The sequence below is a fragment of the Protopterus annectens genome, chromosome 3.part0 (assembly GCF_019279795.1).
Source record: "Protopterus annectens isolate FY-2018-M chromosome 3.part0, PAN1.0, whole genome shotgun sequence".
NCBI classification, from domain to species: Eukaryota; Metazoa; Chordata; order Ceratodontiformes; family Protopteridae; genus Protopterus; species Protopterus annectens.
The window spans coordinates 887,286,431-887,358,519 of record NC_056731.1 but is presented as its reverse complement, the minus strand read 5'-3'; positions in this window follow the sequence as shown (position 1 = coordinate 887,358,519).

Here is a 72,089-nt window from a genome sequence, read left to right as displayed (position 1 = left end):
AGTAACAAAAAAAAAAAAAAGAAACAGAAAGAATTACCTGCATCGGTTACACATCCCCGGATTTTCCCAAAATATTTATTCTCACTATGATTTCTGGAGACCACAAGTAAAGATGATAAAAGTTTAATACATTGCCTAATAATTACTACCTTGCCAAATAATAACTACCTTGTATATTTCTCTACCTCACTGTGATTTTCTGAAAGATAGCAAATTTCACAATTATTGCGACATTCATTAGCATATCATTATTTCTGTCTGTTCGGTGAATGGTTTTAATATAGTGAATTGCTGGTGTGACCATATTAGAGCTTATTTTCTAGCTATTTGAATATGTAATTGGTTATGTGACTGGCGTTTTCTTTACTGACTGTGATCATTCTTAATTTATCTTCCTTGTCTTTCTCCATTCCTCTCCTCCTCCATCATTACTGACCTCTCCACTGAAGTCTCAAATAACTAATCTCCCCATTTCACCCTTGTCTCCTTCCATTCCTCCCTGTATTTACTCGTATCCTCTACTAACTTCTCTTTTCTCATTTTCAGTGTATGTATCTATATGCATTGTTTATAGTTCACTTTTCTCTCACTGAGTTTCAATCTCTACTTAATCTCTCTCTTCTCCCTTCCTTTTCACAGACTGTTATCCACTCTACTCCAGCTCTCGTCCCAGACTCACAAAAAATACACAGCACTGACAATACTGCTGGATGCACAGCACTGAAGCCTTATGTTAACAAGAAATCTTGCAAGCTCACATATAGTTTTGCTGCTCAAAGTACATAGTGCTCTGAAAGTGATATGAAACCTAAATAGGAAAATAGGCTCCCCGTATACCACCACTCCATTTCTAGCTAATTTCCCGCTCCTTCCCCTCCAACTACCAGCTCCCCTTACCTTTGTATATACTTTGCATAGTATGTTGGTCTTCATTTTCCCAAATTTATATCATATTTTCATATACTAGCTTCTTGCTCCCACCTGCCCTGCAACTAACTATATACAGTGTTATCACTCTAGATATTTATGCCTCTTTTTCTGTTCTCAAAAAACATTATTGTCCCTCATCTTTGGATCTTTTTAATTCTAGTATACTGAATGCTGTCTCAGCCATATCTCCTGATTCCTTAACCTATCCTTTCAACTTCTTATGGTCAGGCTAGTTATGGACAGATACCAGCTCCTTTGCTTGGCTTGTAATACTTTATTTCTGTGGTTAACTTTCATAATTTTGCTGATAGGTTTTTGGTGCACTACTCACACTTACCACATCCAACCCACTCCATTCACCTTTGCTTCACTCAGGCTCCCTCTGCTCCCCTACCCTACCCCCATTTCCACCCACCCCCACTTTCCTTACACTTATACTCTACACACCACACATCTTCCTTCACTAAACCCAATCATCTTTCTCTACCAATTAACAATCCTCTATACTATTCCACTTCCACCATATTCTCCTTCCTCCTACTCTCACTAAATTTATCTTTCCCCTCCCTGTATCCTCCTACTTTACCTCTATCTCCAATACACTTGCTTCTTATAGGTAGCCCCCCCTAATCTTCACTATTCCTATTTGGTACATACTCTTAACAATCTTTCAAACTCTCACTCTCTGTATCTCAAGCACTGCTTATCTTTCTTCAGGATAATTTCATATCTTCTTACTACTCTTCTCTTCTTCCTTTCTCTATCAACCTCATACCACATTCCATTCTCTTACCAGATAGCACCACCCACTCTCCCCATCACTCACATCTCCAGCCCCATTCCTCACTCACAGCTAATCTCTCCATCTGTCTTTCAGTTCTCACATTCACACCTTTTTAAGATTAACACATTTCTAACAACCTCTCTCTCCTCTACTCTGAAGTCAAGAAAGTCTGCTAACATAGACCTTCTCAGATATATTAATACTTTCATGGTTACAGTATTCCTGGACATCCGTCCCATTCCAGGCCAATCTGCCAGTACCTTTCATACACACACACCTCACACCTCCCCCTCCCACTTCTCATCCCCTCCCCCTCTTCTCATCCCCCTCCCCCTCTCCTTCTCTTAAAACATTAAACATCTACTCTCTAAATATTCAAAGCCTTGTAAACAAAATCACAGAACTAAATTCCTGGATTGCTAACGTCTCCCCTATATCATAACCCTGTCAGAAACCTGGTTAAATCTGCATATCACAAACACTGAAATCTTACCTCCAAGTTATAACATCTTTTGCTCTGACAGAATCAATAAGAGGGGTGGAGGTGTTGCCATCATCTACTCTGAACTATTTAGTCTGTATCCAGTCTCCATTTCTATACATAGCTTTGATCCTGCTGAAATTCCTACTGTAGACTGTCACCTAAACTTACACAAATAACTTGCCATAGCCTCTGTCTATATAACTCCAGGGACAATATTCCTATCCTTGAGAACATTCTCTCATGGATCACTCAATTTGTACCTTATGAAACCATTATCTTGGGTGATGTAAACATAAACTGGACTAAACTCTCAACTACATCACCTAATCTCAGCCTCAGTCTTCACAGCTTCCACCAACTCATCTCTTCTCCTACTCAGACTAAAAAAAACTCCATTACTGGACCCACCCTAGACTGGATCCTTATCTCCGATCCTAACCTTTATAATAAACTAGGGAGACTTCCACTCTTTAAGTGACCATTTTCCTATCTATATACACAGATTTTTCCCAGCATCCACCTAAAGACCACCTCTATAGAGAATGCCGCAAACTCAACCACTTTAATCCAGATGCTTTTAACTCTAAATTGTCTAGCATTAACTGGTCCTTCCTTCATCACGAGGCTGTAAATTCTTTCAATAAGATATTTCTAGGCATGCTTAATTCATTTGCACCTACTAGAAAAATCAGAGTAAAATCTAACTTGGCCTCTTAGGTTCATAGGTTCATAGGTTCATAGGTTCATAGGTTCATACTAGGCTATCTGCCCTGAGGCAATTATAAGCCTAGCCCGATTCTGTATGGCTTACACCACCCCTTGATTTGTGTATACTGTGCTCTTTAAGGTTTAGTTTACTGTGCCTCTGTCTAATAGTGACACGGCAGTAATCCCTGGGACAAACCTACGATCCCCCATCCACCTATCGAGATTCTTCTTGAAGAGATTCAGTGAGGTGCTCTGCCTCACATGAACTGGAATTCTATTCCAGAGCGAAGGGAGCCTCTGGGTTATGAACCTGTCCCTCCAGCAAGTTCTATTTATTTCTGTGCTGAGGTTCAAGTCCCTCGAGCGTGTGGCTCTAAGGGATTTAGATTTACTGAGGTGGAGCATGTCCATTAATTCTGGATTTGACATAGCTTTGTATGTCAGGCATAGATCGCCTCGAAGTAGGCGGTATGCAACTGAGTAGAGCTGGAGTTTTTAACCGAGCAGCATATGGCATCTGTTTGAGACCTTTGATCCTCTTGGTGAGATACTTTTGGGGTCTTTCTAATTGCTGCAGGTGTCGGGTAAGGTACATCCCAAAAGGGGCATTGTATTCTATGATGGGCCTGATGAGGGATGAATAAAGGGGCATGATTACCTCTCTTGATCTAGATGTGAAACCCTTCGTGATGAGGTGGGCTATGTAGAAGGTCTTTCTAACCACTTTGGCAATGTGGTTTTCAAAGGAGAGATTGCTATCAACTTGGGTCCCCAGGTCCCTAATAACTTTCTCTGTACTTAATGGTTTTCCGCCTATGTGGTAATTTGTGGGCACATTGTTTTTGCCAAAGGGTATGACTATACATTTTTTGGCATTTAGCTTTAGACCATGGCGCTGGCACCAGTTATCTGTCTCTGTGAGACCTTTTTGAAGGATGTTTGTGTCAGCTGGAGAGTTGATTATGGCACCCAGTTTGCAGTCGTCTGCGAACTTGGTGAGCCATAGTCCTCCCACGTTTGCCTGTACCTCGGAAAAGTATATACCGAACAAAAGTGGTCCCAGGACAGAACCCTGTGGGAAGCCACTTGTGACTGGTTTCGAGTCTGACATGGCTCCAGCAACTCTCACTCTGTGGGTTCTGTCTTTGAGCCAGTTTGCGACCCATCTTGTGACATAGGGGTTTATATTTAAGCTGGATAGCTTATCTATGATGCCTGAGTGGGGTATTGTGTCAAATGCCTTTGCTAGGTCCAGATAGGCTGTGTGGACTACCTTCCCTTCATCTATGGCTTTGGTGACTGTTTCGAAGAAGTGAACCAGGTTCAAAAGGCAGGATCTGACCTTGACAAAGCCGAACTGGGTAGGATCTAGTGTCTGTAGGTCCCCAATGTCTTTGTTTATGAGCTCCATGATGATCCTCTCCATAGCCTTGCAGACTAAGCTAGTCAGGCTTATGGGGCGATAGTTTTCAGGGTCCGTAGAGGCTCCACCTTTGTGGAGTGGGACCACTGTTGCTGTACGCCATTCTGTGGGCACATATCCTGTAGTGAGGCTAAGATTGTATAGCTGTTTTATTTGAGGGATTAGTTCCTCTTGGAGTTCATGTAGGATGCAACCTGGGATGCCATCTGGTCCCATGGAAGCAGTGTTTTTTGCTTTGGAGAGGGCAGCCTTCACCTGAGCATCAGAGATGTTTGGGAGGCAGCCCTCTGCTAGGATAGATACTTGCTCTTTTGGGGGGAGGGGGTGGATAAGTTTGCACTGAACCTGTCTGCCAGGATATTGGCGATGTCTGTGGGTTCAGTGTATTTTTTGTCATTTAGAATCAACTCAGAACAAGTCTGGGAGTTGCATCCCAGGTTTCTAACATAACTGAAAAAAGCCTTATGATTGTCTTTGGTGTCCTGTGCAATTTTTCTCTCGAAGCTGGCCTTGGAGGATTTTATGAGGGATCGTAATATTTTGCTAGTACTGATCAGAGATGCCTTCCCTATTAGGGATTTTGCTTTATCATGTAGTAGCTTCCTCCTTCTGTTGTACAGTTTATTTATGGCAGGAGTCCACCAGACTGGATGCCTGCCTTAGGATGATTGGGTCTTGGTTTTGTTTGGGATAGCATGATGCATGCATTCCTGGAGATGTCCGTAGAATGCGTTTATATAGGATTCTGCAGTTTGGGCCGTAGTTTCCACTGGCCCTGGGGCCTTGAAGGATTCCACTTCAGTTTTGAGAAGTGAGAAGTTCGCTTTTGAGAAGTTTTTCACTGTGGTTTTCTGGACTGGGGGTGGGTCGGGATGTGGACATCCAGTGAGATTAATTTATGGTCTGATCTTACCAATGAGGGATATACTTCTGGTGTGGAGCATAGAGTCCCCATGTTGGTAATGATCAGGTCTAGTATGTTGTCCCCTCTTGTGGGAGTGGTGATTAGTTGTTCCATAGCATTTGAGTTTATAATTTCCAGGAACCTTTGGGCTAAGGTGCTGGGGCTTGAGTAGTGCTCCCAGTCAATGTTTGGGTAGTTGAAGTTGCCCAATATAATGGTGTTCAGAGAGATCTTCATGTTCTCCAATGTTTTCAGGAAAGCCGAGTGGGATTCCTGACTTTGAGAGGGTGGTCTGTAGGATGCTATAAACTGAAAAGCAGTCTTGCCCACTGTTAGTTGCACATGGATGGTCTCCACTAACCTGGAGGTGTGGATATCCTTGATAAATATGGAAACTCCCCCTCCTTTTCCGGTTTTGGGGCCGAAAAACATGATATGAGGTATAGCCTGGTAGTGCTAGGGTGCTCTCTAGAGCCTTGAACCAGGTTTCTGTCACTGCACAGATATCGATGTTCTTCATACTGAGGAGAGCTCACAAAACACGCCTGCTCCATTATGCATAAAAGAGACAATGTCTGGAAAGCCCGGATCAAAAACAAATCCCATCCCCTACTTCTACTACTACTTTTTTTTTTTTCTTACAATTTTTTTTTTTTGATTTTGTAGTTTGTAATTTATTTGTATTTGTATTTTATTCATGTCTTGGAGTTTATCTCCCTGGGCCTCTACTGAAAATGGACATATATCCAGTTAGACTAGCCCGGTCAACAAATTTAAAATAAAATAAAAATAAAATAAAAAAGACAAAGAGCTTAGAAACCTGTCAAAAAATCTAGTCAACAATTATAAAAAAATTTTCTGCTCCACCCAAGCTACCCCACAAAAAACTCCAAAAACAAACCTGGACAACCTTTAATAATCTTCTTTATCCTGGCAACCCTAGCAGTCCAAACCCCTTCCCACATAGTTCACCTACTGAAACAGCCATGCTCCTAAACAACTACTTCATAGAAACAATCCAAAAACTCAAAATAGCAATACTTCCTCTACCCCTCCTTCATCCCCCAACAAAACTCCTTCCAATACCTTCTCATTTAAACCCGTTCCCACCAACTTCATCAAATCTCTCTTGACCAGACTCAAACTTGCTCCACCTCCGCTGATAATTCACCTTCCTACTTTCTTAAAATTGCTGCAGATTCCATTGCCTACCCTATCTCTATACTCAAAAATTGATCCATTACCAAAGCCTGTGTCCCTGATATATGCTAATCATTCTTTACAATCCCACTACACAAGGGTGGAATCTCTACTGACCCTTCTAATTATAGGTCCATAGCTATCCTGTCCCCTATCTCCAAAATTCTTGAGACATGCACACATACCGAGTTACTCAAACACCTGCTTGTTAACAGCCTGATAACTTCTACCCAACATGTTTTTTGGCCCTACCACAGTACATCCACTGCACTACTTTCCTTCACCCAAACAGTCGCTGAGGCCTGTGACAACAGCATGCTGATCACCTGCTTGTTCCTTGATCTCTCTAAAGCCTTTGATACCGTTTCTCATTGTAAACTTCTAACTAAACTCTCAGACCTTTATCTCTCTAGCCCCTCTACAAATTGGTTTTTCAGCTACCTCTCCAATAGGCAACAATCTGTTCGCTGCAAACTGTCTTCTCCCCCTTTCTTCCAGTCAACACAGGGGTTACTCAAGGATCTATCCTGGGCCCCCATTGTTCACTGTTTTCACTAACAAACTGCATTCTTCTTGCAAGCTCTGAACAATATTACGATATGCCAATGATTCCGCACTTATCACTACTGCCGATAGTATTCCTGGTCTTTTAGCACTCACTCAGAACACCTTCTCATCTGTCAAAACATGGCTCTCAGATGAAAAACTAATACTACATACTAAAAAACAAAACTCCTTCTCTGCTTTCCTAGAACACCGTTACAACACAAATCCTCCTTTGCCATCACTTCCCTCAACAGCACCATCATTAAACCTGAATCTCATACCAGACTACTTGGCACCATTATCAACGACAAACTAAAATTCGATATACACATCAGACAATGTATAAAAAAAAAACACCGAAACTTGGTCTACTTTACAGAAATAAAAAATGTCATACTCCTTCCTCCAAACTCTCTCTAGCTCAGTCACTCCTCTTACCTTGTCTACTATACCCTGGCCCTGTCCTCACTAATATTCAGTCTATACTACTGTCCAAACTTGAACAAACATAGAATAAAATAGCCAGATTTGCCACTAACCTTCCTCACAATTCCCATCACTGTCTCACCCTTAAGACACTTCAATGGCCTGATTTTTCTCATCAACTATATTTCCTCAATTACATACCACACACACTCCATTCTCTATAATTCCTCTTCCTGCCCCTCTCTCTCCAACTTAGTATCTTACTACACCCCCCGGCACCTTTGCACAACTGACAAACATCTCATTGACATCTACAAACCAGAAAAGAACACTGGAAAGTCCCTTTACAAATACTCCATAGCTCATGAATTGAGCACACTCCCCCCTCAATATAAGAAACATTCCCCAAAAACACCAGTTTAAAAGAGAACTAAAATACCATCTTCAAAAGACTGGGTCCTGCCCATGCCAAGCCCCCCGCATGAAAACTCTATCACTTCCTTCTCTTCTACTCTATTGGAACTATCATCTCCTTCATATTTTCTTTCTGACATCAGAAACACAAACGTTTTTCTAAGGCTATGTTTCTTATGTTTATCTACTGAGAATACCTTTTATACATTGTTTACTTTTGCAATGGTATTTTCATTGTATTATAGAGTAATGGGCTGTGAACTGCATCTTATATCTTTATGCTATGTGCTGGTACATTAGACCACTATGTATTTGTTTATCTCTGTATGACTGTAAATTGTTTGGAGCTTTTCTCCTCAGGTCTCCACTAAAAATGGGTCCTTGGCTCAGTTGGACTAACCCGGTTAACAAATGTCAAACAAACAAATAAATAAATAAATACATGAATAATGGCACTATGGAAAATAAATATAATGCCTATCACATATTGCCCATTCCCTTTTAGAAAAATCTTCTAATGCTGTGACTAGGCAAGAAAATGTTCTCCAGTTATGCTATTATACCCAGTGAAGCCTTTCTGTCTCTTTTTGCTGCTGCTTTTATTAAAACCTTTAATGAAGTGTTTCTCCCCGGGCCTCCGCTGAAAACTGGCTTTGTTCCATGTTGGACTTTCCCGGTAGGCAAATGTTAAATAAATAAATAAAATAATAACAAGAAATATGCATTAGTTTATTATTTAAGCTTACGATAATTTTAATGCTTCCATATTTAGAATAAGTGGACAACACTGGGATACCATCTTCATACAGGTGGTTATACAACACTGTGACAAACAAGAAACTGGATTTCATTTATGCTACAACTTCACAATAGCTAACTCACACCCTCCTTTTCCTAGATGGGACTTTTTTCATCTTTTTATCATGTAGCATGTATTTTTCTTTTAAGAAAATATTTTGACAATTGCGCAGTCAGGTGTTAAGGCACTTTTGAGTATGCTAAATGGGGTAAACATCTCATAAGACAATGTCTCCCCATCCTTCAAAGTGATTACAGACAACTAAATACTGCAGCAGAAAGGTGCATGTCATAAGTGCATTTTATGTCACAGTCCAGTAATAATCCCTTCATTATCGCTTTTTCCTGGCTACTAATGGTAGCTGCAGGAGTTGCAGTGTTAACTGTTCCTCAAGTACATACAAGAATAATAAAAAGAATGAGAAAAGCCCTTCTGTCAGGGCATCAGTGACCCAAGAAAGGCAGTCGAGGGGTGGTTTAATAAGTTGGATGACCAATGTATTACCTCCAAGGTAAGAACTGCAGTGGCATAGCAGCCTGTATGACCAACACAGAAGTCTGTATGACCAAAACAAAGAAAACTGGAGTATGATAAATTTAATGCCAGTTTTACAGACTAAAATGTCTATCTCTCTGTAGTTAAGAAAATAAAAAGACCACACAGATCCATATTTGACATAAATATTGCTAAAGTCTTTTCAAATATATCGCTTGCCTTTGTATTAGGTATTACTGTGACATAAGACAAATAGATATGAAACAAAAAAATTGCAGTTCAATATCGTAAACTACCATCTCCATACATTCCTTCCTTCAGCATTTGGCATCTGGGTAAGAAATAAACAGCGTGCTACATCCTTCAAGAAAGAACGTCACCAATATTGTTTAACACAAACAAGCACATAGCTAATAAATTACTTGCAACTATTGAAAAGCTTGAAAGTAGAACGACTGCAAAGTTTAATTACATATGTCCTGATCCCAGGATCTAGCATTTAAGAAAACAAAATACTCTGCTTTTAGACAACAATTTAAAGAAAATGTACTTTACATAGGTGGCAATATACACAAATACACACAAATACACACATACACACACACACACACACACACACACACACACACACACACACACACACACACACACACACACACACACACACACCAATACACTGAGGGAAAATAACACCACCATTTATCTTATTCATCGTTTACCAACTTCCAAGACCTATAAATCTGCCGAGTAGGAGGAATGCTATAGTATACATCTCGGAGATTATAGATGATGGAGGAAGGAGGACTGAAGAACATGAATATTAAAGATACTGAGAAGACTTTACAGCTAAAGAAAGGTAACAGGAAAAAGGAGTGCCCTCTCATAAAGAAAGATGTTGCAAAGTCTTTAGTGCATAAAGGATAAATCATGCGATATCCTTCCAATGAGTTGAATGCTACAGGGAAACACTGTCTTCCCATGAATATGGAATGTAAAACAAAATACAGTCTGAATTCAGCATAAGAAGTTTCTATTAAATGGCAAATGCAATACTCTTTATAGACAAACATTTCACTGTTGGCCTCGAAATGAAGAATAGAAAATGCTAAGCAAGGTACGTTGACAAGACTGCACAAAGAAACTTAACAGCCTGAAGAACTCTGACATTTAGAAAAAAAGCATAGCATAAAAGCTTTGCACCCAAAGTGATGTACTACCACAACTAATATAAAATGTTTTTATGGTCTTCTTATGACCAACCTTGTCTGTCAAAGAACTTCAGTTGTATGTGAGCAGAATAATCTGTAATTAGGAATGACAGTGATGCAAAGAATTTACTTATTTGTTATACATATTCCTCAGAATACTGAAATTTAGAAGTAGTCTCATTATAAATATCAGACAAGGAATGTGAAATTAAAAAAAATGATTGCACCTATAAAACCATAGAATTAAAATACCCACAGTTTGTATCAAAACAGATGGTGCAGTAATAAACAAAATACAAACAGTGCACAAAATGCATAGAATATTGGAGAGAGTTAGATTTTTATATATATATTTTTTTTTTATTTTTTCCTAGACATATTTTGGAAACATAGCATATATGATGGGCAGGTGTACTGCATTAGTACTGTAATAGAAAGAAAAGCCTGTTTTTGATTACTTTACATACTATGCTTGTTGTGTGTTTAATATACACCTGTATAAAGGAATTACAATTACTTCCTTATACTGCCATTCTATTTAGTTTGCATTCTGCACATCACATGCCATTTACTGTTTCTTTTATTCTAGTCAATGCATGTTTTATCTACTTGCCTTATTACTTCTTCTGTACATTTATTGCAAGTATCAGATGACTGTAATCTGTTTTCGTTGCTTATATCTTATTTAGCCACCTTGGACTAGATGGTGGCTGAAATGAGTTTCTGGACCTTTTGCCACCTTGGTCCAGGTTGCGGCTGAAAAGTGTCTCTGGACCAGTCCACATACCAAGTTAACAAATGTAAAAAAAAAACAACAAAAAAAAAATATATATATATATATATATATATATATATATATATATATATATATATATATATATAAAACATACTGGGATTCTACAAAATTTTAAACTCTTCCTTTTAACACTTGGCTCATACCTACCAGTGTTTCTCTTTCTCAGTGAATGTCTCTCTCTGGAAATGACTTTCCATCCAGGTGTTCTAATCTGTTTATGTTAAAATCTTCTGACCAGTTAAAACGTATTTCATTTTAATGAATACAATCTCAGTAGAACACCAAATAATCGTAATGCACACATACATACATAAATGCATAACATGGGTACTGTGGGGGTGGGTGTCAAGTCCACCTGTATAATTATGTATGTGCGTGTGTGTAATATATAGATAAATAGATATAGATATGACATTTATTTTGCAGACATCCAGTCAAATATCCCAGAAGTGTCGTTGGCCAAGTTTGCTGATGACTGCAAGCTGTGCACTGTTATCTGTTCATTCACTGATGCAAAACAGCTTCAGCATGGGCTGGAATATGCACATACTTGGTGGTTTGAAGGTTAATGCAAAAAAGAAGAGCACAGTAGCATTCAGCAAAAAAAGCTATTTTCATCTCATATGTTTAAATAGCAGTCCTGTTCAGACATCTGTGGTCATAAGAAGCTCAGGTACTTCTGAGACAATTCTGTCTCATTCAGTCAATACTGACACTATAGTCAGGAAATACTTCTATATAGTCAAGATAATCTCCAAGGAAATATCTTCAATATCCAATTATACAACGACTCCCCATTAATATTCAAAAACATGTACGCTGATTGGTCAGCATGCATATTGTTAATCAGAGTTATAGTAATGGAAAAAGGAGCGGTCGCCCGGACTTTTTTCATTACTATAACTCTTTTTTTATAGCAACAGAGAACGCAAGATCTCCGTTGCCTCACACTGTCTCGCTATGTTAAACATGTTTAACATAGCAAGACAGCTTTAAAAAAAGCAACGGAGATTCTCTGTAGCTTTTTTTAAAGCTGTCTCGCTATGTTAAATGTGTTTAACATAGCGAGACAGTTTGTAAAAAGCAACAGATATCTTTCTTTCTCCGTTGCTTTTTTCAAAACTGTCTTGCTATGTTAAATGGGTTTAACATAGCAAGACAGCTTTAAAAAAAGCAATGGAGACTCCGTTGCTTTTTTTAAAGCTGTCTCACTATGTTAAACCCATTTAACATAGCAAAACAGTTTGTAAAATGCAACGGAGATCTTGCTTTCTCCGCTGCTTTTGCCCACAGCTCTGATGTACTGCGTAGGCATATGCATGCGCAGTACATCAGAACTGCCGCAGAATACCAGACAGCTGCGGAAGGGCAGCAAGGAGGCATTATACAATGCCATTATTTAAGAAAAGTAATTATTTTTTTTCTTAAATAATGTCATTGTATAATAGCAATAACCCACGCCTAGGTGTGGGTAATGCTGGATTTACCCACGGTTGGCTTTGTTTGGCCACTCGGGCTTTGCCCTTGTGACCAAACCACGCCAACCGTGGGTAAATTCAGCATTACCCACACCCAGGCGTGGGTTATTGCTATAGTAATTCATCCTGCTACTGTACTCTTCCCTTGACAGACCCATCATTTAATACAGTGCCCTCTTCAGTGTGTATAAATGAAATATATTGTTAACCTAGAAAGGTCCCAAAAATACTGTACAAAGAAAATCAAAGACCCTAAATTTTCCTAAGATCCCGAGTGGCTAACACAACTCTTGTTATTCTTAGTAACCTAGAGGCTGCTCTGAGATGACCTGAGTCTCACCTTTCAAGCCATAAGAGACCCAGTCCTATTTGACCTCTGTTTCTCTGCAAAACCAGTGTCTTTCAAATACCTCCACTAGAGACTTAAATCTGCACCACCAACTAAACAATACTAGCTGGAAAGATGGATTTCTAACTCAAATTATTCACAGCTTATGCAATAAGTGCTACTTTGACAACTTTTAAGGCAAGTCTTGATTATTAGATGGATAGGTAGCTGAAAAACATATTTGTACCAACGCACATAGCAACACACAATAAATAAATAAGCAAGCAAGTAAGTAAACACAAATTTACATCAGGATTGTCATATACAGCCCTGCTTGACTTGGGAGGTAAATACCATTAAATGATCGAAAATGGAGGCACAAACTTTTGAGTGTCTGCTTAAAGGTATACGCTGCTAGGCATCTCATGGTCCTTGTGACAGCTTGCCCAGCTATGGTCTTATGTTCCTATGTATGTTTGTGTGTGTGTGTGTGTGTGTGTGTGTGTGTGTGTGTGTGTGTGTGTGTGTGTGTGTGTGGGCATGTGTGTGTGTGCGTGTGCATGTGTGTGTGTGTGTAGCTCTTTCTAAGCAATGTGGTTTTGTTGTGTTATTTATCTACTATAGCTAGTCTGACTTCTATCGCTATTCTCAAACATCTGTCTACCACCCCCCCAATATGTAATAATAATTTACTGAATGCTAAACTGCAAGGCTTGATGCTCCCTTTCTGGTCCTAAAAACTCTTAGGAAGTTAAACAACAGTCATTACAGCCTGGAATGGAAGGGAATGGTATGCATTCCAAAGTATGGCTTTAAAGTGTGGTCATACAGTACACACTGCATGTAATGCATTTACACAAAACACACAGTAAACAGACTCAGAAATAAGTATGCGACGTGAACGAAATTCATAAAGGATGTCACAGACTTTAAAGGCAAGAGGACTGTACAAAACTCTGCAGTTTATCTTCAGTGCAAACAGAATACATTTTGATACAAAAGAGAATGGAGTAGGAGCATTCATGTAAAGGAGAAGCAGCAACAATTGCAAAAGAACAAGGAATCTGGGTAATTACACTGGCTAAAATGGAGTTCATGTAAAAGATCCAGTAAGATGGAATGAAGATCACTGAGATGGATGGGAAAGTGCATTCTTGGAAGAATGAAAATACTTATTAACCATTTGTGCAGTCCAGAAGACCTCACATTTGTCACAACTTAGGTAGGACACAGGTGGTTTATCAGAAGGTGACATAAATGGTTCAGACTTTACACCAGAAGCCATGTACAAGCAAATTAGAAGACCTTAGTATGTGGAGTCTTGAAGAAAGAATGCAAATGGTGTGTGACAGAAACTATTATATGTGTCTAGCGATTTCTTGCTATCCAGATATACATCTTCCACAAAACGTGATGTATGAAAACAAAATGATACAATCTACAGATAGAAAATGAATGGATCATGGCAGCAAAAGGAAATATTATTCCACAGAAATGATGGTACATGACTGGATGAAGTTTACTCAAACAGGAACAGAATTCAAGACCACATGATCTAGACATAAGGCAATTTTTTTTTTTTATGAAGGGGAAGTAAGTGGTTGGTTAGGACTCATTTGCTTACCAGGTAGATCCTCCAAGCTGAAGTATCTTTTCACATGTGTCTCAGAATCAGTTCCTGGTAAATAAGTTTCTCAAGAGTCACAGTGTATGTGAGAGAAAACTGTTGAATTCAGATCCAGACTTAACAGACAATAGTAACGCATAGTTTTAACACTATGAATTGCAGTCCCAGGACTACATCAAATAAAAACCCAGGCAGCCTAGGTACAGAAAACATCCTTATATGCCATCAGAATCCCTGTTCCAACATTTGCTTTTTCAAGACTGGATTCAGGTTTTCACTTTAATTGATCAAGGTTATGCTACTGACAAAAAATAAACTGTGCACTTACCTCTTACATTCAGTTATGAATTCTTGTCTGACAGGAAGTAATAACTACAGCAGATGCCTGAAGCATGTTCTAAATATTCAAAACAGACTGCATGCCACTGTAGTTCAAGTCCCCTTCTGTGTGCAGTCAAATGTTTCCTGAACTCCTTGTGTCAGCTAATTAAAAATCCTGCTGCATTATGTCTTCTCAATACCATTTCTACATTTTATACTCAACATTATAAATTTTCCAGCACTTTTAAATAGTTATATGCAAAATCCTATTAAAGAAAGACAACAAATAAAAAAAAGTGGTCTGAATGTTTTTGGAGCAGTACCGAGCTTCAGCGGGCTTCTATAGATAAAAGGAATGCACTGTATTTGACATAACACATGCATGAAGTAGTGCACTGTCATAAAGCAGGCTTTATCTCCTTTTCATCAATAGGACTGTTGTTATTTGTGCAGTTTATGTTTGTATCTGTCCTGCACTAAACAGCCCTGGCATCACTCGACATATTAGCACATAAGCAAAGGCAGTTAACAAAAGAACTTGGCAATCCGCTCTGCCACTGGAAAATATCAGTTCTTTGATAATAAATATGAAACATCCTATATTCTAATTTAGAGTGAATATTTCCACTTCAGATTTTTGTAACTGGAAGGCACATTTTCTGTCTGATTGAAAATAATAAGCTGCAAATCTATCAAAATAACTGTTTCTGCAGTGTGAACACTCACAGTGAGGAAGACTAGCTGATTCCACACTACCTTTAGCAGAACTTAAGAGCCTGAGTATTGATGTGGCTAGTAGGCATGCGACTGAAGAAAAGCAGGCCGTCTTCATGGTCTGGTGCTGCTGTCTGGGTTTATAAAACACACTATCACAGGTTATGTTCATACGAGGATTTTAAGGCTTGAGGGAGAGTTACAACACACACACACACACACACACACACGGCTTGGGAATAATTAACGGTTTCCTAAGCAAGAAGAAGAAAGAAATACGGATTTGCTCTGGTATTTCTATTAACTGCAAGTGTACTACAGACATGGTATAACAGTGTCATTTTTCTTTATAAAGAACGAAGAGATTACTTTTTAGATGACTCCATTTAATTAAATAAATAAATATGTGTGTTAGTTCTCCCTGTCTTATTAGTATCCAAATCTCTAGGTAAGCAAAAGCAGCTGTTAGCAGTCTGTTCTTATTTCTTCACATGACACTTTGCAAAAACAATGCTTAATATCACAAAACAACTTAATAACAACATACCAAGATTTATGGCAGTAATTATAAATGAATAATAGTTTTCTTTGTTCAAATAAAACAGGCAGTAGTTGTGCAAAAATAGTTAGACAGTATATGGATGGAACCTGGTAAGATGAAGAAGGTCATTAACAAACCGGAGTAAGTAAAAGTTGGCCGTTATGTATCATGGGATGGGTGATGATAACATGGCATTATTCATGGAATGCATGATGACAACATGGCGTTATTTATGGAATGGGTGATGACCACATGGCGTTATTCATGGAATGGGTGATGACAACATGGCACTATTCATGGAATGGGTGATGACAACATGGAGTTATTTATGGAATGGGTGATGACAACATGGTGTTATTTATGGTATGGGTGATGACCACATGGCGTTATTCATGGAATGGGTGATGACAACATGGCACTATTCATGGAATGGGTGATGACAACATGGAGTTATTTATGGAATAGGTGATGACAACATGGTGTTATTCATGGTATGGGTGATGACAACATGGCGTTATTCATGGAAGGGGTGATGATAACATGGTGTTATTCATGGAAAGGGTGATGATCACATGGCGTTATTCATGGAATGGGTGATGACATGGTATTATTCAATGAGTGGGTAATGATGACATGGCATTATTTATGGAATGGGTGATGACAGCTTTATGTTATTCATGGAATGGCTGATGACAGCATGGCATTATTCATGGAATGGGTGTTGACAACATGGTGTTATTCATGGAATGGGTGACGATAACATGGTGTTATTCATGGAATGGGTGATGACCCCATGGTGTTATTCATGGAATGGGTGATGACCACATGGGGTTATTCATGGAATGAGTGATGACCACATGGCATTATTCATGGAATGGGTGTTGACAACATCGTGTTATTCATGGAATTGGTGATGACAACATGGCATTATTCATGGAATGGGTGATGACCACATGGTGTTATTCATGGAAAGGGTGATGACAACATGGTGTTATTCATAGAATGGGTGATGACCACATGGTGTTATTCATGGAATGGGTGATGACCACATGGGGTTATTCATGGAATGGGTGATGACCATATGGTGTTATTCATGGAATGGGTGATGACAGCATGGCATTATTCATGGAATGGGTGTTGACAACATCATATTATTCATGGAATGAGTGATGACAATATGGCGTTATTCATGGAATGGGTGTTGACCACATGGTGTTATTCATGGAATAGGTGATTTCAACATGGTGTTATTCATGGAATGGGTAATGAACACATGGTGTTATTCATGGAATGGGTGATAACAACATGGTGCTATTCATAGAATGGGTAATGACCACATGGTGTTATTCATGGAATGGGTGATGACCACATGGTGTTATTCATGGAATGGGTGATGACCACATGGCATTATTCATGGAATGGGTGATGACCACATGGCATTATTCATGGAAGGGGTGATGACCACATGGTGTTATTCATGGAACGGGTGATGACAACATGGTCATGGTGTTAGTCATGGAATGGGTGATGAACACATGGTGTTATTCATGGAATGGGTGATGAACACATGGTGTTATTCATGGAATGGGTGATGACAACATGGTGTTATTCATAGAATGGGTGATGACCACATGGCATTATTCATGGAATGGGTGATGACCACATGGTGTTATTCATGGAATGGGTGATGAACACATGGTGTTATTCATGGAATGGGTGATGACAACATGGTGTTATTCATGGAATGGTATGGAATGGGTGATGACCACATGGCATTATTCATGGAACGGGTGATGACCACATGGTGTTATAACATCTGCGTTGACATAACTGGCATGATGAGAGCAGTGCTTCTGGCACAAAGAATGCTACTTTTGAAAATGGGTGAAGAGCTAAGCACCCTGTTTTTGAAGGCGACCTCCTTACTGCTGGTATTTTGTTTAGAACAAGATACTTCTGTGGTGGGTCATTTCAAAGAAACATGCCATACTTAAAACGGGTAGTGAGGAAATGGACTGAAACTGGAAATCCACATCTGTAGTGTACTGTCACCATGTACAGCCCACACAGGGACTACAAATACATGTTTATAAAACAGTTACATACAGAATGAATCAATGTCATTATATTTGTAATGGTACTGGATGTACATAGGTGTAACTGAGTACTGAATGGGTGCAAAGGAAACCCAGTCTAAAGGAAAAGGAGCAGAAGGTATCTGTCTGGGAAAGTGCATGGTTAACACCACAAAGAATACCACTGGTATGCAATTTGGAGAGAATGAATATATGGAAATTTCAGAGGAGGGATGCAACACTTTTGTGGCACTACCAGGGCAAATAGAAAGACAAATAAAATGAACAAGACAAGGAGCACAGGCAATTACTCTCATACAACCAGACAGTACAGCCAGCGGGGGAGAAAGGCTCCATGACAAACAATAGCAGAAATGTGATGAAAGAATGTAAAGTCCTAAAGGAAAGATAAGGAGATGAAAACATAACTGAGAGTAAGTTACGTATGTTTATTTGATAATGAGAAATGCATCAACATTAGCTACATCCACAAAATCAAAATGAAAAATTGTAAAAAATCAAGTTATAGTGCATTTGTCCTCCTGCATTTGTAAATTTTAAAGCTGGACTTGCCAGAAATAAGGCCATATGAGCTAATGCTGTAGATACTTGGTACACAACCAAAGATATAGGCACATATATGCCAAGCTCACCAGGGTACTTTTTAATGTTATTTACTGATATTTGGAATTCTGACTGAGGAATAGTACTGCCCATGCAATCGCCATTACAGTCAGTCCATTAAAAACCCCTTTGATTAGTGTAATTTTTTTAAAACTGTTAAAGAATTCCCCCTAAAATAGTAAAGAATCTGAAACAGACTCTGATGTAGTGATATAATATAAGCAATCAGGATTAGAATCTTGCTTTTGACGGCAGAGCACATATCAGCATACAGTATGGGTTCAACACATCACATGCTGATATGTAAGGCACTACCACCAATGGCAGTGAATGGTTTCACACCAGTACCGCCAATGACAGAGACACTGTTCTTCATACCACTACCGCAAATAACATAACCACTCACAGTTATTCACACCAGTGCCACCAATAACCAAGTTACTTGCTTACTCCACTCCTACCAATCATTAAAAAGAATGCAGCTGATGATTCGGCTCTGGGGTACAGGATTACAAAGTGAGATGCAGATCCCCACAAACTCATTTTTTTACAGAATGGTTGTATATGTGAAAAATAAGCTGAATATATTATGAATTTTCATTCATTTATTCATTGAAACATCTGAGGTATTACTGGGGGGTTAGTTTATTTATTTGCAGTTAAACAACAATGGGGGTCGTTAATGTATTTGAAAAAGCTAAATACATTACTATGGAGAGAAGTTATTTAATTTTATCATAGTTAAAGGTTTCAGGTGTATCTAATAAAAAAATAAATAACTTATGGGGATAGTCTATGTCTAAAAGAAATGGACAGTGACTTGATCACAGTCACAGTGACCATTATGAACATGACATAGTGTGAATATACTACCATAGCCAAATCTGTTTCCTTCCGCTGCAGTGAAACATATGAGGTATACATATCTATAGGGTGCTCCAAAGAAACTGAATTGTTATTTTTTTCATCCACGTCAGATGACCATCAAGCTAACTTTGCAGCCCCATGGTGGACCCCTATTGTTCCTATGCTAGGAAGGTTTCCTCATTGAGAAACTGCTATCCCTGAGAAGGCCCACAGACTCGAGGAGGCCCCCAGACTCCCAATGCAGGCTAACTGGACTTGATGGTACACAAGCCACTGACCCTGAGGAGGCCCTCAGACTCCCAGTGCAGACTAACTGGGTTTAATGTACACACCAGGCAAGCAAGCACGAGAAGCCAGCAGATATCTCATCATCCTTCTGTGTGTTTGTGTTGGGAGCGGCTTCTGTGGCCTAAATCCTTGCCACTCATGCTGACCTCAGATGTGTAGAATGAGACGCAATAAGAATACCACAACTAATGCGAAGAACATTATGTTTTTGATCATTTAAAACTAGGATTGTTATGAAGTCCAGATTTAAGCCTATCTCTTCTCTGTCTCTTGTGTATTTCAGACTTGTATCAGTCTAATATGCCTCAAACTCAAAATGCAGTTGAAGCTTTGCACAAGCATGTGAGTATTATTCTTGGACAAAAAGTAGGTGATTTACATGAAATTGTTAATGTTTTGCTCTAACAGCAGAACAGCATCAGTGGTATATGTGCTAGAGTTTTGTCTGCTATTCCTTTTTTTCCACCTACAAAGAAGGTTGTTTGGGCTTTGGCTAAGGAGAGTGATTAAAAGTGTTTGGATTTTTCAAAGGCTATCACTCACCATGTGTTGTGTTGTGAATTTGCTCATACTGAACTCATAATATATACACCATTTATTTTTGCTTTAATGAACATCTTTGTTTTAATTAACCACTTGCTTAGGGGACATTTTTAGTGCTGTTTTGATACTTTCATAATTTCTGTTTTGTTATTGCTATTTAGTAGTTAAGATAGCTTAGCTGAAACACACTTTATGGAACAGAATAATGATTGAAGATTTCCGAAGTTTTGGGATATCAAATTAACTGGCAGACATTGATCAGTAATCACACAAGGTAAGCAATGACATTCATGGAGAGGCTGAGATACTCTGCAGGGGGACTGTTCTTAACTAATGATGTTGATTCTGCTTGGTCAGTTGCTTTTGTACTATAGTGGGTGGAACAAGAAGTATTTAAAAGCAAAAGGATTCGGAGTTGTAAGCAAAATCCTGATGCTAGGACCTTCTCGGGGGGTTGGAATGATTAAGATAACTTTGTAGTTGTCATGCAATGTTGTGGCAATGGCCAGAAGTGCTATATCTGGAAAGGACAGCTTAGGGCTTGGTTTTCTGGGCTGAGTAAATAGGTTATTGTATGCCTAAATGTCTGAGGGCTGTTTATGTGCTCATCTCATTAGTTAAAGAATCATTTCTTATAATTTACTCTTGAAAAGTTCACATTGTTTCTCACAACGAAGGACATTAGCCACTTCATTAGATTTTTGATGGCAGGGATGTGGCACAAGACTGGAAACTATAACACACGCAGAGAGACGTTCTGCTCTACAGTCCATCACTAGATAGTTAGTATAAGGCACTTTTGGTCACTGAAATGGATCGATGAATTAATGTACATCAGGGAAAACAGGCAAGTATGAGGGACATTTATACTTACAGGTTTATATCTGCTATTGATCTGTGAAGATCTTAAGAAGCCTAGCCTTACATTCTCATGGCAGTTTTTTGCCCTCATACTTTATATATGAATAACCCAAAGGTGGGCAGAACAAAGAAATGTTGGATTTACTTGCTGACCCCATCTAAGAGATTCATGGATGCTAAACCAGGACTGAACTTGCAGTTTCCCATCCATTTATCCAAACATATTGAATAGAATAAGATAACTACTTCACTTTACATAGACTGGAAGAGAGTTACATAGCACAGGTAATCTCTGTGATGCATACCTATCCCTCCAACGTATTCTATTCATGTTGCAAAAGAGATTGAGATCCTTTGAGTTGGTATTCATGTGATCATTGGCCTTGAGAATGTGTAATAGGCCTGCCAGGATATATATGTGAGGCAGAGGTTGACTGTATGATACTGAGTAAAGGTATATGACTTTGAGATGATCTGCATAGTTTTTGTGATTTAGGACTTTATCCTTTTAGTGAGGAAGTGTTGTGGTCTCTCCACTTTTGACAATTGTTTGGTTACATACATATCGAATGGGACATTCTATTCAATGACCGACCTGATGACAGCAGAGTACAGCAGAATGATATGATTCCTGGATGCCGTACATTTAGATATAACCTGTGTGATGAAAAAGGACTTCCTTAAAATAAAAGATACATGGTGATCAAGGAATGGTTAAATGTAGACATGTTCTTGAGATTCCTGACTATTGGATCAACTTTCAGAGGTGTGTTGTCAATGTGATACTTAACACGGAAAGTCATGTTTGTCGAAAAAATGACTATACATTTCTAGACATTTAGTTTTTTTCCGAAGGTTTTGACACTAACTATTGGTTTTAAAAGGTCATCGTGAAGGATTTTGGTATCCTCTGGAGAGTCTATGATGGTGCTAAGTTTAGTGTTGTCTACAAACTTCATACACCCTTAACATTTGCTTTGAGCTCTGACAGGTAAATGTCAAAGAAGAGTGCCCCAAGGACTGAATCCAGAGAACACCACTAGGAACATGCGTTTTGGAGTAAGTAGAGCCACTCACCCTAATTTTCTGGGTTCTGTTTGTGAGCCAATTTGCTATCCAGTAAGTTCCAATGGGATTTACATTTAGCTGGAAGAGTTTATCTATAATATCTCAGCATACCTCTCAACCTCTAAGAGCAAGAACTCTGGACAAAGCCATCAATAATGGGGGAAAAAGGGCCAAATATAGAGACACTTTTTAAATATTGCTCTTACAAACATAGAAAATTTATAGAATAACATGTTTTGCATTAGCATGAATTTTCTGAAAGGTATGACATCTGAAACTGAGATGTCTTGTCATCTTCTGACTTAGGCATCAAAAATTTGCCACTGATTTGTAGGAAACTACAATTTTAGGAGAAATGGACCAAAAATACGAAGCCAAAATCTGGACATTTTACAAAAATCTGTAGAGTTGAGAGGTATGTACCTAAGTGTGGAATGGTGTCAAATGCCTTTGTAAGGTCCAGGTATGTGGTGTGTAGTGATTTGTTTTCATCCATTGCTTCACAAAGCAGTCAAACAGGTAAAGTAAGCAGGATCTGCCCTTGATGAATCCTAACTGCCTTTGGTTGACAGTTAGTAGGTTACCTATGTCCTTATTTACTAATTCCATAATGATTCTTTGCACGGCCTTACAGATGAGGCTGGCCAGGCTTATGGATCTGTAATTACCTGAGTTAATTGACACCCCACTTTTGTGCAGTGGGGTGACTGTTGCTATCCTCCACTCATCTGGCACAAAGCCTGTTTGGAGACTGATATTGATTAACTTTTGCAGGGTCTGACATGTCATGTCTCAGGTCAATCAGTAGACAGCTTGGTGTGCTATTTGGCCATGTAGAAGTAGTGTTCTTTGCACAGAATAGAGCTTTATGAACTTGTTCTTGGTAAACTTGGGAGGAAATTGATACAGTTATGTGATCCGGGAGTATATGAGTGGAAAAGGGGATGACGTTTGAACTAAGTGTGTCTACTAGTTTATTGGCTATGTCCTCTGGGTCCAGGTATGTGAATTCTTTACCATTGGCTCTGCACAGTGATGGGCATTGTTTCTGAGGTGTCTAACTCAGTTAAAGAAGGCTTTATGGTTATCCTTTGCCTGGGTGGGTATTTTTACCTCATATTTGGCTTTGGTGGATTTGATTAGGGTCTGAAGTTCCTAAAGAAAATTTTATTTTTGCATGCAATGATTTTTTTCTTTAAATATAAAGCCTGTTTATATTACGGTTCCACTACTGGGGTTATTTTTAAATTTGGCATTTTATTTTCTTCTGAGGGTGATAGATGCAGCTATGTAGCAATTTACATGTGCATAGGATTTGGTTGAAAAGGATTCCATATAAGCAGCTGGGTCATTAAGATGGGAGAGGCATTTGAATTTAGCCAGGTCATCACTTTTAATAGAATAGCCTGAGCTATTGGCAGAAGCTTCCGGCTTGAGTCTTAAGGTGAACGTCACTAATTTGAGGTCTGATTTGATCAGGGATGAAGTTACAGTTGGTGGTAAGTAAAGCTGTCCCGCATTGGTAAGTACCACATCTAGGATTTTATTGACTATGTTTGAGGAGTGGACTAACTGGCCCGGAGAGTTTGCATGATGAAATCCAAAATGTCTGGGCATACATGTTTGAGGATGTATACGTTTGAAGGGGTAGTTAAAGTCTCCTAGGAGAATGATGTTTGGCTTAATGTATAGGGACTTAATACTGGTTAGGCAGGAGGTATGGGCTGAGGGTGGCATACAGGGGTATTATTATTAACTATGATATGATAAGGGGTTTTGTTTATTAACTATGATATGATAAGGGGTTTTGTTAAAACTATGTTGGATGTGAAGGAGTTTCAAATCCTGGTCTTGTTTAATGAATCTGGAGGTGAATTTTACTTTTAGAATATGAATACACCGCCACCTTTGGTGCTATCATCTAATGTGGGGGCTGAACATGTGGAAGACATAAACCCCTGCACTGATGGAGTACTTTCACTGGTCTTCAACCAGGTCTCTGTGACAGTGCATAAATCAATGTTTTGCAGTGTAAGCAGTGCCTGTAGGGAGTGGAGATGTGGTAGAGGGAAGTGTGTGTGTGTGTGTGTGTGTGTGTGTGTGTGTGTGTGTGTGTGTATATATATATATATATATATATATATATATATATATATATATATATATATATATATATATCACAATAGACACTCCATAAGTTAATGCCTTTCACAGCCAACTCTGTGGCAGAACAGAGCCATTAACTGTCATTCGTAGAAAGTATAACATTTGCAAGGGCCCCGAATCCAACATAATTCCAGCTCTGAATGTACAGCTCTAGATTTCTCTCAGAGATATTCCACAGGTCACTATTACTGAGAAAAATACTTATGTGGAAGCATTATTCAGCTGAGTGATAACAAACAATTTTGACAATATTATTGCATGTGCTATTTTACTTACTTATTTAAGTAATAACCTGCCTACAAAATCCATAAGGAAATAAATATGTCTGTCAGTTACTATTAAACTGTTTGCTATTAAGAGTCTGAAAGGCTTACCCATTTACAAGACTGTACATATCTTACAAAATAAAACTGGTTCATCACCTATAATCTTTCTGATAGGCCTAGCCAGTTCACAGTGTGATCACTGGCACTAGATGATGGTCACTGTTGATATGACAATCTGACCCCATGTACAAAATGGGAAAACGAGGGTTAATGACCATGCTGATGGTAATGAAGAATGCCCTTATGCATCTTAATAACATTCTGCCAAACATTCTAGATAGTTTTGTATGGTTAAGACAGACTGGGTTAATAAATATAATTTCCTGTATTAAGAAAACCATTAAAAGAAGCTATGAGAGAAAGACACAAAGTATAGAAAAGTTACACATTCCTATGGCATGAAAACAGTAAACATTTACATAGGCCACTTAAAAGAATTCCAATTGGGTGTCAAACAAAGAAAGATTACTGGATCATTCTACAAAACCAAAATTCAAATGAGTCTACTTTTCATTGCAAGACCACTAATGATGTCATGGGTATAACAAGGACTGTCACTAATAACTTATATGATCTAACAACTCTTAAGGTGACAGATGATAGTTTTAAAGAATTATTTATCTTCTATTATAAATTTACTCACAAGCGGCATGTTGAAAAACAAGCACAGTGATAAATTATTAAATAACATAAGAAATAAAAATGTTTCTTCTTAAACAGAAAGATGTTTCTATGGATTGCCACTTGCTGAGAAAGATAAAAACCTTGATTCACCATCTATGGACAGTGTTCCATTAAACATTCTTGACAAACAGGTGACTTTATCACCTTCCCAGGTACTCTGTTATTCCCTTATACCTGGAAAAGTCTAAAACAATCCTTCAACTTTAACTCCAGTGGTGTACAAAAAGCAGAAGACTATCACATATTCAGTGTCCTCAGATCATGCACAAAAGTCATGGGAAAGGTTATGTACAATTATCAAGAGATCGTCGGGGACAAGGTAAACTCCATACTTCACATGGATTTAGGTCAGGATATGGCACCCATGTGGCCATAATAAAACTAGTCAATCACACAGCTAATAGCTTAGACATGGATTACTATACTGCAGCAGTCCTCTTAAATGTTTTGAAAGACTTATAGTGCTGGCCAGAACATCATGATTCACAGGCTAATGAAGTAGAGTTTGAACTAAGCTCACTAAACTGGTTTTCCATTGACTTCACTAGAGGAATGTAGGCTATTCCCTGACAAAATGCACTGAATGACTAATACCAGTCTACTGCAGGAGTTCCCCTGGGATATGATGTTCTTCAACTACTACTGATCTCAACATATACAAATAACAAGTTCCTATATACTGCAGGGACTCGACTAACAATATGTCAATGATTTCATGCTAAATTGCAATCAGATACATATGTGTTAAAGTAATTCAGGAATTCAAATATGCATTAAATCTGCTAATTTGTCAATAACCTACAACAGCCTTACACTTTATATGAAGAAAATGAAAAAATATACATTTTTGCAAGGACTTCACAACCTCAACCATTTCATTGAATACAGCCTCTTAAGACATTGTGGGGTGTAGGGATCTGAACAAAGAAGTGAACTCTTGGAAATATTTGGTAATTCTAATGAATAAAGATCTCACCTTCAAGAAGCATGTAGGGAACATAGTAAAGTAAGTCAAACGTAATCTTTATAAAAGTAAATTCTTTCAAACACCTGAAACAAAGGTAACATTATCACTCCCTGAACTATAAAGGAATATAATTATTATTGGTGGTCTACACAAATATCTGACTGGCAAACTTCCAGAACATATAACAGGACAACAAGGTTCGATGTGAGGTTTCACTCAGTCAGTCCTCAATCTAATGCACTTAAAGTGAATGACATTCAGAAATCAATTACTGCACAATCAGCACTTACTCATCTTCAGACTGCTATGTGGAAACACATGTCTGCGTCTTCCCAGCCACTGATCCTTCCACAGGGCCAGCAGGAATCTAAGATCCATACATCAAAAACTCCTTCTTATTCCTAAAATCCATACCAATACTCTTCCCATCAAACTGGAATAAGCTTTTATTTACCTGAAAGTACAAGAAAATTATTCAAAAGTGTAAATATTCCACTAAATTATGTTCCTTCAGACTAAGGATTACATCCTTGTAATAAGCCAACTATATATTTTGTTCCTGTGCATATCCACCTGATGAATCACTGCATTTTGTTTTATTGTCGCTATACTAGAATTGCATAGTTTAATTTCGTATGTGCCCAAATGCTTTTGGTCTCATTACTTCTGAAGTTTACAAAATTTATTATTTTTTTTTTATTTTACATTTGTTGACCAGGATCGTCCCACTGGATACATGTCCATTTTCAGCGGAGGCCCGGGGAGAAAAGCTCCACAATGTCAGAAGGTTACATACATGTTTAATATTACATATTATTACATTTAGTAGTGCAGTTAAGGAGAAAGATATACAGTATATATCGTAACAAAAACAGTCTAGCAATAGCAATCCAAAAAATACAACAGTTCCTATACAAATTTTATAAAGCATGTTAGGTTAAAGGACAATAGCAGCCTTTGAGCTTGAATACTATGCAATGTTCTGGTTTAAGGTTATAGGTTCCTACCCTAGGTTGTCTTTTTAACAGAGGTTTAAGGGTTACAGATATGGTCAGAGATTGGACAAGGAAAAATTGTGTTCGGTCTTTTGAAGATAAAAGTTAAGTTGTTAAGCTAGGATAAGTATGGGGAGAAAGAGATCTAGGTTAAGTGAGGAGAGCTAATCTGGGATGAATGCTATAGATACATGGATTATTTGAACATACAGGGAAAATATTACCCAAAGGCATGATCATATGGCTATTCTTTGTTCTTGCCACAATGCCAGTAATGAAATGGGATTTTCACTCTTTGGAAACTTGTTTATACATTGTGCAGTTACGTATGTTTTATTTTCTGTTGTTTACTGAGTGACTATACAGTATGCATTCTATGTGTTACTGATGTTCTATATATTATTTATATAATAACTGATTTTTCACATGCTGTATATTGAAAGAAAACATTTTTTCATTAACCGATACTGTTAATATATGAATGTTTATTAAAGAGAGCTTTTCTCCTCAGGTCAACTCTTTAAGTCAACAACGCCTATCAGGGCTAACTCAGTTAACAGCATATAAATATGTAAAATAAGTCAGATATTACCTTGGCATTGCAACCTATTAAATGACCGAATGAGTAATGTTGTCTGCTACTTGCAGTTTGCAGCAAGATTTACAGAGTTACTTCTGGAATCTTGATTCCGTGTGATGCGAATGCCAGATACATGATGAAACGCAGCAGTATAAAACAGATGATGTATTTTAAGAATTTAAGAAGGGAGGGAAGGAGGTACATGGGGTGCTTGTTGCTAGATAACATACTGGTTTTGTTAAAGGCAGTTTTCTATCTAGTGCAAACAGTACACGAGATAAAAACGGTTAACTTAAATGTATAACTGGAACAAATAAGAGAAGCTCTTTTCAGCTGAACTTTATTTGGCCATCATGTGCTGAAATTAAGTGCATGTTTTAACTTGCAATATCCACCTTATTTGTACAGTGTCTAACTTATACTCAACATAGCAATAAAATACATTATTACCTCTGAAATTAGCCCTGCTCTTACATGGTGCACCTCTCTGAGCTCTGCTTTCTCCTTGTGTAGGTGCCACATACATCTAGGGGAAGGCCACTGATGACAGACTGAGAATTAAAATGTTTATGTAGCCTTTTCCTAGACAAATGTTACATAATACCACCCTTTCACGCAGTATTTTTCAAAAAAAAAAAAGACTTGGGCACTCAGGCAGCTATTTCAAATGATGCAGCAATGAATTTGGTATTAGTATGTTCATCACTATATTAAAAAAAAACGAAGAACGCAAGTTTGATTTAAAAACAGTGCTATACAGCAACATGTAGGCTTGTCTCATGGTTATCCTCCAGCATAGGGGCTGGTGGTAACAAGAAGGAAAAGAAACCTAGGAACAATACTAGAAAGCAGTGATCATGAGGCTCAGACGATGCCATGCCTAGCCATATACACCTTTAAGTGGACACACTTAAATGTTTGTACTTAATACTGCTCACCTCCATCTATCTGGGCAACCCTGGTGTAAATGTGTGTGTCTTCGTCCATTCATCAAGGCTAGCCTTAAAAGTAGTCAGATAATACTTTGACCTGTAGTGGTCACTCATTTCATAGGTTGGCAATACACCGAGTTAGGAAAACTAAAATAGTGACTAAAAGTAAGAAGTGAACCCACAGCCCCGCAGCTATGAGACAGAGATCTTACCACTGAATCACACTGCTACTGATGTACATGGAGGGAGCACTCCACTCACAGGCCAAAAACATAACGCTGTTGTGCTATAATTCTTAAAAATAAAGTCAATTGTCGTCTTTATGTAGTAAATAATAATAATCCTATTTCTTAACCATATAGGCCTACTGGACACACAGTCCCTTTTCAGGGGTGACCTTGGAGCAATGCCTGGTTAATTGATTTGCTCATGTTCACACAGTAGGCAAATGAAGGCTGAGGGAATCAGATCCTCTACAACAGGATCATCTACAACTTGCAACCTTAATGTCTGTGCCAACTGCCAGACACATTTATGTGTACATAGTGAGGCTTTAGGTGACCACAACACTGCACTAGGCCTTCCTTTTGCTGAAGGTATTTTTTTTGTGCTTTTTACTTCCAAGGCCTCTCAGTCACCAGCCCCCTCCAGTCTAACAGGCTTATTTCTTTCCTACTGGCAGGACAGGGTCAACTGGAAGAGTCCATCATTTAGATAGCCATTAGAGGTTGTTCAACCTCTTTTTTGTCTTTCATGACTTAACTCCAGATGCACTTGGCAAAGCACTAGGAAGGGGGCATGCAATTGGCTGTCTTCAGAGGAGTTCCTCCAAAGCATGAGCTGTTTTCTTCAAGCTGCCCTGCATTTCCCCCACAGCAGATGAGCAGTGGTCTCCTTGTCTCCAGCAGGAAAATCCTACCATTTCATATGGCTTTGAGATAGCGCATCACTCTCCATTTTCTATGAGAGGAGAGCAGGCCATGGCCCTTCACTCCTCCCTTTTACTGGCTGATTCCTTCACTGCTGGGGCAAGTAATCTAACCTCAGTCAACTGGATGACAGTCAGGGTTCAATCTCTACGTACCACAGAGACGTACTAAGTCAGTTTATCTATGCATTGAATTATCCTCTTACTTAATTGATGAGTTAATGCATGCACATAGGTTTAAAATCTATTTCTTAGTGCAGCAAGTTAGTTCAGCCAGTATCTTTTTCATTTTTTTTTTTTCGTTTAATCTGTAGTGAGTGGTAGTAGCAGAACTGTGTAACAAAGCAGGCAGCTCAGACACTTTCCACCTGGGTATTGTTGCCTAGCTGTGCCTATGATGATAATGCAAGTCAAAAATTAGCTGAAAAGAGCATGGAAATATAATGCTTATTATTGAGAATCAGTTCTATCTGCCACCCCCAACAAACATGTGCACTCAACACAAACACACACACCCACAAACATGCATGCACACAAGCATACACTCACATGCATTTGCACACACCTAGCAAACATAATTTTAGAAACACTGAAATGAAGTAAAATAGCACAGAATAATCAGCCATGCTAATTTTGCAGTTTTTAGTCAAAGCCGTTTCTATTTTTCTGTCAGGCAGGTCATTTTATACAAGTACCCATATCCCTACTAGTCTAAGCCACAGTAGCTCACTGATTTCAACCATCTGAAAATGGACTATGCTATGATGTTCAAAAGGATCACAGAGGGGCACAGAGAAATATCCACTGCAATGGACTATCTGCACCATCTATGCATAAAATTCTCATTTGGATCTGATTTCAAATTAATAGAGAAAACACTTGGCAGCATAAAACAATGAGACAAAACCAAAAACTACTAACAAGGTTAATGTTGTAGGCGAGAAACTTGTTTCTCTTAGTTTCCACTTGCATGCTATGTCTTTTTATTTTATTTTTTTTATTTTACATTTGTTGACCGGGCTGGTCCAACTGGATTTATGTCCATTTTTAGCAGAGGCCCGGGGAAAAAAGTTCCAAGTGAAATACATTAAACATTGAGTATTAATTGTCTTTGTGTAAATCATTTAACAATGATCTTCCTAGATCACCTACGAAAAGATTTATTTATTTATTTAACATTTGTTTACTGGGAAAGTCTGACTTGGAACAAAGCTAATTTTCAGTGGAGGCCCTTGGAGAAATGCTCCAGATGCATGTCTGTGTAATGTGGGGGGAAACTGGAGCAAGCTCACATGAGCATGGGGAGGACATGCAGACTCCACACAGAAGGCACCCCAGCCAAGAATCGAACTGGAGAACCTCTTGCTGTGAGATGACAACGCTACCACTACACCACTGCACCATAAGATACACTAGCATTAGTCAAAAGGCACCTATTATTATCTTTGTTAGCCTTATGCATTTGTGCTGATTAAAGTCACATTACTACAAAGCTAAATGAATAGAGAACAAGATGAAAACCAAATACTGGTTAGTGCCTCCAAAGAAGGCACTTATGTACAGCGTAATTTTATACAAACTATGTATTAAGAAAGTTATTTGTTAACAAGTATGAACTGAGTGGACATTCAACTATGGTTTATGGTAGATACAATACCCCATAACTTGTATGCAGTCTTATGTGTAGACACTGGATGAACTAATATAACTCTGTTGTGAAGCCTAAACTTCACAGTTTGTCTTCCTAATAATGTTCTAAATACAATTACCATAAGGCTTCCATTGCTTATTCAGCCACAATTTGCTTATTGTCTCTGTGTTTCTGGCAATTAAATTCTCTTTAGGCTGTAAAATCTGGCTGGTCAGTATATTAGTATTATCAATTGTACATGGAGCTAAGTACTGAAAATTCAGATTTGTAGGTATTTAGGAGATTACTAGGCTAATGACTTAAGAGACCTTAAAAGCTTAGACAGCATAACCTGATTTTACCCAATATGGGCAAGAGGAGACCATTAATTTGTGCCTATGCATTGAGTATCTTAAAAATTTCCCCTCTCCATAAGGGATATGAGCACTACCTCAGTTGTGAATTTGTGATTTCCCATTCATTGATCCAAACTGCATTTGAAAAGGGCCAGGGAAGGGCTCTGCTTAATGTGAATAGGAAGCCTATCTTTCCAGCATATTTTGACTGAGTTGGCTTTGGAAGAGACTGTCTTTCAGAAAATATTTGTAAACTTTAGGAAGGCAGATTGGAAATGATCCTGTCTGGAATATTGCAATCATTACACTAGGTGCTGGCTGCTTCCATCTTTAGAAAGGGCTACCCCCATATCTTCCTCTTTCTACCCACAGCTCCTTTCCTACATGAGGAAGTTAAAGAGAAAATAATCTCTCAATTGATATATGCCTGGCCTTAAACACAAACAACAGGAGGAACATAACCACGTGTTTAACAAATGGTCTGTGTTCTGCTTATACAAGTACAATTGCATGCAAACGCTCCATGATCTATCTGGTATACTATCATTCTTACTCAAACATAACTTTTTAATCATCTTGTAGAGGTAATCAGAACATAATCAAATGAGTTCTGAAGTCTGTCAGATAAACAGAGACACAGCACTTATTCTCTACCATTTCTGCTTGTGCTAGAAATATTAATGATGTTGTAAAACATATTTTGAATTCAGCATTTAACATGTGAATATTGATACAGTTATTAGTTATTCATGTTACAAGTAAAATCATTTTATGGATTTCCTACATAGATGATGGAGACATCAGAGAATAGGCTAACAAAGAAAGCAACCAATTTGAAGGAATGATTTCTGTTGACAAGCTCACCTTCCTGCATGAAATGATTGCCTAACTGACTGACTGCTGTGTGTGATGACTCCAGCACCGGCTTTTTCAGTAACCACCTGCTAGGCGCTTCCTTCTCCAAATATAAACATCCCCTAGCTACTCAACAGTGTTTGATCAGGCGTACATGAAATGAAGAGGAAACTGGCAATTGTTATCTAAGCATTTCTGAGAATTTGGGGGTTTGTAATCAGTAGGCTAGAAGAGTCACTTAATAAAGTAACAGAAAATGTTATGTATCATGGTGGAGGAAAACATAATGATTACTGGTTCATTTTCTAGCTTAAAAATGCTATACATGGTGTGATACATGTTTTTATCAGGACATTTACTAAGACTTTTTAAGGGACATTTTAAGCAAAATTTCTGCTGTTTGGTGTTTGTATTAACAGAAAAGAAATGACAGACAAGTATATGACAGCATCAGTGTTTCCAGTTCTGTACTACACTCTTAATAAAGATGAAAACAAATCAGAGAGTTCTGTGGACAGGGGAAACCTGATTTATAAAGGTCAGTTAGTTACACCCATTTCAGACCAGCTATAGACAAAGGTGCATTATGGGTAAGCTGACAGGACAGCTGCTCAATGAGCAGTGTTGGGGACATAATCAGCAGATGTTGATCTATCTTTAGTGCATTTCAATGTATTACCAGCATTTAGTCATAACTGAAGGATGCACCCAGAAAGAAATAGAGATAAAGGTGATGGGGCAGATATCATCATTATCCAAATTATTTCTATTTAATTTTTATTTGTTGAACAGAATAGATAAAGTGGGCAACTGCCCCTTTTCAGTGGAGGCCTGGAGAGAAACACCTACAAAAATAATAGCAATATCTAATACAAATTAAAACTAGAAACAGAAACACTGATATTTATTGCAAAGCCTAAACAGCATAACAAGACAAGATTTAGTACAAACTTAAAATGGCAAAGCATATAAATTAGACACAGATACAGGAAAAATAAAGTAGACAGGTGAGGAGTTCAAATGGATATATATACAAATAACATACAGGAGTACTGGTTCAGTTTTCTTTCATATAAACACTTTGCATACAGTAGCACTGATTCAATTGTTTTACTTATCTCTAGTGACGTTAAGTCTCAATAGATTTTTTTACCAAAACATTAGTAGAATTCATAAGACAGAAAAGTGATAGGTTAAGAAAGTGATTGTTTGTGTCTTTCTGCTTTTCCCGGTTAGGGGTCGCCACAGCAGAACTCCGATCCGCTAATGATTGGCAATTGATTTTTACGTAACGACTTGCCAGGCCTGACACACAACCTTCAACGAAGGTACTCCCATTCATGCATGTCTCCATGCAGAAGACGCTCTAACTGAGAATCGAACCGGACAGCGTCTTACTGTGAGGCGACAACGCTACTGCAGCACCACCACCGCGGGTAGGTTAAGAAAGTGATAATCAGGAATATAAGTGAAAGTCATTATTGATTCAGTCAGCAGAGTGATGTGAGACAAAAGTATTTTATTCAGCCAATCACTGTAGTATGAAAATATACAGTGTCTGATTGGTTGGTATACATGTGTGATCGTGCACTACTATCCTAGCGTTGAGGAAAACTATAGGACAACAAGGATTACTAGGTGATTTTATACAGAAACAGCAACCTGAGAGAATGCAAGAGCATTACACATACTGGGAACAGAGGCATATTAATATATGATGAGAAGTAGAATTATTAAAGCATCCATTTTTGTATGCTTGAATTCCATGCACGTACCTCTCCACTTCTTAGCTCAAGAAGCATGGAAAAGTCCTAAAATTAATGGAAGATAAAGCTTCTCAGCTGTGTCAACACTGGCTCTAGATGATGGTCACTGTTGATGTGACAAAATGTGGAAAAGGAAGTCGATACTGAGGGCAAAAACTTCAAAACCAAACAGAATTTTAATATTGCTCTTACTTCCTAAGAAAATTGCTAGACTAAAAGGTTCTGAATTGACATATATTTTCTGAAGAATATGAAGTCCGAAACTCAAATGCGTATCATTATTTAGTGACTGCAATCCACAATGACTTGCCAGGAAAAACTATAAATTTTATGAAGGATAGATAAAATCTATGAGGCAAAATCAGAGATATTCTGCAAACACAAGGACAGCTGAGCTGCATGGCTTCATGCAATAGGTATACATTTAGTGATATTCAGTTAAGGACCTTACATGAAGAGCAGAGATGATGACACTAAGGACTGTTCCATATGAGTGTAAATTGGAAGATATCATCTGTGTCAGTGTAGGTGTTATGCTGTTCTGAGCACTTTCTCATTACCACAAAAAGGAGTACTACAAAAGCACCGTGCAAGCTATGGAATCCTGAGAAAGATACAGTTTGAAAATTGTTGAAATGAGAGACTTGTCTTGGCAATCTACCAAAAATATCCATTTAAGGAACTGCACTTCTCAATGTCTCTGATATAGTACTGTGGTAGTGGTGCTGCGGTAGCGTTGTTGCCTCCCAGTAAGACATTGTCCCGTTCGATTCTCAGTTAGAGCGTCTTCTGTGTGGTGACATGCGTGAATGGGCATTCCTTCGTTGAAGGTTGTGCGTCAGGCCCGGCAAGTTGGCATGTAAAAATCTACCGCCAATCATCCACTGTGGCGACCCCTAACCGGGAAAAGCCGAAAGACACAACAACTTATCAATGTCTCTGATGTATTTTGCTGTAAAGTTTTGGAAAAAGCTGTGCCAACACATCAGAATCGAAATATTTCTATTAGTCAAGCTCTTGTAAATACTCTGTCGCAGTCATCAGTAGCAGTCACCTCTATAACTGCCTTCTGCATTAAATTATGAAATTTGCAAAGACACATTAAGCATTTTTTGCCCCTCTGTCTCTCTGTAATTATCAAGCCCTTTTCTCCACCGCTGTCCCACTTGTGCCATACTCCTGGCACTGGTACTGACCAGAAGGGAAGGTATGATCTGAGGACTGTGACCATAATCCAGCAGAAATAAAGAGACATCTTATATAAATGTTCCTACCCCTTTTCATTTGTAAGACAATGAGTGCACAGCAATCCATTATTAAGAAAAAGTGGAGCCAGGATATGCTACTGTGATCTCAGAAAGTTCAGTTTTGATGAGAGCAGACCCTAGATGGGCTCATAATTGCCAGCTCCTTTTTCACTGTTGAACACCAATGGTCTTTGTATCAGATACTTCTCCTGTGACAAATCATTGTTGATTCCATGCCCCTAGGAGGACAAAGCAAACCTCAACCAGTAACTCCCAGCCATCCCAATTCTGACTCTTAACAATCATGATACTGGTCATACTTGGGTTATGATACCATCCATCAAGGCCCAAATGACTAATGGTTCAAATCAGCAAACAGAAAAGAAGAATAAAAGTCTTAGCAGCCATGGCTTTAGGGGAATAAGCACTCCAATACCCAACATGCATTTTTTCTCATATAAACTCCTACTTAAAGTTGCATCTTCTAAAGACATAAAACCTCAAGGTGAAGTTTTGATTTTTTTTCTGAAATACTCTGTCAATGGATAAGGTCTTAATGGACTGCACATATCATGCCCAAAAACTATACAACATGTAGCCAAAACTGGCTGGTTGATTTCTGATAACCAGATGTGTCCCACTGGGATATACATCTACTTTTTGGAGTGGAATATCATCTTCTATTTCTTATGGTTCTTGTCAGGTATGTGTAAAATATGGGATGTTGGATGTGTTGCTTTATTAACTGATCTCATAATTCCATTGGGATAATTGTAGGATTACATGCAATGCACAGAACGTAAGACATCAGTACATACACTGACTTCAGATACTTGATTTTTGGGTGATGTGTGGCAGCTAATGGCTGACATATTTCCAATATAGCCTTGAATTAAACAATGCATTCTTTCAAAAGTTCATCCCTTAAAACTTTGATTACTCAGTCATCATTGGAGCAAAAACTTAAAATTTGGTACTAAATAGGTAAAAGGCAAGGAAACTGATCATGGATAGGATACCGGCCTATCTCAAGCATGCACACATAAATGCACATAGACACACTTACTCTTTCAAAGCATGAACAGACATAATAATTTGTTACGTATGAAGAATATCCAGGTAATGTCTCCAGGTCTGCATCATACAAGAATGGTCATCACCTGTTTGGCATACCCCTATTGCTGACAGAGTAAGAGTGTCATATGTACACTCTTGTAGAACAGATATCAAAGCAAAAGTATTCACTGTCAATGTGGGAGGAAACCTTACAAAAACCCACAAGAAACATAGTTACCATTTGAAATGTGAGGACCCTCTAGAGCAAGCCCCCAAATATGGAGACTTAAAGGCCAATAAAGTGGCTAAGTGTTAGTGTAAGTGCTAAGTCTGAGATGGTCATTTTTCAGAATATTCACTTTTCTCTGAGGTATGTTTCGGGGGATTGCCTCCCCCACATTAGAGGGGGGTGCAGTGTGGCTTGCTCCTATGCAAAAAAGAAGTTTAACGCAGAAGAGTAATGTTTGAGACTTGCTCTTCTCCTGCATTTTTGGTCTTTTTTACCCCTGCATATCAGCATTTGGCATTTTGCATGCCGATATTTTGATAGGGACCCTGAGGACACAAAGCAGATTTGCAGATTCATAACAGATGGGATCCATAGCCTACAAATAAACTGAAGAGCCAAGTGCTGTGAAGCAGATATGCTAAAACCGTGTCACTCATTCAACAAATTCTACAAAAAAATAATAATATTAAACACAATTTGTCTGTACTGTTCCTGTCAGGAAGAAAGTACTGATATTCATCAAATCAAAAATTATATTTGTTAAAGAAGGTTACATATCAACAGTCTTAGATCTTGTCAAATGTACATTCATCAGATCAGAAATCTTTAAACTTTAGTCTGTAAATTAAGACTTTATTAAATTAGAAAGTAGGAAAAAGAGTTTGTTGAGTGCCACCATACTTTATTTTAAAGGTACCATTGTTAGTGTACAAAAATATTGTGAATAATGCTGCGAGTCCCACATTGAGACTATAAGGTGTGGTGGGCAGGAGCGGCCTTATGTCAACTGGTGCCCTAGGCAAAAGGGCTCCATGGCGCCTCCCACCACACCACCTGGTGCCCCCATCCTGGTCTACCTACACCACATAAATACTGGAAAAGCACCCCTTCCAGAGCGGCGCCCTAGGTGTCCGCCTAGTTGGCCTATGCCTAAGTCCGGCTATGGTGGTGGGGCTTGCCTCTCTGTGAAGCAGAGGTTTTGTGTTTACTAATAAGAACTGTCAGCCAAACGTATTTTCACCCAATCTATTGCCGTAGTGCTTTCTGACTAATTACTTTGTGTATGTATTTAGTTTTATAGCCATTTACAGTTGCCTTCTGCATTGCTTGTTCTGTTTATGCATTTTTAACAAAATAAAAGGCGTAAAGTTGAGCAAACCAAATGCTTTAATCAAGAAACCAGTAAGCGTTTTCATCTACATTAGACTTTTTCAAAGACAAAAGCACTTACTGATTTCTTGATTAAAGTGGTTTGGTTTGCTTGTTTATGCACCTTTTATTTGATTTACAGTTTATTAGTGCGTTTTTTACCTTTGGATTACTGTTTATGCATTTTGTTTATTGCTTTTATTTCTTGTTTTGAGAAATCTGTAGGCCTGTGTTTTTGAGCATCCTGTGATTTTAGTGCATATCTAGGAGAATGCTATATTCCTGACTTTAAACACCTGGGTTTCAGATTTCACCTGTTTTGCATTGGTTATTCTGCATCCTTGACTGATACTTAATACGTAAGCAATAATGCCCGACATGGTGTGTGTTAATGTGTAATTAATGCCTGCCTTGGGATGTTATGAGGCCCAATGTCAGAGGCATTAATTACACATTAACACACACCCTGGGGGGCATTATTGCACTTAGAGAATGGGCTGTCTGTAAAATTGTTGTGTTTTACTTACTTATTTTTTAAGTACTATTTTATTTTTTTGTTTGTATTTTTGATGTAAAATAGTTCCTCTGCCTAATGTTTCAAACTTCCTGTAGTATATGTTAATGGTGTTGAAGGAAGCATTTTACATCAAAAATATATAAAAAATAATATTTTACTTAAAAAACAAATAACTAAATAAAACACAACAATTTTACAGACAGCCCATCCTCTCTCTCTCTCTCTCTCATACACAGTCACTTCTGCTTTCATACATCCATTCACTGACACAAGACCGCACTCTCTTTCTGGCTCTCTCTCCATCTCTCTCACATACACACACAGTCTCCTCTGCTTTCATACATGCATTCACTCACACACACAGACAGCAAAATAAACACGCACACATACACTTCTTTCTGTTTTTTTTTTTTTATACACTCGCTAAACATCAAAAGCGCTGCTTAGCGAGTGTAAAAGTAATGCCGTCCATGTCCATTAGCTTTTTAGTAGTACAAGCTCCATGGCAGCTTGATATGCTGCTTTGAAGTGGCAGACTCTTTTTTCACTGGGCATTACTTGTACATTAATAACCTGCTGGAGAACGTTCATTCTCCCGTCAGGGTGCTGATGTAGAGTTTGCCCATTCTCTAATGATACTTAATAATATTCCTGATATATTCCTGATCTAGGGAAACTTTAAACACCTGGGCTTCAGATTTCACCTGTTTTTCATTGGTTATTCTGCTTCCTTGACTGATACTTAATACACGAGTCTTCTAAAAAGACTTGGGCTGCATTTGCAAGCATTCAGTTTTGGCTCTATGCTGGAGTTTTAAAATCAGAAAAGAAGCCAGGGAAGTAATTTTCTTTTCCTTTTTTCTTTGTGTCTGCACTTATTTTTATAGCTATTTAGAGCTTCATTCTGCATTGCCTGTTCTGTTTATGCATTTTATTTACTGCTTTTATTTCCTGTTTAAAGAAATCTAGTCCTGAAAATATCAACCCACGCGCCTAGTTCCTATTGTGCTTTTTAAGCCTGGTGGCTTTTGAGCTGCCATTCCTACTGTAAATTTAGCTTTAGAAGTTCCTCCTCATCTTATCTCATCTGCTCATTCTACTGGGCACTGAAAGATCAAACTGGGAAGGCCTGACCCTTAGACATCTAAAGCCTGTGTTAGCCTCTGTTACATATCACTCCACTCAATTAGTGCACACTGCAATATTTGGAGTGTTAATCCCTTCTAGCCAATTAACTTTTACAATCTATAACATCTGGGACTAGACTGCCAATCATCTGAGATCCTGGGACCGGCTTTTTAGGAATTAACTTGGAATTAGTGCTTCTATTTTGCTCCTGCTGAGAGAAGAAGCAAAGGGACATGACCTCCCTACTGATTACCAATCACTAGAAAGTCTGAAATTTGCTTCTTAGTGGCCTGCTTGGGATTTGTGCTACTGATTATTTGCTGATGAGAGAATGAGCAGAAGGTCACTCTTTGGAAGTAAAGGGTATTACTTTGTTTGAGTAAACGAACATTGCACTTCTTACCCAGCTAGCACCTTAGCAAATTTGTTCTCCCTATCAATAGTTAGCCAAAGAGGAGCATAGAATTCCTTGGTAGTACACCCCATGTAACCCACAATATATATTTATATCTGTCACCATGGATAGGTTCATAGGTTCATAGGTAGGTACTGGGCTATCTGCCTGAAGGCATATATTAGCCCAGCCACGTTGTGCTGTATTCACTGCCCTTTGGTTAGTTCCCTAGGCCCTTGATCTAGCAGCTAGTACCATTGGCCCCTATCTAGTAGAGCTGTTGGTATGATCCCTGCTGTGAACTTTCTGTTACCCATCCACTCGTCAAGGTTCCTCTTGAAGAGTGATAGTGAAGGGCTCTGTCTTATGTAGATTGGGACCTTGTTCCATAGCAAGGGAAGTCTTTGCAAAGGGAATCTATTCCTCCAGCATGTTCTATTCATTGTTGTGCTGAGGTTTATATCCCTAGAGTGTGTAGCTCGAGTAGATTTGGTTTTACTAAGATGGAGCATGTTCAATAGTTCTGGGTTGGACATGGCTCTGTATGTTAGACAAAGATCGCCTCTGAGAAGGCAGTATGCAACAGAGAAAAGCCTTAGTTTTTTCAATCGTGCTGCATAGGGCAACTGTTTGAGGCCAGTAATCCTCTTAGTGAGGTACCTCTGTGGTCTCTCCAGCTGCTGGAGATACCTAGACAGGTACATTCCAATTGGTGCATTGTACTCAATAATGGGTCTGATGAGGGAAGAGTAGAGGGGCACCACTACATCCTTAGATCTTAATGCAAACCCTTTTGTTATCAGATGGGTCACATAGAAGGATTTTCTAACCACCTTGGCAACATGGTTATCAAAGGAAAGCTGACTATCTGCTTGGGTCCCTAGATCCCTTATTACTTCTTCAGATTTCAGGGGGTTACCTCCTATGTGGTAGTTCGTGGGTACTCTGTTTTTTCCAAAGGGAATTACTATGCATTTTTTAGCATTTAGCTTGAAACCATGGCTTTGACACCACGCATCAGTCTCATTAAGGCCCTTCTGGAGGATATCCATGTCAGCCGGCGACTCTATTATAACACCCAGTTTGCAGTCATCCGCAAACTTGGTCTTCAGTGCTTGCCTGTACTTCTGAGAAGTATATGCCAAACAGGAGGGGCCCCAGGACAGAGCCCTGAGGCACACCGCTCATTACTGGTCTGGATTCGGACATAGATCCCATTACTCTTACTTTGTGGGATCTGTCTGAGAGCCAGTTTGTGATCCATCTTGTGATGTAAGGGTTTATGCCCAGATTGGTGAGTTTATCAATAATACCCGAATGGGGAATGGTGTCAAATGCTTTAGCAAGGTCAAGGTAAGCTGTGTGTACCTCCTTTCCCTTATCCATAGCCTGAGTAACTGTCTCAAAGAAGTCCATCAGGTTCAGGAGGCATGATCTGCCCTTGACGAAGCCGAACTGTGTGAGGTCAAGTGTTTGGAGGTTCCCAATCTCTCCATTTATGAGTTCCATAATGATTCGCTCCATTGCCTTACAGATCAGACTGGTCAGGCTTATTGGTCGGTAGTTCCCAGGGTCGGTTGTGAGCCCACCCTTGTGCAGTGGAACCACCATTGCTGTGCGCCATTCTATGGGCACATATCCTGTCGAGAAGCTGAGAGTGAACAGGGTACTTAGATGCGGGGTTAATTCATTTTGGAGCTCGCGTATGACACAGCCTGGGACACCATCTGGTCCCATGGAGGCAGTGTTTTTAGCTTTAGATGGAGCCTTATTAACCAACGTATCAGTAATAATTGGAGTTACACAATCCCCTGAAATAGTAATAGGCCCTGTAGGTGGTGAGGGGGCGGGATTTGCACTGAACCTGTCAGCCAAGATGTTGGCAATGTCAGAAGGGTCCGTGTATTTTGTTCCATTTTGTACTAGCTCAGAACAGACCTGAGCATTGCCATTTAGGTTCTTGACGTAGCCATAGAAGGCCTTATGGTTATCCTTGGCATCCTTGGCAACTTTCTTTTCAAAATTAGCTTTAGTTGACTTGATGAGGGCCCTCAATTTCTTACTAATGCTGATCAGGGATGATTTTTCTACTTTAGATTCGGCCTTTTTTTGTATAAGTCTCCTCCTTTTATTGTATAGTTTGCTTATGGCCGGGGTCCAATGGACTGGTTTCTTCTTGATTGAGGAAGGAGTCTTGGTTTTATTTGGGATAGCACGGTCCATGCAATTCTGAATATGCATATAGAGTGCCTTAGTGTAGGATTCTGCATCCTGGATATCATTATCCTTCTGCAAGGGAATAGTGAATCTTTCCACTTCTGAATCAAGTAGTTTGAAGTTTGCTTTGGAAAGGACTTTTACGATGGTTTCTTTGACTGGGGGAGGTGGAGGTGTGAGGATGTCCAGGGTTATCAGTTTGTGGTCTGATCTGACCAGAGAGGGAGTGATAACGGGTGTGGTACAATGGGCGCCCATATTTGTGATGACTAAATCCAATATGTTGTCCCCTTTAGTGGGAGAACTTACCAGCTGTTCAAGGGCATTTGAATTTATAAATTCTATGAACCGCTGGGCATAGGAGTTAGAACATTGGTAGTTCACCCAGTCTATACCAGGGTAGTTGAAATCACCCAAAGTTATGGTGTTGGGTAGGACCTTTATATTTTCCAATGCCTCAAGGAATGCTGAGTGAGCATCTTGGGACATGGTTGGCAATCTATAACAGGCTACGACTTGAAATGTGGTTTTGCCTGCTGATGGTTGCACATGGATGATCTCTGGGGCATCATGCTGCGCTACTAACCTGGAGATGTGGGTATCCTTGATGAATATGGATACACCTCCGCCCTTTGTACTGCGATCCGGTAAATGAGGCCAGCAGGTATGATATGAATTGTAACCTGGTAGTGCTGGGGTGCTCTCTGGAGCCTTGAACCAGGTTTCCGTCACTGCACAAAGATTGATTTTCTCCATACTGAGGAGTGCCTCGAGTGCATGCATTTTGAGGTTGAGACTTCTGGTGTTGAGTAGCATTACCCTTAGTTTTTATCTGTGCTTTCTTACTGTCTTTGCAGCCAGCTTGTTAGAAATGGGTATCCTGAGACAATGTTAAAATTGTCTCATGTTTCCTGACAACCACCAAATTCTCAAACAATCAGATACAGTAACAGCCAGATTATGGTCATATGAGGTCTTAAGCAGGGTAATGGACCCCCCCCCCCCCCAACACACAGCCATTCCAGTGTTCCATTACTTAGCTCTTTCTCCCCAATTACATAACCACTGTTCAAACCTGTCAGTGTTACCACTATTTTATTTTACAATGATTAAAAATATTTTATTATTTATTTATTTATTTATTTATTTAAATTTGTTGACCGGGAGTGTCCAACTGGATGTAGGTCCATTTTCAGTGGAGGCCCGGGGAGAAAAGCTCCACAGTAAAATAAACAGACAGTAGTTACATTGGATTACATAGCGATTAACAATTTAACATAGCAATTGCTTACAACATATTTACAGATGAAGAACATAGTACATCAGTAGACAACTAGAATCTTTATCTGTGAAGTACATAACAGACATTAACAAATGTTACAATGAGAAGTTCTTGCTGTATAATAAGTACAAGGCTTATGAGCATCTGAACTTGCTATAATCAAGGTAGTTAGTGGAGTGGAAAGAAAGGTAGTGGTTGATTGGATGATGATTGATGAGAGAGAGTTGGAAGGACAAGGACATAGCCAGCATGTTTTTTTAGTAGTTTTTAGTAAAGTTTTTTGTGGGTGGGGGTGGTAAGGTAATTGTGGTGGGTGTGAGTGGGAGTATGTTAATTTGACTAATGAAGAGAATAGTCAATAGTGCATCAGAGTTAGAGTGATGTGATCTCTGCAAGTTTTTTTTGTTGCTGATCTGTAGTGGTCTGGTGGTGCGAGGGGGTTGGGAGTAGATTCTGGAGGATGGGACATTTAGTGGATGGTTTTACTAGTTTGTGGGGTGAGAGTGATTTACCTGAAGGAGGGGAGAGGAGTTCAAGCCAGCCCAGTTTAGCAAGTGAGAGACAGTGTTGACTATGGTAGGATGCCTGTGGCGATTTGCGATTTTGTTGCAGCAGGTCTCTAGCTTGTTCATACATTGCCTTAGATTGGTATATATTGGATAGGCATAAAGGATATCAGTTGTCAAATTTTGAGTTAATTTTCTATTGAAATCTTTGATTTTAATGTGAAATCTTATTTCTGTATAATGCTCCTAGATTTGTCTTTTATTGGTTAATTTTAGTTGGTTGTCTATTTCCCTCCTAGCAATGTTTGGTGGGTTGGAAGATTGTCCAGTATTTAGTTTTTAATGGGTTGATGAATTGGGAAGGTGAAAGCGTTAACTCATGTGTGTTTTGCAACTATGTCATTCTGCCAAACAATGGATTGTTGGCGGTCAGACAGGTAACTCTGAAACCAGTTGGTGACTGATTGTGAGAAGGATAGGTTATTGAGGACAGAGATAAGTTGTTTGTGTGGGACCATGTCAAATGCTTTAGATAGGTCTAGGAAAGCAGAGGAGAGATAGCCATTGTTTTTATGCTGAAGGATAGTGTTAGTAAAGGAGAGTAAGGCAGTGGTGGTGCTATGGTTTGGTCGGAAACCATGCTGAGTACTGGAAAGGAGGTTGTTAGTAAGGAGGTAGTCTGAGATCTGAGAGTGTATGCATCTCTCTAGTATTTTGGAGAGTGGAGAGAGAATAGCTATGGGGCGGTAATTGGTTAGTTCTGCGGAGGGTCCACCTTTGTGGAGGGGAATTATATGTGATGATTTCCACAGTTTGAGAACGTAACTTTCTGACAGAGATCGGTTAATCAAGATGGATACTGGGTAGGCCAGAGCATCAGCTGCGATTTGTAGGTATTCACTTGGGAGGTTGTCTGCTGCTAATTTGGTGGGTTTAAGTTTAGTTAAGAGTTTTTTTATGTTGGAGGTAGGTACAGGAGAAAAAGAGAAGGCAGTGGGGAGATTACTAGCTGAAGGTGTGGGTTGGAGGGGAGGGGGTTGTGTTGTTTAGCTAGTGATAGTATGGTTTGGGTGAAGTGTGTGTTGAATGAGGTAGCAATTTGGATTTAATTTAACTTTTATTTCAAATTTTATAGCACAAGCACTGATAGCCATTTGATAAAGAAAACACACAATCTCACAAAGAAAACTGACTTAGTATGAACAACAGTAAATTTCTCTGTCCTTGAAACTCACATTCATTGAAACTGCATTGAAAGCCACAATCATAGAAACTGCATCTGGTCTGTGGTGGATTAAGTTTACCAGTAGGTTCATAGGTTTTTACTAGGCTAATAACCACCAGGGTCTTTATAAGCCTAGACAGTTGGCCCAACCCAATTTTGTCCCTGAGTAATCTGGGTGTCTATATAGTGGGATATGTTAGTAAAGAGGTTGAATAGGGTTATGGGGGTATGTTAGTTGGGGATTACTTTACTTACTGTTGACCTCTGTCCATTACAGACATGGAGACCAGACGAGGGCTGAATCTGTAATTTCCCATCCAATGATCAAAGTTTTGTTTGAATGGAAATTAACTCTGCATCACATGGATGGGGACCCTATTCCAAAGCCCAGGGAGCCTTTGAGACACATAATAGTCTTTCCACCATGTTCTATTTATGTCACAGGCAGATGTCCTTGGATCTGGCATTTCTGGTGCTACTTGTTTTGCGGATGTGCAGGAGATCCATCAGAATTGGATCTGAGGATGCCTTATATGCCAGGCAGAGATCCCCTTTCATTAACCTGTAGAAGTCAGATAGGGCCTCAAGGTGATCTGTGTAGGACAGGGTATTTATACCCTGGATTTGCCTGGTGATGAACCTTTGTGGGCATTCCAGTTGTTACAAGTGTTTGGTTAGGTACATCCCAAAGGAGGCATTGTACTTAATAATGGGTCTGATAGGGATAAGTAAAGTGTTACTATAACTTCCTTGGATCTGGATGCCATACCCTTGCTTATAAGTTGGGTGGCACAGAATGATTTTCTTACTATTTTGGCTACATTTTATTCAAAAAAATGACTGTCTATTTATGTTCCCATATCCCTAATTACTGGGTCAACTCTTTGAGGTGTTTTATCAATGGAGACATTACCTTGGGGTATAATTTCCTAAAGGGCACTACGATGCATTTCTTAGCATTGAGTTTTAATTTGTAGCTTTGCTACCAGTCATTTATCTGTGTTAGACCCTCTTGCAGGATGTTAGTGTCATGGAAGGGAATTTATGACAGCTTCCAATTTACTGTCATTTATGAACTTGGTGAGCCAGAGGCCTTTGACCTTAACCTTGACTTCCGAGACATAGATTCCAAACAGGAGTGGGTCAAACAAGGAGCCCTGAGGTACTCTGATGGAGACTGGTCTCCTGGTGGATGTGGTCTTACTAATCCAGACTTCTTGGATCTTATCTGTGAGCTAGACAGCAATCCAGTGAGTTAATTGAAATTAAAAACTTTCAACTGTGTGAGTGTGTGCATGTGTGATCTTGTAATTTTGTGTAAGCTAGTATTTTTTGCTGTTCAACACATGGTTTATTTAATGAAACAAAAAAATAAGTGTAAGGGATATTTTAATAATGTATTTACCCACTTATCTGAGTTAAGAGGTTGAAAAACACTGGAACCACCACGATATTAAAATCAATCAACTCTGTTTAATTAATGGAAGAACAAGCGCTTTCACGCACATAAATCGTGCGCTTCATCAGGTTACTTATCTGAGTTAACCAATTAATGTATTAGATTTTTGTGATGCTGTTAAAATAAAGACATATTTTGACATACTTGCAATGGTACAATTCAATATTTTGCACCCGCAGATGCAGAAATGTTAACATATAGAACAGAGAAATGCTGAAATAAGGAAATAGTTCCAGTGATGTAAAGACTTATTCTGCTCATGGGAGAGATATTGAGAGACAGAGAGAGAGAAAGGCTGAGAGTGAGACAGACAGACAGAGAAAGAACCAGAGGCAGAGGCATACAGAGTGGCAGAGAGACAGACAGGTAAAGAGAATGATAAGTATTTGGGTTCACATAATTTAAACATTCATTATTAAAGAGTGACAAAGGAGCGTTGTGAGGATAAGGGTTGAATGTGGAAATACTACATTCCCAAGTGGAAATGTAAACTGTGGAGTTAGAGGAATACCAAATATAGACTTACAGTAAGAGTGTAAGACATAATCTTATTACTTACATAATCATATTAATTACTTACAGTAATACTTAATCATACACATATACTACAAAAAGGAAATGTATAATAGCAAAGTCACACAGAATACACACTTACCTAAAAATGCACCTCAACACACGGGTAAAAAAATAAATATCTTGATAAAGTGTACACATTTTAATTTATTGGCACACCTCCCATGTAATCAGAAATGCATGTATAGTCTACACATTTTATCAACACTTTTCCTGCAATCTAATTGTCTTTTTATTTCAACTAAAAATAGTCTAACCCGCGCTACATTTATATTTCTCATTAAAACTTAACAGTAACCTACACTTCACACACACACACACACACACACACACACACACACACACACACACACACACACATGCATACAAACTAGAGTCACACCATACTCAAAACTCACAGATGCAAATTAACTAAAAACAAATCAGCCACCTAAAACAATCAACAATGAAAGTAAGAAAAAAAAAATCAAAGTAATTAGAAAACAGTTACAGAAAACTTCAATTTTATCTCCCTCTCACTTAAAACACATTCAGACACGGTACAGGCAAATGCAAACACCTTCCCCCTTCCCCTTCAAAAAAACAAAAAAAACCAAAAAAAAAACCACTGGTCATCTCAACTCAGTCCTCCATAAACTGTATTTAAATTAGAATGAAAAAAAAAAAAAATAAAAAAAAATAACATATATATATATATATATATATATATATATATATATATATATATATATATATATGTATAGTAAAATAAATGACAGACTGCATGTAGTCATTTCGAAAACAATTGTCAGCAGAAAAGGATCTAGTTTTGAATATGAATAAACTAACTAAAATGTAACTAAAATACAGAACTTTAGAACCTATAAAGACTAACAAAATAACAAATATTACTGAAACATTAAAAAGTACTTTTAGAAGTAGACACAAACATAAATATTACAGTGAAATCAATGAGAAACAGAAATTCACAGCAAATACATGCATGCCATTGCTGAATGTTGACTTGCAATACTGGTGAATTACAAATGGATGTGTGGGTAAATAAATGTATGTTTTATATATATATATATATATATATATATATATATATATATATATATATATATATATATATATATATATATAAAGCAGCATAAACCGATTAAGGAAGCAACCTTCACTGCATTAAAATGTTACATTACATTTTTTGGTGGTAGGCAATACTTTTTTCATGATGATATACACATTTTCACATTCCTTCTTATAGGTGGTATTAACTGTGCTACTTTGTAATGCTAGCCCCTAAAAGGAACATCACATTCCACTTGGGAAGATTGTTACTTCTAAAATAACATGGTATTTTAGAAATATTGATGTACTCTAGAAAATATTCTGACAGTTTCTAAGTAGGCAATACATAAAACACTTGTTTTTCTGCAGTATATTTCTCGATATGGAAACACTTGCTGCATCCATTTAGTCTCCAACGCCAGTTGACGTAAGCCATATAAATTACTGCAATACTGGATCAGCGGTAACAAACTGCCATTGCAAGGAACAATTATTCTATGAAAATACAGAAAAATCAGTTGTTTTGCTGCATAATAAGTATCTGTGAACTAACAGCAGCTTGATTTTGAAATTTTCTACTAATTAATTATGTCTGTGTAGAGCTTGTTCCACAGGAGTCTGCTGAAAAGAGGCAATTACCCATTTGCTGTATCTCAGTTAAAAAACAGATCAAATACACAAACAAACACATACATAATATTGTATCTACATAAAGATATAGTAAACTCCATCATTTGCTCTCTTTAATTTAGGCATTCTCTCATACCACATACTAAAAAGTATCAGAGGCATTTAGGCAAAAGCAATCCTTTCTATTGTTTTACATTATTACAGACATCATTTTGGAGTGTCTGCATGTGCAGAACAGGGTATCTAGCAAAAAAAGTGTCTTCAGAAAGCAATTACTGCTGCCCTTCAGAAGTATTTCAATAATTTTAAGATAAATAATATAATCATTACAAAGTTTGCTGCTTCTACTCATCAGGATATCCATAGCCCCTTTTCACATTTTTGCACTTGCAGTTGGGGTGTCACTTCAACGTACGAGAGCTTCCTCGGGAAATATTTATCTATAATATGTGTACAAGAAAGGATAGATACAGTGTCATAGGAAGGGTGGGACAAATGGGACCACGGGTATTAACTTGTAGGTTGACCAAGTTGGAGTATACCACCTTTAAAAATGATTTGTAGTTTAGAAGTTGTCATTAACCAAAACCTATTGTGATCACTTATCAACAGATTATCACTTATCTACATTTATATTTCTTATTAAAACTTAACAGTAACCTACACTTCACACACACACACACACACACACACACACACACACACACACACACACACACACACACACACAGCAGATTATCACTTATCTACATTTATATTTCTCATTAAAACTTAACAGTAACCTACACTTCACACACACACACACACACACACACACACACACACACACACACACACACACACACACACACACAACAGATTATCACTTATCTACATTTATATTTCTCATTAAAACTTAACAGTAACCTACACTTCACACGCACACACACACACACACACACACACACACACACACAAAACAGATTATCACTTATCTACATTTATATTTCTCATTAAAACTTAACAGTAACCTACACTTCACACACACACACACACACACACACACACACACACACACACACACACACACACACACACACACACACACACACACACACACTCAGAAATCTCAATACTGAAATAGAGATGGCTGAATCTAAAAAGACATAGAACTGAAAAGATCAGAAAGCATAAAACAGATAATGATCAAAGTCAATTAATATGTAGACTTAAACAATCTGTTAAAATACAAACCTAATAACTTGTTGCTACTTTAAAAAATACTGTTTGACACATACACCCCTACCCACCCACACACACACAAGCACTGTGTGAAAGAGAAAGGGGATTGTTATATGAAAACAGATATACAAGTCCTGTATTTATAGGTTCATAGGTAGGTACTAGGCTATTGGCCCTGGGGCCTATACAAGCCCAGCCAAAAAGGTACCCTGGCTTTTGCCACCCAAGAAAATTATTTTCCTGTGCCACTGTCTAGCAGAGCCACAGAGGTGATCCCCGGGGTGAATTTCCTATTTCCCATCCAATCATCAAGATTTTTCTTGAAGAGTGTTAATGAGAAACTTTGTTTGATATAGATAGGTTGTTTATTCCAGAGTGTGGGAAGTCTCTGGGACAGAAATATATCCTGTTCTGTTCTGTTTATGTTCTGTTTATTGTGGTGACAAGGTTTAGGTCCCTAGAGCATGTAGCTCGGAGGGATTGGGATTTCTTTAAGTGGAGCATGTCCAACAGCTTTGGGTTTGACATAGCTTTGTATGTTAGGCCGAGATCACCTCTGAGTAGGCGATATGCGACGGAGTAAATCTGGAGTTTTTTGAGACGGTCTGTGTAGGGCATCTGTTTGAGGCCGGGAATCCTCTTTGTGAGGTATTTCTGTGCCCTTTCCAGTTGTTGTAGATGTCTTGTGAGGTACATACCAAAAGGGGCGTTGTACTCTGTAATGGGTCTAATGAGTGATGAGTAGAGGGGAACAATGGCCTCTTTTTTTCTGGATGAGAAACCTTTTGTGATGAGGTGTGCCACATAGAAGGATTTCCTGACTACTGTGGCGATGTGATTATCAAAGGAGAGACTACTGTCCACCTGTGTCCCAAGGTCTCTTATCACACTTTCGGTGTTAAGTATATTACTGCCTATGTTGTAGTTCATGGGTACAGAGTTTTTACCAAAGGGGATGACAATGCACTTTTTGGCATTGAGGTTGAGGCCATGGCTTTGACACCAGGCATCTGTCTCAGTGAGGCCCTTTTGTAGGATGGCCACATCGTTAGGAGTTTTGATTATGTCTCCTAGTTTGCAGTCATCTGCGAACTTCGTTAGCCAAAGACCTTCTATGTTAGCCTGTACTTCAGAGAAGTAGATACCAAACAGGAGAGGACCCAGGACTGAACTCTGTGGTACTCCACTTGTCACTGGTCTGAAGTCGGATTTGGAGTCTGCTACTTTCACAGTGTGGGTTCTGTCAGTGAGCCAGTTGGCAACCCATCTTGTGACATAGGGATTTATACCTAGTTTAGTGAGTTTATCTATAATTTCAGAGTGGGGGTGGTGTCGAAAGCCTTGGCAAGATCTAGATAGGCTGTGTGAACCATCTTACCCTTGTCTACTGCTTTGGTGACTCCTTCAAAGAAGTCTATCAGGTTTAGGAGACATGATCTGCCTTTTACAAACCCTAACTGGGTGGGATCCAGAGTTTGGAGATTACAAATGTCTTTGTTTATAAGTCCCATGATGATACATTCCATGGCCTTGCAGACCAGGCTTGTCAGGCTATTGGGCTGGTAGTTCCCGGGGTCCCTGGTGGCTCCCCCCTTGTGGAGTGGGATAACCATTGCTGTGCACCATTCAGCAGGCACAAAGTCTGAGGTGAGGCTATGATTGAACATGGTACTTAGGTGTGGTGCCAGTTTGTTCTGTAGTTCATGTAGAACGCAGCCTGGGATGTTATCTGGTCCCATGGATGCTGTGTTCTTTGGCTTTGGAGTGTGTGTTTTTTACCTGTGCAGCCATGATTACAGGAACTTTGCATTCTTCCGGTATAGAGATGGGCTCTTTAGTGGGTGAGAGTGGGGTAAAGTTAGCACTGAACCTATCTACCAGGATGTTGGCAATATCAGTTGGGTCTGTAAATTTAGTGCCATTGTGCTGTAACTCAGATCAGATCTGAGTGTTGCCATTGAAATTGTTGACATAGCTATAGAATGCTTTGTGACTGTCTTTAGAATCAGTGGTGATTTTGTTTTCGTAACTAGCTTTGGAGGATGTTATCAGGGATCATAGCTTCTTACTGAGGCTGACCAGCGAGCTCCTCCACTCATGAGATTTTGCTCTCTTTTGAAAGAGTTTCTTCCTTCTGTTTTACAGTTTGTTTATGGTTTATTGTTTTTTTTGAGGATAGTGTCTTGGTTCTGTTTGGCATAGCATGATCCATGCACTCATGTAAGTGCTTATAAAGTGCAATTGTGTAGGATTCAGTAGTCGTAACTGTATTGTCCATCTGCATGGGTGTCATGAAGTTCACCACTTCTGTCTTAAGAAGCATGAAGTTGGCTTTGGAGAAATATTTTACCATGGTTTCCTTAATGGGGGGTGGAGGCAGGATGTGGATATCTAGGGTAATTAGCTTATGGTTTGATTGGACCAATGAGGCGTTGACTTCAGGTGTGGAACACCGGTCACTCATATTGGTAATTACTAGATCTAGGATATTGTTGCCCCTGGTGGGGGTGTGGATAAGTTGATCTAGGGCATTGGAGTTTATGAATTCCAGAAAGCGTTGAGCGAAGGAGTTGGTACATGAGTAGTTTTCCCAGTTAATGGTGGGGTAGTTGAAATCGCCAATTATTAGGGTGTTTGGTTGAATCCTAATATTTTCCAGTACATCAAGAAAAGAGGAGTGGGAATCCTGGGGCATGGTGGGGGATCTGTAGCAAGCTACAATTTGGATTGCAGTTTTGCTCAGAGTTAGTTGCACTTGGATATCCTCGGCTGCATTATGCTGAGCAACTAGCCTGGAGGTGTGGATATGCTTAATGAATATGGACACACCTCCACCTTTGGTGTTCCGGTCCAGGTTACATGGCCGAAACGTGTGGTATGAGTTATAGCCTGGTAGTGCAGGGGTGGTCTCTGGAACCTTGAACCAGGTCTCAGTCACTGCACAGATATCGATGTTCTCCATTTTAAGGAGTGCCTCGAGTGAGTGCATTTTGAGATTTAGACTTCTAGCATTGAGTAGCATCACCCTCAGTTTTCGCTTGCCTGTTCCTGTTATGGTGGTGAATTTGTCATTTGAACCTTGCTTAAAAAAGGCACTATAGGGGCGGCAAGAACCTTAGCCAGTATCTGGAATCCCAGGGGTGACAGGTGCAGGCCATCTCTGGCAAAGCATCGTGGTCTGTCGACCATGTCATCCCAGGCAGACAGATACTGGATCCCTTTAGAATGGCACCAGAAGCTTAGCCAATTGTTGAAGTCAATCATTTTGTCCTTGTACTGCGGCATCATTCTGCGTGATTATGATTTAGATTATGTATAGCCTGTTTTGTCTTAGAAAGAGAACAATTTCTTTAAGTGTGTGAGTGTGTGTGTGTGTGTGTGTGTGTGTGTGTGTGTGTGTGTGTGTGTGTGTGTGTGTGTGTGTGTGTGTGTGTGTGTGTGTGTGTGTGTGTGTGTGTGTGTGTGTGTGTGTGTGTGAGTGTGTGTGTGTGTGTGTGTGTGTGTGTGTGTGTGTGTGTGTGTGTGTGTGTGTGTGTATGTACGTGTGTGCGTGTGTGCATATGTGTAACATCTGAGCCAGTTTAAGCTGATCAGTTTTGAACTAGGGTGTAACAAGATATTTCTGAGAATTTGCCTAGGTTATAGAGAGTAACAGCTCTCTGGCTGTTGAATTAGTCAAAAGTAGAATCATAAGTTGGGGAAACTTCTGTGATTGTAAATAAGCTGTTTTTTGTTAAGTTCAAAGGGGAAACTAAGGGACTGCTAGTCCCAGAAAGGTTGTTATTGCTGCTTTAGGGAGAAGCACTTTTCCATTTAAATTTATAGGTTCATAGATTCATAAGAGTGTATTAGGCTAATGACTGCTTGGGCCTTCATAAGCTTAGTCATGCATCTCAAATTTCTGACAAGGTCTGGTATCATTGGTAAGTGTAAGAAGTTGCTTGGGAGATAAAACATTTACAAGCAGGGGCCTGGGACATGAACCACTTACAGGTTGCCTATGTCCATTAAGTTATACATGAATGGGTTACAAAGGAACTCTTGCTTAAAATACATGGGGAGCCTGTTTCAAAGAAGGGTTAGTCTTTGGAATACATACCTGTATCTCCAGCAGGTCATATTAATATTGCAGGAAAGGGTTACGTCTTTAGAATGGGTAGTCCTGGTGCTGTTTGTTTTGCAGATATGCAGGAGGTCAATTAAGATGGGGTTCGAAAATGTATTGTATGCCAGGCATAGATATCCCTCAACAGCAGGTAGGAGACAGAATACAAGGGTAGGGTTTTGATGCAGTCTGCATATGACATGTTACTTAAACCCCATATTCTTTGAGTGAGGAACCTCTGTGGATGTTCCAATTGTTGGATGTGCCTAATTAGGTAAATACCAAAGGGAACAATGTACTCACTAATAGGTCTGATGAATGCTGAATACAGTGGAACAATGACCTCCTTAGACCTAGATGCCATACATTTGTTTATAAGTTGCACAACATAGAATGATTGCCTCACTACTATAGACACATGATAGTCAAAGGCTAGATTACTTTCTGCTTGTGTCCCCATATCCCTGACTACTGGGTGGACTCTTAAGGATGTGTTGTCAATGTGTCAGTTACCAGGAGTGGATGAGTTTCCTGATGATACTTTTATACATTTCTTGGCATTTAGTTTTATTCCATGACTCTGACACAAGCTATTTGTCTGTGTGAGCCCATCCTGGAGAAAATTAGTGTTGGTGGGGGATTCTATGACTGCTGCTAATTTGCAATCATCTGAAAATGTGGTCAGACAGAGGTCCTTGACATTGGCCTTGACTTCAGAGAAGTAGATACCAAAAAGGTGCAGTCCCAGGACCAGTTCTTGAGAGACTCTGCTTGTGACTGGCCTCTTTGTAAAGGTGGACTCCCCAATTCTAACTTCCTGGGTCCTGTCTCTGAGTCAGCTGACTATCCACCGGGTGGCATAAGGGTTTATACCTAAACTCTTGAGTTTGTCAACAATGTCTGAGTGGAGTTTTGTGTTAAATTCTTTGGCCAGGTTAAGGTAGGCAGTGAGAACCATTTTGCCCTTGTGCATTGCATTGGTGACTGTTTCAAAGAAGTCCACCAAGTTGAGTAGGCAAGACCTGCCCTTGATGGACCCAAACTGGTTTGGGTCCAGTGCCTGGAAGATTCTTATGTCATTATTGATCATTTCCATGATAATCCTTTCCATAGCTTTGCATATCTATAGTTATCAGGGTCTGTAGACAGCCCACCTTTGTGCAGAAAGACAATGACTGCTGTTCTCCATTCATGCAAGTCTGTATAATGCTGTTGTTAAATAGACATTCCATAGGGCCTGATACCACATGTTTCATGCTATTTAGAAGGCAGCCTGGGATCTTCTCTTGGTCAATTGATGCAGTATTCTAAGCCTTTGGAAGAGCATTGAGGACCTGTTATTTCCTGAGGAGAGGCTGAGAGGAACACACTGTTAAAGTTGAATTTGTCTGCCAGTAGATTTGCTATATATTTTGGCTCAGTATTATTGGCTGCATTAACAATAAGCTCTGCACACAACTGTATATTGCCTTTTAAGTTGTAGACATAGCTAAAGAATGCCTTGTGGTTGTCTTTGTTCTGTGAGGCCAAATTTACCTCATGTTTGACTTTGGTAGACCTTATTTGTTCTCAACGTTGTTTGTTTAATTTGATGAGAGTAGGTTTATTCTGCTGGGTACTACACCTGCTAATTTTTCTCATAATTTTCTTCCTTATGTTATACAGCCTATTGATGTGATTCCAGCAGGGTGGCTTGTTTTTTTGAGTTATTTATGTACTTATTCCTGGGGGGTACAGCTGATTCTACACATCTATTCACATGCTTATATAGGCTTTTTGTGGACAGTTCTGTGTAGGCAGCAGTGCTTTCAGGGTTTATGGGGGCTTGAAATTTTGCTAGGTGATCACTTAATAGTAGGGAGTTAGCCTTAGAGTAGTTCTGGAACATTCCTGGGTTAGCTGTTGTTCTGGGTTTTATTTTTACCTCAAAGGAGACCAATTTGTGGTCAGAATGTATCAAACAGGACATTATACTATGTGACATGCAGTGTTCTCCCATAACAGTGAGGGCCAGATCCAATATGTTTGTGCACGTAGTCAGTGTTTTGACAATCTGGTCCAGGGAGTTCATGTTTACAAAATTCAGAAATTTCTGTGCCTGTAAATCTGGTGTCGTATTTGATTTCCCAGATAGTGTGATAATTAAGGTCACTCATGAATATGGTACTGGGTTGGATGGTAGAGCGTTTCTAGTAATCTTAAATACATGTTATGGGTTTCCCAGGTCTTTTCAGGGGTACCAAAAGTGTGGAATAATATGGGATGAGACTTTACCTATAATAATTTGGATGTGGAGAAGCTCAAGCTCATTGTCCTGTTTGACCAGCCTTGAGGCTTGATTGTGTTTTATATAAACTGAGGCACCTTCACCCTTAGTTTCTGCCTGTACAGTAACTTGTCTAAATGTGTGGAAGACATTGTAGCTGTGCACTGCCAGAGTACTCACTGTGGCTTTAAACCATGCCTTGTAACTCCACAAATGTTTGCATTCTTTAAGGTAAGGACAGCTTGGAGGGAGTGGAGTTTCTTGTTTATTCTCCTGCCATTAAGCAGTAACACCTTCAGATTTTCTAGAGTTGGTTTTGATATGCTGGAAGGTTTGTCAGTTTGCCATTGCATAAAAAAGGTACTATGAAGCAGGAAACTGTTTCAGCCAATATTCAAAAGCCTACAGGAGACAGGTGCAGACCATCCCTGGCAAAGCAATGTGGTCTGTTGACCATATGCTCCATTGATGACAAGTACTGCATCCCTTGGAGTGACACCAAAATAAGCCAATCATTAGTCAGTCATCTTCCAATCGTATTGTGTCATCAGCCTTGGAGGAGGCAGAATGTTGTTCAGTGCTAGGCTCATGCAAGCCTGGGACACATATTCCAAGAGCTCAATGATGTCTCTCTTCATATAGTCTAGGGAGGTTTGTCTAAGGTCATTTACAACCCCCTGTACTCCTTTTGTGAGCCAAAAGAGCAGTGTCGATTTAGGTTTAATGGAATAAAGCACTTGTGGATGATTTTTCTGAATGTACAAAATCTAGATTGAGTACTGTGCTTAGAAAAAAAAATGTAACCTGTTGTGAATGAATGAATGAATGAATGAATGAACCAAGTAAGGCCTAAGTCTGTTTGCATGCTTAATAGTGACACAAGTTAAAAAATATTCAGTGCAGAACAACTCTTACCTGTATATCAAACTGGAAACTGATACCCAAGTGCACTGGCCTCCATTGACAAAAATAATATCCAAGAATTTTTATCTTACCTTAAAAAGACGTCTGATAAGTAATGACGTTACAGTTCAATAGATATTATAGCAATGGAAATACTTCCTTACTGCTGTTCTTCCTGTGGAGATGAGTCAAAGTCTATAAAATAACTTGCATGTACTATAAAATGATGGATAAGTACTGTACATCTAAAAGGGGCTCTTCCTGTACATTTATTGCACTGTATCAGTCCTGTGTTGGACATCATAGTAAACAAAGGTATCCTTAGTAAGGAGGAGCTAAGCATTACAAGAATGTAAACAGTACTTCAGACAAAAACATATAGGGGCTGCTATCATATACATGGTCAGACTGGTAAAAGTAGCATTAAAACTGTGTTTCATGGGACATGGAAATATGATTTGACCTAATTATAGAAGTTCATATACATACACTGCAGCATAAAAAATTAAGATCATGTCCTGGAGCTGTGAGAAAAATGACCTATTGCGTGAAAAGTTAGTGAGAAAGAAAAACAATAAGGCATTCTCATTCCTGTCAGATATTACAAAGCTTTTCCTTCTCATTCTGTCTGTGCAGCTCAGTTCCCCCTCTTTATAGCTAAACATTCATTCAGCTCGTTGGTATAGCTAATGCATAGTGCTTCTGGCATAAGAGACTAAGCTTTTTGCTTCCCAGGGCTGGGAATAATTTGTGATACTGTCTGATCAAATGAGACCTACTCTGACACTCAGACAGTAAATTGACAAAAAATGCAAATATGACCCAAGACATGCCTAATGCAGCTTATTTCATTTTAGATTATTATCAGTCATGTACTGCTACTAATACTAAGGCACATTTGTTTAAGCTTTCCTACTAAAAGTCATGTGTTTCTTGTAGGCCTCTAGAGTCATTGCCATTACCCATAATGCAGCATATCTGTCTGCTACCTCAATTCCATATGAAAAATGGGTCAATACTTTTTAGATTTTTCTTGCATTTTTCTAAGCTGAGCTCATAAAAACCTGACTGCAATGCCTTCCACACTGTAATTCTTTAAATTTGCTCTGATTTGATGCTTTTTTCCATAACTGATTCATCTCACTGATATTTCAAGGGAATGCCTAAATATGAAAAAAAATGAGGGGGGATCTAGTAGACAGGAATAGCATACCTTTATTTTTTACTACAGCAACTACATTTAGTGCTATAGTGGGAATAATTTATGGAATAGTAAGTTAAGGAGTTAATGCTCTGGTGTGAAAAAAGCTAGAAACATAAAAAAATAAGTTGAATGTAGGTTTGCATAAAGGTAGCAAGAAAATGCAGTTCAGATGCATTTCATAAAACACAATAAAGCAAAAATACACCAAAGATCTAACATAATTACATAGTCCAACTAAGTGAAAGATATGGCTAAAATTAATGACCAATAGCACAATGCAAACAGAAGTATCACTGATGTGTCTGATATTTATAATTATTTTAATTTGCTAGAATGTGTAGAACAATAAAAGCGAGAATATTCTGAAATGCAGCACCATGCAAATGCAGACAGTGAGAACAGCCTACATTATGTGGCACACATTATATTCATACTGCCAAACATATCTCTAAACCTCTTAGCAAAATAAATCTGGACAAATCCTGAAATAATGGGGGTGAATTAAGGCCCAAAATAGGGACAGATTTGAAATACTGCTCTTATAAACTTAGAAAGTTGCTAGAATAAGAGTGTGAGTTAAAAATGCATTTTCTGAAGGATATGGAGTCTGATTACATACCTTTCAACCTCTTAGCACAAAAAATCTGGACAAAGCCACACATAATGGTGGTAGAAAGGCCAAAAATAGGGACAGGCTTTAAATATTGCTCTTATAAACTTAGAAAGTTTCTAGAATAGCATAATTTGGCTTAGCATGTATTTTTATGAAGGATATAAAGTCTGAAACACAAATGTATATTATTATTTAGTGACTTTAATCCTCAGATCATCACAGTTATTTGTCAGAAAATCACAAATTTTATGAGGAACAGACCAAAAGCATTAGGCAAAAATGTGGATGTTCTGCAAAAATCTGGACAGCTGAGAGGTATGAGTCTGAAACTTAAATGTCTGTCAAAATTTAGTGATATCAATCCTCAATTGCTTGCCTCAAAAACACAAATTTTATGAAGAAGAAGAGATCAAAAATATGAGGCAAAAATCTGGACATTCTGTGGAAATCTGGACAGTTGAGAGTTATGCTGACAAAGCCAGGAAGAACACAGCTGGAATGGAAAAGTGCCACATTCATAGCAAGGCAACACATATGCCAGAAATTCCAAACTAGAAAGAGTTCTTTTAGATGACTATTTAATGAGTACAGGATAGAGGTACTTTACACACAGTCTGTGAAATATACCATTCAGACCACAAATCAAATGAACATTATGTTTATCTCATTTTGCTTGAGACCAAGACCCCATTGGTCTACTTCATCCAAGCCACAGGTGCCTTTCAATGGCCTACAGGAAAGATGCTAGGCTTAACTCAATCTTTTATACTAAGGATGTCAGATGCAGTGCCAGCATACCTGTCTCACAATGACCATGGATGTATGATGACAGAAATGTAAAGCTTATGTAAGTCATCAAATAAAAGCATTCCAAGTAAGATACTTATTGTACAGTGTGTAAAGCATATAACATACCTGTAGGAATGAACAGCTCATTCGTAGACTGGCAGCCAATGTAAAGTTGCTGCTTCTGAGAACCATCCACCATGTCTGATGTGAGATGGTGTTAGACAATCCTGCTCAACTCTTACAGACTTTCATATCGAGTTATACTTTGAAGGAATGTAAAGAAATGTATAAAGAGTGAGAAACATCAGTCAGACATGGGACAGGTGGAGAAAAAAAAACAAAATGAAAAAGAACTGAAAGAGGAGATTTTAGGCAGAATATGAACAGAGAAACCAAAGAAAAGTGATCAAGGAAGCTGTAAAAAGCTGAGTAGGGGAAAGACTGCAGATAGCAACATTACCTGATGGAAGTAAGGTGGCAGGAGATAGTGTGTGAACCCTAAAGGATATTTTTGTGATGCAGGATAGCATCATGAGTTATCAAGAACTATGTTTAAAACGAAGGTGGTTATATTATGAAATCATCAAGGGGAATGGGAAATACAAGCAGTTATGGCCTGGTATCCCAATACAATGTAGATACCAAGATATTACTTGAAGATTGTTGCATCAACTTCAAGTATAGGAAAAATCCTGTTGAAGGAAATAAAAGAGGGTCAGGTAGGGTTCGTTATGGGGAAGTCATCAGTAGGAAAACTGTGAACTGCTGGGGAAAAGGTAGCAAAGGGGTTAGAGGGGATGAACATCTTTTTTGTGGCACCAATAGCACGTTTTGCTCTACGGAGTGGGAAATCCCTTCATAGGGCAAGGAAAAAGATGGGATTTTGGATAGTATACAAGAGATGGGTAAAAAAGTATAATAAACTGAAAATGGAGATGTTAGAAAATGGAGGGCTATCGACAGAATTTACAGTAGAGATGGTAAGGCAGCAGGAAAGTACAGTTGTGCAAGGTCTTACCATAATGGTACATGTCCTACTTCCCACTGTTGCATTATTTGTTACTCTTGAGATAGCCTGCCAAGGATAGCCTAATGTCCTGATCATATACCAAAGCCTTTACACCTTGCAGACATACATCAAATATATGCCCTGCTTACGGATGCCTAATTTTTAGAACTGAAGTGCTTCAGGAGAACCAGAGTAACCCTAGAGAAAGCAATAACATACACATCCAGGACAGAAATAAGAAGGAGAAAAGGATGGAAGAGGGTCCCCCTCAGCCAGAAGTAGAACAACAGAAAATAACAGGGCACAAGAGGGAGGGAAGAAATACTTGCAGCAATGAGCAGTAGGACATCTACTGTTACAGTAAGATCTTGCACAACTGTAGTACGTCCTTCTTTGTCACTGGTGCAGTATTTCTTACTCTTAGGAGAGTACAAAAGCTACAAACCCATGAAGACTAGTTCTGGCATATCTGCCCTGACCCTAGAAATGATATCCAACTTAATAATGGTTGGTAAAAGTGTGAAACAAAAGACCAAGTAGTAGCTTCCAAGATGGATATAGCATCTTGACTCTTAAACAAACACCAGAAGAGGCTACTGCTCTTTTAGAATTATAACAAACAGAAAAGAAAATGTGTTTGCCATAAAAAGAACAGCAAAAAGCAACGGCCTTAGAAATTCAGGAGGAGATGGTTTGCTTTGATATTGCTAAACCCAATTTCCTGGCATGAAAGGAAACAAAACGTTGCTCAGATTTTCTGCTGCATTTTGACTTATCCAAGTAACATCTGAGCTGTCTATGTAAATACAAGTTGTGTAGTACCCTCTCACTAGAAGTGTGTGGAAAAGGAAAAAAAGAGGGAAGAATGGACTGATTCAAGGATAAATCGTTAACCACCTTGGGCATAAAGGAAGGACTGGTATAAATAGACTCCCTGTCCTTGTGAAAAAACAAAAAAATGAGAAGACAAAGCAGGCTCAAAAGGGGACTGAGACAATTTTTCAAGAACAAAATTAAGGTCCCAAGAAAGAGAAATAGGCTTTCTTGGAGTCTTGATATGAAGGGCATGTTTTAGGAATTGTTTGACTTCAAAGCTAAAAGCCAAAATTGGATTCAGACCCAGACAGAGAGAAATGGCTTACACATGAACTTTAATAGAAGAATATCCCAAACCAGCATTCAGCAACTAACACAAATAAGAAAGGGACCCCCACAGAAAAAGGACCCAGGTCATGCTTGAGACACTAAATAAAACAATCTCTTCTGTTTAGTCAAATAGGATTTTCTAGTAGAGAGTTTTCTGACCTCAGCAAAATCTGAAGCATGCCCTCAGAAAATTAGTGCCTGAAAGGAATCAAAACTCTGTCATCCAAAGTGTCAGCTAAAGTGTGGGCAGGTGAATGTGAGATCCTCTGTCTTGTATGAGAAGATTCTTCCTGTGAGGTTACTTGTAATGATTGCCTCTGGCCAAGTGAAATAGAAGGGGGAACCAGTGCTGTCTGTGCAATAAGGACGTCACCAGTGAGATTTTGGGTGTGTCCCATATGATCTCTGCAGGAACCTGGGAAGTAAAGGAAAAGGAGGATAGGCATACAGGAACACTCCCTTCAAAAAAAAAAAAAAAAAAAAAGGCATAACGTCTACTCTCCATGTCAGAGGACTTGGAACTCTGAAACATAACTGGGGACTTTGTCTGATCAGAGAAGAGGCAAAAAGATCTACATGAGGAGTATGAGGAGTACCCCACTGATGTACAATATCAAGAAACACCTCCCTGTGAAGCATCCATTCATGAAGATTTGCCCTGGACCTGCTCAGAGTGTCAACCACTAGATTGTGCTCGTAACCAAGATGCTCTCCTCCAAAAAAGGAAGCCTATCTGGTGGTCCCCTGTCATAAACAAACTATACAACAAAAGGAAGAAACTGTTGCAGAAAAGAGGAAAACCCCACGATGCAAAAAACTCCCTTACCAGCCTCAGTAAGAAGCTGAGATCCCTCATAAAATCCTCCAAAGCCAGTTACGAAAATAAAATTGCCAAAGATTCCAAAGACAACCACAAGGCATTCTATAGCTATGTCAAGAATCTAAATGGCAATGCTCAGATCTGCTCTGAGATACAACAGAATTGCATCAAATATACTGATCACGATGACATTGCCAATATCCTGGCAGATCGATTCAGTGCCAACTTCACCCCCCTCCCAATCCCTAAATGGCCCATCTCAATACCGAAAGATTGCCAAATTCCAGTAATCACGGCCACACAGGTAAAAAACACACTCTCCAAAGCTAAGAATACAGCATCCATGGGACCAGACGACATCCTGGGCTGTGTACTACATGAACTACAAAATGAACTGGCACCTCACCTAAGTGTCATGTTTAATCATAGCCTCACCTCAGGCTTCGTGCCCACTGAGTGGTGCACAGCTACAGTTATCCCACTCCATAAGGGGGGATCCACTTTGGATCCTGGGAACTATCGTCCCATCAGTCTGATGAGCCTGATCTGCAAGGCCATGGAATGTATTATCATGGAACTTATAAACAAAGACATTGGCAACCTTCAAACACTGGACCCCACCCAATTTGGGTTCGTGAAGGGCCGATTGCATCTCCTGAACCTAACTGACTTCTTCAAATCATTCTCCAGAGCCATGGACAAGGGTAAGGCAGTCCATACAGCCTATCTGGACCTCGCCAAAGCCTTCGACACCATCCCCCACTCTGGAATCATAGATAAACTTACTATGCTGGGCATAATTCCCTACATCACTCGATGGGTTGCCAACTGGCTTACTGACAGAACCCACACTGTAAAAGTAACTGACTCCAAATCCAGCTCCAGACAAGTGACAAGTGGAGTACCTCAGGGTTCAGTCCTGGGACCGCTCTTTTTTGGCATCTACTTCTCTGACATACAGGCCAACACTAAGGGACTCTGGCTAACAAAGTTCACAGATGACTGCAAACTGGGAGCCATTACTGAATCCCCAAATGATGTGGATATTCTACAAAAGGGCCTTACACAAACAGATGCTTGGTGCCAGAGCCGTGGGCTCAAGCTCAATGCCAAGAAGTGTATAGTTATCCCCTTTGGAAAAAAACATGTACCCATGAATTACCACATAAGTGGCAGTACACTAAACACCGAAAGTGTGATAAGAGACTTAGGAACACAGGTGGACAGTGGTCTCACCTTCAATAACTACATTGCCACAACAGTCAGAAAATCATTCTATGTGGCACACCTCATCACTAATGACTTTTCATCCAGAAAAAAAGAGGTCATTGTCCCACTGTAGTTATCCCTTATTAGACACATCATAGAGTACAACGCCCCATTTGGTATGTACCTCACAAGACATCTGCAACAACTGGAAAGGCCGCAGAAACTTCTCACTAAAAGAATCACAGGCCTAAAGCAGATGCCCTATGCTGACCGACTAAAAAAACTCCAGCTATACTCTGTTGCATATCGTCTACTCAGAGGGGTCCAGGGAAGTAAACATTGTGGGAAGAAATAGCCAGGGAATTGCTATGGCTAGGCTTGTACAGGCCCTAGGGCCGATAGTCTAGTACCAACCTATGAACATATGAAAGGATGTAAACCACTTGAAAAGCCAGGTGATGGTGGACTGCAAAATCCCAAGCCTAAAGATCCAGCCTGTAAAGAAGGTAAGATTTTGGGCTCCTTTGCTTGTTGATGTACTGTGGTATTGTCTGTAAAAATCTTTAGATGAGCTGGAATCCAAAGGGAGTGAAAGGCCCGGAGATCTAAGAATACAACCCTCATCTATTTGATATTGATAAGGTAGGTCATCTCTTGATGGGACCAATGACTCTGGACTTTGAGGTTGTTGGAGGAGGCTCCACAACCATGATTCAAAGCATCCATGTACAGCTCCTGAGTAGAGAGAGGAAGCTGAAATGGCAGACCTGGATTCAGGGAAATCTGATGAATCCAACAGTGGAGCTCAAGCTTGAGGAAAGGCAAAAGAGAAACCAAATATTCCAGAGGGTAGCAGTGTTGTAGCCAAATAATCATGAGATGCCATTGAAATTTCCTCATGTGGAGTCTAGCAAATGGAATCCTGGGAATGTTGGATGCCATGTACTGCAGAGCTTGGAGAAATTCACTTGCATGAAAGACTGGCAGAGGAAGGAAAGCCTGGAAATAAGCAGTCAAAGAGAGGACCTTGGGAGGCAGGAGACAAGGCATCATGGGGATGGTCTGAATTCTGCCACCCCAAAACATTGTCCTAACATAGAGCTTTTGAAATTAACTATGAACCTTTAACTGCAGCAAAGAAGCAAAGTGAAGTGTAGACTTTGAAGCAAGAGCTGTGGAGAGGGGGCTTGAATTATAAGGTCATATAAATAAGTGGAATATTTGAATTCCTTCCTTGAAGTCTGTAGAAAGCTACCACAGGGGCCAGGCATTTGATAAATGCATTGGGGCTGTAGAAAGACCAAAAGGCAAAGCAGAGAACTGATAATGAAAGGAAACAACAGAGATATATAAAAACTTCCTGAAGACAGGGTGAATTGGAATATGGAGGTAAGCATCCTTCAAATCCAGAGATACCTGAAAAGCATCAGGAAGCAAAAGAGGAAAATGTTTCTGAAGAGACAGCATCCTGAGGAAATGAACCTTGAGAAAGGTGTTGAGAAAAGATAGGTCTAGAATGGGCATCTATGACTGACCTTGCCTTCCTATGAATCTGAAACATTCTGGAATAAAAAAACCTGTTCCCTGCTGAGACAATGGAACAAGTTGCATGATTCTCTGATCCACCAGATCCTGAGGAATCAAGGGAAAATGAGGAAGCTGGCGGCTGATGAAGGCAGGAAAATGGAGGAAGGGACTTCCAAACACAAAATAACTATGTTAGATGATGGAAAGATCCCAGGCATCTATGGTTATCTGTTGAGAAACAGGAAAGGAAAGGGTTAGCATGAAGGATAGGCGAATTTGGAAAATAGGAAGTAGAGGCTGGATGTGACAGAGAGGCAGACTTATCAGATCAGTCAAACAGGAAAATAAGTTTTTTGGCCTCTAGAACTCTGAGTAGGTTTATCTGGAAAAATCAGCTTTAGTAACACTCTTTGCTTCTAGCAAGTTGTCAACGCTGTCTATGGACAGAAGAGAGACATCAGCTGCTTCATAGCTACATTTAAAGGAATGGAAAGCTACCCAAGAGGCAGAATTCAAATGTTGTGAAATAGCAGAAGTCTTACTATCCGAAGCAGGTATAGTAGTCAACCCCAACCTCCAATGGGAGAGAAGAGCCAGGCCTTATCTAGTCATGTGGGTCTGATAATTAATGGCCCTAAAAGCCAGAGCAACACAAGTATACACTTTTTTACCTGCACCTCTCCACAGCACAGCTGTCCTTGTCAGAAAGTAAAAGCTTGGAAGAGGATAGTAGTTTAGATGGCTTATCTCTGGACATGGAAACAACAGCAGGCTCAGACGAAGGACATTTATACAAGTATTTATGGTCATCATGGATTTTAGAAAATCTGTCTGGCTTCTTAGGGGCCAGAGGTTATGAGCCAGGAGCCTGAGAAGTAAATTAAAATGTATCCTAAATGTCAGCTAAGACAGGAGGGACTGTAGAGGGTCTTGGTGAATTCATTTGTAAATGTTCATAATATTTCTTTTGGGCCTCAGAAATCTGAGTCCCACTTAAAGTTTCTATCACACAAACTGCTGTATCCTCAAAGGATAATTCTTCAAAAGGAGAGTTAGGGGAAATAAGAATCTTCCTCATCAGACCCTAGGACCAGAGGAGAGTGGATCTGGGAAGAATATGCCAAAGATTCTTCACCCGAGTCCTATTCTTCATCAAAAGAGTCACACTCTCTAGGTCTTTAAGAAGGGGTGGAAGACCAGCAAGCAGAAGCAGGGATGGCCAACACTTGTGAGGGTTTCATGGTCATCAGGGCATTAAACAACCCCTGAGTAAAGTCCTGCCAGGACTTTGGATCCTGGGAACTATCGTCCCATCAGTCTGATGAGCCTGATCTGCAAGGCCATGGAATGTATTATTATGGAACTTATAAACAAAGACATTGGCAACCTTCAAACACTGGACCCCACCCAATTTGGGTTCGTGAAGGGCCGATTGCATCTCCTGAACCTGACTGACTTCTTCAAATCATTCTCCAGAGCCATGGACAAGGGTAAGGCAGTCCATACAGCCTATCTGGACCTCGCCAAAGCCTTCGACACCATCCCTCATAGATAAACTTACTATGCTGGGCATAATTCCCTACATCACTCGATGGGTTGCCAACTGGCTTACTGACAGAACCCACACTGTAAAAGTAGCTGACTCCAAATCCAGCTCCAGACAAGTGACAAGTGGAGTACCTCAGGGTTCAGTCCTGGGACCGCTCTTTTTTGGCATCTACTTCTCTTACATACAGGCCAACACTAAGGGACTCTGGCTAACAAAGTTCACAGATGACTGCAAACTGGGAGCCGTTACTGAATCCCCAAATGATGTGGATATTCTACAAAAGGGCCTTACACAAACAGATGCTTGGTGCCAGAGCCGTGGGCTCAAGCTCAATGCCAAGAAGTGTATAGTTATCCCCTTTGGAAAAAAACATGTACCCATGGATTACCACATAAGTGGCAGTACACTTTGTTTGTGTTTGTGAGGATCCACAGACACAGAATCCAAAAGTGTTTTTTTTTTTAAAGGAACATCTGCCTTGACAAATCTAGGTGGGTTAGACCCCTACCTAGATTTGATGAGGGTACCAGGCACCTCTTTCCTAACTAAAATGTGGGGAATCTCCCTAGGCCCTTCAGATATAATCATCTGTGGTTCCCCTTCTACATTTGTACCAGATGCATCACAACCTTAGCAGATGTGTGAGTAGACTGCTCTGTGACAGCCTCCAACTGGGTAGTGACAGAGGGAACTAGCATTATCACCGGACAGTCCTTGGGTTCTTCTTCCAATCCAAAGGAGATGTCTGGTGGAGGCTGGACAGCAGAAGGGTCAGTACATGTTTTTTAGCTTTTTTCTTAAGTGGTGGCTGAACTTTAAGGAGGCAGTTTCGGCCAGGGTACCCTGAGTTAATAAGTTCAGATGTTGGTTTTCCAAATAAATGGAAAGGGATGACACATGGCTGCAGACTGTCTTAGGGACAAACACCTGACAAATATCACACTGAGGACGTCTTGCTAAGAAAGGTAAACAGAAAAGTGAAAGAGGAGGACAACAGGAACAGGTCAGTTGGGACCATTTCACTCCTTTTGGTATGAATGTGTGCTTATGGATCTGGAAGAATAATGGTGTTAGTCTTTGAAGAGTTCATTAAATATGGAAGTCAAAGGGCACTGAAGTGGAGTGGAAAGAAAACTATGTGAGAACGGTAGGGGGAAGACAGGAGGAGAAGATGGCATCAGGATGAAGATAGGTTGAGTACAATGGTTATGGGAGTTTTGAATAAACCACAGAAGGCAACATTAAGATGTTATGTGAATATATAATTGTTTCACTTTTACACACATGGGGTAAAATAGAAGAATAAATGTGGAAAAGATGATAGGGCCAGTGAAGATACTTCATGTATTTAAGCATTTACCAACTCTGGGAAGTTTGGAATAAAGGAAAAAGTAAAAAGAATGTAGAAGTTATAAGTAGAAGGGTAAATACCTGATGATAGGAAAGAATGCATTAAAATGAGAGAGGCACAAGGAGCTATGTGGTTCTAGATGTTAAGATGGACAAAGAAAAAGAAGGGAAGCAAAAATGTTAGAAAGGATACTCGGCCAGTGTAGAAAAAATGGGAATATTGCGATCAGAAACAAAGGATGATGCGCAGTAGAAAGTGGGAAGATATTGGAGTATTTGTGATAACAGTAAGGCAAGAATAGGAGGGAACGTGGCCACAAACAAACTGTTGTTGTAGAAAGGGAAAAGAATATTGTGGAGGTCAGGGAAAATATTTCTGAAGAAGTACATTTTAAATAATATGTACCTTTAAAAGGAATATAGGGTTGAGAATAAGGACTGATGGAGTAAACCCAAGTCTTAACTGCAAAAATGTACCATAACAGAATGGGGGGTGCTACAGGAGTACAGAAAACAGGAAAGGAGATAGATTACAGGAAAAATGGGGCTATAACCGAAAGAAAGAAGATGTCTAGTGTATAAAATATTATTAATCAGAAACCAGTAAGGGAATGGGTGAAATGAAAATAATACGGTAAAAAGGGGAGGAGTGATTTGGGAGGATGAGTAATGAAAGAGGGGATAATAAATGTTGAAGCCTTACACCTCAGTCTCATTCAGCCCCCACAGTATTCCTTCCACCTCCTCACTTGTTACCTCAGCTGTTTATCCTTAAAAAGTATTTGAAGGCAGCAGTCCAGATTTGGAATCAGTATTTATTTATGTACATATATATGTATGTATACAGTATATGTATGAGCACTGTTCAAATTTCACCATTTGCAGGTTCAGCCTGGCTTACATACATAGTAAGAACAGTAATTAAGAGTAAAAGTATAATTAAATTATATATTATGTTGGCATAGCAGAGATATAAAACATATACATATTTATAAGAAGGTTTTAAAAAGAAATAGGATAATGAATATAGAATGCATAATAAAGGTGTTATAGGTGAGGTGAATATGGAGGGAGGTTTTAGCAGTGAAATGAGTAGACACTGCAGAATACTAAGAGTTGCAACAGAAGAGCTAATACCAAGTGAAGGCTGGTTGGTCTGGGGGTATGATCCTTCCTTAGGCTATGAGAATTCCTGGGTTCAAATCCTAGACATACCCATTGCTTTAACAGAGAATTAGTGTTGATGGTTGAAGAGATAGGGTGTTATTTGGCTGATTTTGGGTTGGGGTGGCATAATAGTTAAGGTGTTTACCTCATAAACACAAGTTTGATTCTTATTTTTGGGTTAGGAAATTTGGCTAGGCTTAAAATGGCCTGCAAAGGCAGATAATCTTGTACTATCCTATGAACGTATGAGAAGTGGATGTTGGATATATAGCAGGGAATAGATGGGAAAGCATGGGGTGCATGTTTATGTGTTGGAGAAGCTAGGAGATTAAGCAGCCAATGTTTTTTGGAATGAATATAGTAGTACAACTGTTGGGGTTGGGTGAAATGACCTGTGTTCAAAACACATGTGCACTACTTCAGCTGAGGTCTAAACTATCTGCAGTCTCTGATTTCTGTATTGTCAGGTTGCAATGACTGTCATAGTTTAAGGGCAAGAACAGAAAATTGTGGTTTGAATTTTAGTTTTAGCAGATTTCTGTATATTTGGTTTATTACACTAGCAAGGTTGAATAAAATACAGGCAAGTCAGGGCACAGGTATAGCTAGTGTGGGGCAAAGGGATGAACCACCCCAGGTGTAAAGTGTTAGCGCATTTGGCAGAAGCCAATCAGTCTCCAGTGCATTCCCAGCATGCAGAAATGAATGCTGCTATCGCATTTGCAGTCAGAAGTGAGCCACTTTAGTGCTTATGTGTGGCATAAGCTGTAGCAACTTGCTACCATTTAAAAAGATAGAAGAGCTTGTTTTGCTCCTCGATTTAAAGTTGGGGAGAGGTGTCAGACTAGGGGATAGCACTGAACACCAGAATACTAGCTACCTCTCTGAGTCAAGACAGTGATAAATACTATAAGTGTGGTGTGAAAGAAACCAAAACTAATCATATATTTTGGGAAAAGGAATTGAAAGAAAGATATGAAATAGAAACAGACCGAAGATAAAGTAGCAAAGAGAATGGGCAAGTTGTTTATTCTTACATGTATAGGGAAAATAGATGAATAAGAAGGAAGGTGATATTAGTATGTGGAGTAAATGGTTATAATTGGAGGGAAGGGAAGAATAAATAGAAGGTGGCAGAGAATTAAAAAGGCATAAACATTTAGCAGAATTCTTAAGGAGGAAATGTGGAAGAAGGAAGAGTAGATACTTAAAAATGGGGAACAATACTGAAGTTACATACAGTGAGTGAATACAGAAGGAACTGCCCTACAAGGATAGTGTCTACATTGCATTAAAACATATCAAATCACACAAAATAGCCCAGAAAAAGGAGACTGTCAGTCCTTGTAGTCTGCTCAAGTGTTTCAGGTGTCTTAAGGTAGCTGTAATCTTCGCCTACAATTCCACCTTCCCAGGAAACTCAAGTTGTCTTAAATGACCCAGCTATTTTAATTTCTATTGTGAAATCCAGTAACTGATTTTACATACCAGCTACTCTTTCTCTGAAAAAAGCATTTTTTATATCACATCAAACTGACTTCTCTATCATCTACTCTTCTTGCCTCCAGTCCTGCTTTATTATTCCCTTCTTTTGCAATCCTATCACATGTTCCACTTCAAGCATCATGTGTTCAAATCATAATCCACTTACATCTCCTTTATTCCAGTGAAAAAGGGTAGAACTCATTTAACTTCCCACCATATCTCATGCCCTTTGTTCCACTTAACATTCTAGTAACTATCCTTCATTCCATCTCCAAATGTAACATCCTTTCTCATACATTAGAGGTCTCATTTTACTTATGTTAACAGCACAGTTAACCAAACTAACAAGAGCTTAAGGAAACCACTAGGAAGCTCAAAGCTGAAATGAACTTAAAATAGCCACTTAAACCAAAAATAACTCCAAATC